General features: G+C 33.6%; 3 protein-coding genes and 2 long non-coding RNA genes across 5 annotated transcripts; 3 read left to right on the top strand and 2 right to left on the bottom strand.

Annotated features, from left to right (window-relative positions):
- The first annotated feature begins 9431 nt into the window (after window positions 1-9431).
- LOC103503300 (TMV resistance protein N-like) lies at window positions 9432-17428 on the top strand. Its single transcript, XM_008467437.3, has 5 exons — window positions 9432-10064; window positions 13560-14634; window positions 14822-15097; window positions 15788-16693; window positions 16984-17428. Exons 1-5 carry the CDS (start codon window positions 9979-9981, stop codon window positions 17002-17004), a joined length of 2364 nt encoding a protein of 787 aa, XP_008465659.3. The 5' UTR covers window positions 9432-9978; the 3' UTR covers window positions 17005-17428.
- A 1190-nt stretch (window positions 17429-18618) lies between these two features.
- On the bottom strand, window positions 18619-26569 carry LOC107992205 (uncharacterized). The gene is made up of 3 exons (XR_001764713.2): window positions 25772-26569; window positions 23839-24011; window positions 18619-19112 (listed from the first exon to the last, which is right to left on the bottom strand). It is a non-coding gene; the product is annotated as an uncharacterized LOC107992205 (long non-coding RNA).
- Window positions 26570-34245: 7676 nt separating this feature from the next.
- On the top strand, window positions 34246-36575 carry LOC103503414 (elongation factor 1-alpha). The gene is made up of 3 exons (XM_051090450.1): window positions 34246-34312; window positions 34849-35332; window positions 35425-36575. Exons 2-3 carry the CDS (start codon window positions 34871-34873, stop codon window positions 36310-36312), a joined length of 1350 nt encoding a protein of 449 aa, XP_050946407.1. The 5' UTR covers window positions 34246-34312; window positions 34849-34870; the 3' UTR covers window positions 36313-36575.
- A 1681-nt stretch (window positions 36576-38256) lies between these two features.
- LOC107992194 (uncharacterized) lies at window positions 38257-43118 on the top strand. The gene is made up of 2 exons (XR_001764683.2): window positions 38257-38534; window positions 42772-43118. It is a non-coding gene; the product is annotated as an uncharacterized LOC107992194 (long non-coding RNA).
- On the bottom strand, window positions 39848-43682 carry LOC103503301 (uncharacterized). The gene is made up of 2 exons (XM_008467438.3): window positions 43536-43682; window positions 39848-40635 (listed from the first exon to the last, which is right to left on the bottom strand). Exons 1-2 carry the CDS (start codon window positions 43606-43608, stop codon window positions 40004-40006), a joined length of 705 nt encoding a protein of 234 aa, XP_008465660.1. The 5' UTR covers window positions 43609-43682; the 3' UTR covers window positions 39848-40003.
- Window positions 43683-72089: the final 28407 nt, after the last annotated feature.

Raw genomic sequence — 72089 nt, forward strand, 5'->3', positions numbered from 1 at the left:
TGCCACAGGTAGCAATTGTTGCATAAGAACGTGATGGTCATGCGACTTAAGTCCATACAGTTTCAAATCTGTGAGTGACACTAAACTTTGAATGTTCGATGAATAGCCTTCTGGTACTTTCAATTCAGATAGTGTCTTACAAAAACTCAACTTCTCTGCTCGAGATAATGTATAACATGCCGGGGGTAAAAAGATCTTTTTCTCCCCTACTTGAGGAGCTAGCTCTGATCTAATGTTCAATTCAACCAAATCTAATCGACTTTTTACTCCATCTTTGGTTTTACCGGGAATATCAAGCAATGTGCCAATGAGATTTGCACAGACATTCTTTTCAATGTGCATCACGTCTAAACAATGTCGCACATCAAGAAACTTCCAATATTCTAATTCAAAAAAAATAGATTTTTTCTTCCAATAAGTTCCTGAAGAACTCATTTCACTGTTCTTTTCGTTCATAGTTCTCTTACCAAATGAGTGTTTGTACTTACTTGTTTGTATGAAAATTTCTTCCCCACTCAATGGTTCTGGAGCCAATTCTAATTCTTGTGCACCATTGAAAACTTTCTTTTGTTTCCTATATGGATGATGACGTGGTAGAAACTTGCGATGCCCAATATATGCCATCTTCCTTCCTTTTGGCAAATAAATTGATGAAGTTTTCTCCCCACAAATTGGACATGCATGATATCCTTTGACTGTACAACCACACAAGTTACCATACGCAGGAAAATCATTAATAGTCCATAATAAAATAGCCTTTAGCCTGAAACATTCATCTTGATATGCATCGTAACATTCCACCCCATCATGCCAAAGTATTTTCAAATCATCAACTAACGGAGCTAAATAAACATCTATTTCATTTCCCGGTTGTTTGGGACCAGATATTAGTGCGGTCAACATCAAAAATTTTCGCTTCATACACAACCATGGAGGTAAGTTGTATGTCACTAACATAACTGGCCAACAACTGTATCTACTGCTAAGATCTCCATGCGGATTTACCCCATCTGTGGAAAGAGCAAGACGTAGATTTCTAGGTTCTGACCCAAACTCTGGCCATAAATTGTCTATTTTTTTCCATGATAATGCATCTTTTGGATGTTGTAATAGATCATTCACTTCTCTTTTTCTGTCATGCCACGTCAATAATTTTGATGTTTCTTTGCTTCGAAACATTCTTTCAAATCTTGGAATTGGAGAGAAATACCACATGACTTTCACTGGAACATTCTTAACCTCCTTCTTTGAATTTTTAGGAATCTTCCATCTTGACATACCACAAGAGGGGCATACATTTGCATCGGACAGTTCTTTCCTAAACAAGCAACAATCATTCCTACAAGCATGAATCTTCTCGTACTTCATTCCAAGAGTACACAAAATTTTTTTTGCTTCATAAGTAGAAGTAGGGCATTCGTTGGGAGTAGGTAAGATGTCAGAAATTAATTGTAATAACTCAGTGAAACTCTTATCACTCCATCCAAATTTAGCTTTCAAATTATATAACTTTATCAACGTAGATATTTTGGTAAAATTCGTACAATTAGGATATAATGGTTTCTTGGCATCATCTACAACTTCCTCAAAATTTTCTGACTTGTCATTAAAATAATTATGTGCAGCCTCAAACATTCCAATTGTGTCATCAACGTCATCCTCGTCAATTTCTTCTTTTACACTACTAAAGACACTTTCATTGTTTCTATTTATTGGTAGTGATTCACCATGAAAAATCCATTCTTGATAACTCTGATCGATGCCGTTAAAAAACAAGTGATCTCTAATTGTATTCACATCTAAAGTTTTTGCATTCACACACTTTAAACAAGGACATGCCATGACATTCGACGTCTTTGAATGCTTCAACCCATTTTTAATAAACATCTCAACCCCATAAGCATACTCAGATGACGTTCTATTCTTTTGCATCCACGACTTATCCATATTATATAAGATGCAATTTAATCTACAAAAAAAATCGAGAAAATAACGAAACTAAGTAAACTTAAACTGAACCCACATTCCAAAAACTAACAAGTTCTATATAAACCGAAAAGAAACTACAATAATATTAAGCTAAAATTGTTAGTAAAATGATAAGCATAACTCATCTCACACATATTGTTTATAATATTAAGCTCAAAAGTTAAAACTTTAATATTCTCATCTCATATTTTGCAAGAAAATGAAAAACAACTAAATAGTCATAAAATCAATACTGTTTAATTATTTAATATTTTTGTGAGAATATTGAATCTCTATAAGTTAGCTTTTGAATCCTTGAAAGTTTCCGACACCCAAAACTTGAAAGTGAAGAACACCTCAATACTGTTTTGGGCATATTATAGACTTTGGGCTTTGATGGCTTTTGGACCAAGTAAGTTGGACTAATTAGGATATTTTTAGTAGAAGAATTGCATATATGAGAAATTGAATTCTCTGACATTCCAATTACCATTAAACTGAAACATTCAACTTATAGTGTAATAAACCATTAAGATATCGAATTAAAATTAACTATCAATCAATTACTCCTCACTGCACAAAGTCAATAAACAACAATACGTTAAACAATAGGCCATTAGAATTGTAATTGTTGTCTTATGCACCGAATTACAGTCACGATTAAGGTTTCAGGTTTGGATCCAAAAAAGTCAATCGTAGTTGCAGATGGGATTATTATTAATTATTATGATTATTTTCTGAAAAAGAAAATTTATTCAAAAGCTATGGATGGCCACAAACCTCACCGGAGGCGAAAAAGATCCAGTACGAGAGAAGCAAGCCCCACCTACTTTATTAGTAGTAGTCGGATTAAGATTTAGAGTTATGGTCGAGAAAAATTGAATACGATCTCAAGAGGCAATAATACTTTTTTACTATTATTATTCTTACTTTTTACGACTTGATGGAGCAGCATTGAAGCCTATATAGTAAGTTTTTTGTCAGAATAAGAATGCATCAAAGTAAGGAAAACTGCTAACAAAATCGACAAGCAGGAGCTGCCATTAACCATCCCTTCACTTTTTAACTGACATGTCTTTTTCATTTTATTTTTCCCAAAAAATAAAAAAGGAAAAGGGGGGAAGATAAGCATTTCAAAAATTAAAATTATAGATATTACAAGATGATGATAATATATGGAGAGATAATGAATTTACAAATCATAGTGATGTCCCTTTCATCCTAATCTTTCTACTTCAGAGGTGTTAAACTTAAACCCTATGCTCTTGAAGTCAGATTATATATTCCTAAGAGTAATTAAAAAATCTAGAGATTAAAAATTTTCATTCAATTTAAATAAAAAAAAATATTAAATAATTCGATTACAAGTTTTGTAAATTTCAACATTGAAATGTGTGTTTAATGTGCTATTTTATAGTAAAAGTAAAGGAAGAAGACCAGAATATTCTCACAAAACAATATGAATTTTATGAAATTATAACAGAAGGAACATAAACTACTCCAGGCAGGTCAATACAAACTATACAACTACTCTGATCTTCATATGAATGGAAACGATAAAGAAAGAAAATGCTAGAATGATTATCTAGTTTAATTGACTAATCAAAACTAGAAAGAACCTCACTGATCTTAATATGAAGAGGAAAGATCAAGAAAGAAAATACTAGAATGATTACCTAGTTTAATAGACTAATTAAAACTAGAAAGAACCGTTTCTCAAGCAAAAATAACCACAGATTTGACTTAAAATCTTCAAAGAGGCAGCAATGCAATTACAGATTTCTAGTATTCTATTGATATTTGAACAAAGAATGGTGAAAAACTACAATAATTAATGGTAGCAAACAAATATATCAACTAAACTAACGATGCACACAATAAATTTGAGATAGCCATTGATGTTTTCAAGAGTCAATTGATTACATGATTCCATCATTCCAATCCGTTGAGAAGAATGCATTCCATAATTTCTAAAGAAGATATTTCTGCTCAGCCTACCTAAACTAATGATCGATTGTCCAATACAATGATGCGGAAAATTAGCAGAATATAAAACCTGTCCCTTTAAAATGGTAAAACGTTCAAGACTAAAGGTAAAATACCCAAAAGAATACCCGTAGACTAAAAAATTCCAGGACAAAATAGAACCAAATATGTCAACCAAATCAACATCAATATTAAACCATCACTTAACAGTTACATCATGGCAAGAAACTTTAGTTGTAAGTCTAACAAGTTGGGAGCAAAAAGTGGTTAGATTTTCACCACTCCTTGAATAGCACCGAAAAGTATTCCAAATATGAAACTTTTTCTTGTAACATGCAGAAATATGTTTCTCTGATGAGTAAATACAGAAATATATCCAGACTACTGAATTTAACATCAAAAAGTGTTTGTGGCTGTAGTTAAACTCCACCAAAATCACACACAACGCCATTAAAGACCAAAGAAGGGTAATTAAAAATAAAAACATCCCATGAAAGAGACTGAAATTTCTCCTCTCCTACATGAAATCACTTACAGAAAGGTGAAAGAGACTGAGAGACAAGTTTGCTCACAGAATTGCCCACTAACTTCATCACAAAATTGATAGTTTTCCTAATCTCCCTATCTCTGACGATATATTCATTTCTAACTATGGCTAATGTCCATTCATCTTCAATTAATCTACATTATAATCCCTAATTGATTACTATATAAAGTGGGTATAGAGTACTGTACCTTGGAGTCTTTGTCCCTGTTTCTTTCCAAATGCTTTCTAATCGAGACAACCTTCTTAATCAAATGGTAAAGATCCTCAGGAATCTCCGGAGCAAGCCCTTTTGATAGTAATAAGAAAACACACATTCAATTACCACAACAGCTCAAACCTAAAACTAATACATTGTTAATCTTCCATATATATCCTGGTAACAGCTAAAACCTAAAACTAATACATTAAAATTTCGAATTGATGAACAAGAATGAACAAGTACAATACATTAAAACATGCTAAAAACCCCAAATTAAAATCGCGACCACTTGAAAGAAGATGGAAATTTTACCGTCGCATGTGAGAGGGAGAATGAGAATGTGAGAGGATATTTTTTGTGAACGCGGACGAATTTGATTCCAAGGGTGGCCGAACCTGGTTGCTGGTTGCTGTGAACGCGGACGAGCGGATGAGTTTCTTTAGAAGGAGAGAAATGCGGCCGAATTTGATTCCAAGGGTGGGCGAACAGAACGATTGGAGAAGATAAAAATGGTATCAGCGATAGAAATGGTGGCGTCGATGAAAATGGTGGCGTTGATCGGAGAAGAAATGGATGGGAATCGTTCGGAGAAGAAATGGATGGGAATCGTTCGGAGAAGACGAGAGGGAATGTCGAATGTGATTTCGTATAGCAGCAGACGGTCGAAAAGGTAAAGTAAGAGAGAGAAATGTTATTTTTTCCACAAAAAAAAATTATTAAAAAAAAAAATTAAATGGACCTTTAATGTCGGTGGAAAACCGACATTAAAGTATCTAAATTTATTCAAAAAATAAAAATATTAAAACTAAAATTTAAATGGACCTTTAATGTCGGTTTTCAAAATGGCGGACCTTTAATGTCGCTTTAAAACCGACATTAAAGCTTTGTCTTTAATGTCGGTGGAGAACCGACATTAAAGATCCGCTTTTTCAAAACCGACACCAATGGTCTTTTTTCTTTTTTCCCAAGCGACATTAAAGGCTATATTTGTTCTAGTGTAAAATCTAAATGGTTTGAAATTTACAAAAAATGGAAGAACGGTGACAATTGACAAGGCACGACGAGCGTAGAAGACGTCTTCTCCTCTCCTCCTTCTTCTTCTCCTCTCTTCGAAGACGTCAGAACATAACAGATGCATAAGACGCGCTTAAGACTAATCAAGACGTGGATCTCTAATAACGATTGTGTGCAACGGAGACGACGAAACTTGTGATGTAGATTGTGAACGGAGAAGAACGGTTCAGATGGACGTGCGATGCATGAAGGTAGGTGACGTCGTCTAGATCGTGAAGGAAAGCATACAAACGCAGCAGAATAAGGATCGAAAATTTACTCTATATGCAACTAAACACTTTAGTGATTAATATGCTAAAAAACCTTAATTCAAACTAAATTAGGGTTTAGGAAAATCCATTTCCCTTCGGAACTCCCGATGCTCCAAATCTTCTCACGATCACAAACTCGAGACCACCACTAGTGTTAACCCACTATTCTCCAGACTTAGAACCGGGTTGTGAGACCCATTAAGTGAAGGAATTTAAGAAAGAGATGGAAAAATGAGAAGAATATTAGGTTGAGATTTTAGAGAGAAAAAAAAATTGTAATTTAAGATTACAAAAAATGCCCAAAAATTCTCTTAAATTTGAAAAATTGTCTCTTAAATAGACAAATTACATGCAAAATTGCATGTAATTAGTTTATTAAATCTCAATACCTAATAAACCACTAACTATTAGTGGAACTTAGTGTGCTAGGTGTTTACATCTCATGTAGCCACCTATCCCACTAACTTAATCTAAGGACATTTTGGTCATTTGACCATTAAAGTCAAAGTCAAACTTTGACTTTTTCAAACCAAAAGTCAATATTTTGATTTTTTACCATTTTATCCATCTAGACTAATTCCGACCTCCCGAGCATGAATCTGTATTCACTTTTCTAAAATTCAAATCACATTTGAATATAAAGCCGGTTAAAGTTTGACTTTTCAAAGTTAAAAGTCAACACTTTGACCTTTTACAACTTTGACCTTTTCCATCAATTCTGAGCTTCCGAATATGAATCTGTATTCATATTTTTAATATTTAAATCACATTTAAACGTAAAGCTCGATAACCGATGGCTATATCATATATATTCGTTAGTTTCTCTCTCTACCTAATTCGAATTGTTCCAACATATTATTCTAAGTTAATTTCGTATGAGCTAGTAGGGGAACCTAATGAACCTATAGATCATGGGCTCCAATGATTCGAGATTAACTAGCTTAATTCTTTTAAATCGAGCTACTCAACATTCGTTAACTAACGATTCATTCCACTAAAGTCTCATAGTTGTACTCCCCTCACTATAGATATATTTATGTCCATTTGATATAACCATGATCAGTAAGTTAATCCTTCACAGGTTGTTCATAACGCCGACTAAGGCAAAATACCATTTGACCCTCAAGACTACATTTTGTTCCTTAAGTCCCACTAATCCACTATTGAACATTGGGTTTAAGGTCCAACCTATAAATCGAGTCCCTCTCGGGACAATGAGAAAGCAGGATCCCTTGTACAAGACTTAGATTCAGTCCTTAAGGGAACAACCTATCTACTAATCTTAAAACGGGTATGAGTGAATTTTGTCTTGCACCCTATGTCCCTAGCCATCCACCCAGTCTTACCCCTAAAATGGGAGGCTTATTGGACCAACGTCGTTGAGATGTCCTCACCTATGCTAATCTAAGAATAATACAGTTTGAACAAAAGTTCATAGTTAGCTCAGGATTAATATTAAGTTTCTTAGATCACTATAATAGAAATAGTCAGATTATATAGTCAACGATGTTATAACTTAAAAGTGACTCTTCATGGCTCCAGTTATATGCAAACTCTTTACGTATGATGCCCCCACTCCCATGTCTCTACATGAATGATTCAAGATCACATCGTTTGTACTAATTACAGAGCGGGCCACATCCATAGTGTTTCCGGAATAAGGCGCCCAATCTTATTCATACACTATCAACCGTTTGGGCTATAAACTCGAACTTGATCCACATTTATGTCTCTACATAAAGCTCAAGTCTACACTAGATAGCCTCGGGACCTTAGTTAATTGGATTCAAGATTATAGTATTCTATTTTCACTAATAAGTCTTCAATAACCACTTTATTGAATATAATATAATTTTAAACTACAAACTACGAGTTTTATGACATAATTTTCAACAGATCGTTTGTGAATTGAAACAAAATAACCACTTGACGGTTTCTTCGAAATTTCAGTTCTGTCTTTTAGAGAATTGAAACAAAATATATGAGGAAACTTTCGACCCCATTATCTATTTGATGGGAATACTTAGATAAAGTTCCGACGAATCATTAATGTCGTCGAGAGTATGTGTGAATCATTCCCAACGCTCCATGCATGGCGTCGAAGATCTTGCTCTGACACATAATTAATGTTTGAGTTTATCCGGACGTCTCGTGCAACCCGTTGGAAACTATATTCCTATTTCTGACGCCATGCATGGAGCGTCGAGGATCTTGCTATGACACATAATAAATGTTCGAGTTTATCCCAACGTCCCGTGTAACTCATCGAGAAATATATTTCTATTTTTGACGTCGTTTGATAAGCATCGAGACTGACTTCTTTCTTTTCGACGTTCTTCATGACACGTCAAACAAAGATGATATTAAAATAGTATTTTAGTTGTGTCCCGATGCATGGATCACGGCGTCGGGAATAGTCTTTTGTCCCGACATTCTGTCGTCCGACGTCGTTTTGTGCATCGAAAAAATCTCAATTTCTTGTAGTGAAATTGAATCCCTCTCGGGCCACTGAGAGGGTGGGACCCCTTTTTCAAGACTTGGATTCAGTTCTTAAGAGAACAACCTATCTACTAACCCTAAAGTGAGTAGGAGCAAATTTCGTCATACGTTTTGCACCATATGTCTCCAGCTATTCACCCGGTCTTACCCCTGAATGAGAGGCTTATTGAGCCAACGCTAAAGAGTTGTCCTCACCTATGCAGATCTAAGGATAATCTCGTGTGAACAGGAGTTCACAGTTAGCTTAGGTTTAAGATTAAGTTACCTAAGTCATCAATAATCGAAATGGTTAGTTTTAAACAGTAAACAACGTTATAACGTAAAAGTGACTATTTCATGGTTCGGCCTTATGTAAACTCTTTACATAGGATGCTCCCACTTTCATGTCTTTACATGAATAATTCTAGATCATATCGTTTGTACTAACTACAAAGCGAGTCGCATCCATAGTGTCCCTAAATAAGGCGCCCAACCTTTATTCATATACTATAGACCGTTTTAGCCTATATACTCGAACTTAATCCACATTTATGTCTCTATATAAAGTTCAAGTTTACTCAAAATGGCCTTGGAACCTTAGTTTATTGGATTTAAGATTATAGTATTCAGTTTCACTAATAAATTCTTAATAATGACTCTATTGAATAGAATATGATTACAAACTATGTATTTTAGGACATAAATTCCAACACTATTGAGGTCTATCGTTGATAGACAAATATTTACAATATAAATCTATCAATGATAGACTCTGATAAATTTTATTATATTTGAAAAAAAATTTAAATGTTCCTATATATATTAATACTTAAAATCTAATTCTTATATTTGGAATGATCTATTCTTCTAGGTCTCTCTGCACATATTAAATAAAAATTGTGTTACAGCCTTTCATATTTAGGCTCAAATGAAAAAGAATATCCATTCCAAGTTTCTTCAACAACCATGAATCCACCTTCAACCTCACCAACTTCATCTTCTCCTCCAAACACATGCCAAGTCTTCATAAGTTTCGCCACCGCTGACAGTAAATTTGTTTCCGAATTGGCCAAAGAGTTTAGGAATATCAGGCTAAGGACTTTTATGAGCAGTGGTGATGATGGTGAGATTATACATGAAGATGCAATGAAAAAGTCAAGGCATTTTGTTGTTGTTCTAACAAAAGATTATGTCAATTCCATCAAGTGTTTGAGAGAGTTGAGCAGAATAATGGAATACAAAGATGAAGGTTATGAAGAAGTCATCCCTGTGTTTTACCAAGATCCATCTTGTTTGGTAAAGGAATTACAAGATTTTGGAAAGAGATTAGAAGATTACGAAGAAATCATAAAAGAAGAAGGATTGATTGAGTTCACCCACTGTTGGTTTCTGAAAACAGATTTAGCAAAAAGGCTTAACAAATCATTTAGCGAAAAGGAAGAGAACAAGTCAAACCTTCTGATGGAGGTTCCAAGATGGAAATTTGCTTTCCACCAAGATGGAAATTTGCTTTGGAAAGAATCAACAATTTGCCAAAATCAATATTTGTAGGAGAAGAAAGGTAAAGTCTCAAAAACCCATTAATTTATTAACTTTATGTCTTGTTTAATTTCTATTTTTTATTGTTCAAGCTAAGTTCAAAATTTTGTGAATATGTGTCGATAATTAACTTCTTGGACTGGGTTTTTATTGAATTAAGCTACAAAGGCTTGTTCATTTAGTTACTAGGGAATATTAGTAACCGTATGAAAAATCATTTCAGGGAAACAGTTTCTGGCATGCTTGTGGAATGATTTTTTAAGTATTTAAATAAGTGTTTAGGAAAACAAAAAATGTTTATATAGATATTTAGAAAGTCAATCCAAATGGACTTTTGAACTTACTTGGATTTTTGTTTGCATGTTTCTTGCTGGTGGTGTGTATAGAATCCAATGTTATTAATCCTTTGATAGTCATGTAGATTTTTAAATCTATTTACTATTTGGTTATATATTTTTACATTACATCAAAATTAACTTAAAATTATTAAAAGGAGTTTTCAAAAATAATAAAAATAATAAGAAAAATTGTTAAAAATGATAAATTTGACAAAATATTTATAAGATATAGAAAATTTTAGATTTTATCAATGATAAACATTGATATGCTTTAATCAGTCATATATTGATTGATAATAATAGAAATCTATCAATATTTATTATTGATAGAATCCAAAATTTTGTTATATATCGTAAATATTTTAGTTTATTTTATTATTTTAAATGTTATAGAAAACAAACTATTTACTTTTGAAAAAATTTACTAAAAGTTAAAAATTTATTAATTTTTTTGTATGAAACGTAAATATTTTATCTAATTTACTATTTTTGAAATTTTATATTATTAAAATTAGTATAGAATTAATTTGGGAGTTATTTTGTAATGGCCAAAATGGCTTTTGTTTGGGAATTGATGTTTATGAATGTTTGATAGGGGAATGGTTAAAAATGAGACACAATTCACAAAATATTTACATTTTGCCGTAAAATGGTGGGCAGTAGGTTTTTATTTTAGAAAAATCTAAAATAATAATTTAGAAGTTGTTTTCAGCCGTTAAATATGCTAATCCACCAAACCCCACTAAATTTGTTCCACTTAAATTGTTGTTTTCTAAAAAGTAAAAATTTTCTCATCACTTTTTATTACTTTTTTTAAATTCTTCATTTTTATAATTAAGAAATTATTATAAATAACAAGATGGTTAGAAAATATTTATATAATATAACAAAGCTTTCGACTCTATGAGTAATAAACATTAATAATATACCGTCTACTGATGCCTACAAAATTTTGCTATATATCAATGTCTATTATGTAAAATTTATAAATTTACTACATTTATAAATATTTTTATTTATTTTATTATATATTTGAAAATGTCAGTCCATACATTTAATCCTAAAACTACTTATAATCAAACACATTCATTCAAAATGATTTGTAGATACATGAACATAATTTTTAAGTTTGAAACAAATCATCAATATAGTTGCATGAAAACTAATTGTACAAAATCAATTATGTTTAAATCGTTTTTACCCGATAATTGGATTTAGGGTTAAAGAACAATTGTAAATTTTTAAAAAATGTTTATTTAATAATGAAAATTTTTCATAAATATAACAAATCAGTAAAATATTTATGGCTGGCATAACAAAGCGAGTTAGTTATTTTTTAAGTATTTTATATTTGTCCCTTTTATCGTCCTCCTTCTCTTTTTTCACTGTGATTTGATTTTTTTTCTTTCCATTGTCTTTTTTCTCTTCCTCTTCTTTCTCTTCCAAACTGTTATTTCGTTCAAAATCGTGTATCAAATATAAAATATCTATTTTTTAAAACTGTTATTTGGTTGTTCAAGATCGTGTATTAAATATAAAAGACTTGAAAAAATGACGTTTAGATTTGACTAAATTTAAACGATCGTTTACAAACAAAAAATAGTCAAATCTAAATTACAATCGTGTACAAAGAATCTTAAAAATCGTTTAGATTTGAGCAGTCAAATCCAAATGATCGTGTATCAAATGAATCTTAAAAAAAATCGTTTAGTCAAATCTAAATGATTGTGAGTCTGTCAACTTTTTTCGTTTTCGAAATTGTTTTATAAAGTATAAATATTTTACTACTTTGTTATATTTTGAATTGAAAAAGAGTCTTGTTTTTTCCTAATACTTTCGTAATATTTCTAACCAATCCATTGTTGTCTTTTTATCTTAAAATTTTCATATAAGACATGATCCACGACGGCCGATATAATATTAGCATTGGTTAACGTCTAACAAACTTTTCCACCCCTCCAATATAATAATCTAAATAAATAAATAATAATATTATTAATAATAAAGAATAATAAGTGGGGTTAAATTATTTGTCCATTTTCAGGTATTGACCACATTATTTTAACATAAGAACAAACATTTTCATTTTCTCGTGTTTTTTATATATAGTAATACAAGAAATATTGATGTTGATCCGAAAATACATACAAGTTGTCTATATGGAAATAAAAGGAAACTAAATCTTTTTTAATTAAGCATGTTGGTGTTGCGTGCAAGCATTGGTAGCCTCACCCCATTTTTCAGTGTCCTCTTCTATTTCTTTATTCGTTACTCATTTTCAAAATATGTTTACTGGTTGTCGCTCCCCAACCTACGATGACACTCATCTTTTATATATACTTTTTTCAAAATTATTTCACCTAAAATAATTCACATAACCTTGTGATTCACAATCATCGCCCTACCGTAGTATTTATGATTTGTACTTATTTCTTTGGTTTAACTTCTTTGAATGTTTGATTTTTAAAATATATTACAACGTGTAAAGTTGAGACCTATGATAATTAATGTATTGATAAAATGAGTTAGTTTAAAAGAAGGGTATAGTTATAATAGATAATAATTTTAGTAATATAATTATCAACTATATTGTCTTGCCTAACACATTACCTTTCAATAATCAAATGTGACTAAGGGTTTTGCTTAGATTATTTGTCAAAGAAAAAAGTATGTTTTTTTTTTTTTTCAGAAAGTCATTTTTATTTAAATGTTTCTTAAATGCCCATGTGTTTGGTAGTGTTTTATCCATGCAGGGTTATTTAGTATTTAGTTTGCTTTTACTCAAAAGTGTTTGTATTTATGTCTAAATATTTTGAAGTAATAATAAGCTCACATTGATGTACATAAAAATGCCTTTGCTATTCAAAATTATTTTTATCTTGTTTTCTTTTTATTCGTATGTAATTAGGGTGGCATATACCTACTCCCTCAATGCATTGATCTTGAATATTCAGTCGAATTATTTGTTTATGTAGTAGATCTTGCTTTGTCTTTTTAATATACAAAAATTGACATTGTTGATGATTGTTAGAATTACGATTTAAAATGGCTAAACTAAGCATACAACAAATATACTATTATTTTTGTAAGTTTTTGTAGCCATTTAAAACACGATCAAATTTGCATATTCACCATACTGACAACTAACACACTGGTACTAATTTGCTTTCAATATGCAGCCTTGAATCTGATGTCATAAAAGAAGTCACAGAAATCATCTATAAAGTCAAAGCATCTCCTAAACTGGTTGGAATCTCTCCTCCATTGCATCAAATGGATAACCTTCTTGACTTAGGCTCAAATGACATACGTTTTATTGGAATAGTTGGATTGGGTGGTATTGGTAAAACAACCATTGCTAAAGTTCTTTACGAGAAGCTTGAACATAAGTTTAGGTACTGTTGCTTTCTTAGGGATTTTGACCAAAAATTAGTCTCAATTCAAAAGAAACTACTTTTGAGACTATGTGGGAAATTTGACATAGTAATTAAGAATGAGGATCATGGAGCAAAGTTGATCAAGAAGTGTTTGAGGAACAAAAAGGTTTTGATTGTTCTTGATGGGGTTGATGAAAGAAGACAAATAGAAAAGTTAGTTGGATCAAGTCAGGATTGGTTTAGTCCAGGGAGTCGAATCATCATTACCACTAGAAATAGAAATCTTTGTTGTCAACCTAAGTATAAACATAAAATGTTGGAGTACAATGTTGAATTTCTCGATCACCACAATGCCTTCTCGCTCTTTTGCAATCATGCATTTGGAGAAAATCACGAGCCATTGGATGAGAATTTTAGGTATCTTGCTGAGGAGATGGTAAAAATGGTTGAAGGACATCCGTTAGCTTTGATTAAAATTGGATCCCATCTACATGGTAAAGATATAGACAAATGGGAAGAAAGTTTAGAGAAGGTTCATAAATTACTTTACAAATATCTTTTCTGTGAGGTATTCAGGACAAGTTATGAAGAATTAGATGATGAGAGCCAGCAAGTTTTTCTGGATTTGGCATGTTTCTTCAATAATGGGATGAGTATGGATAGAGCGATTGAAATACTTGAGAGTTTCGGTTATAGATCACCCTACAATAAGTTAAACTTGTTGACTCAAAGAAATTTAATTCAAGTTTCTCATGGAATGGTACAAATGCATACCTTGGTTCATTGTATGGGTCGAGGAATTGTACAAGGTGAGAGAGAAACTCAAAGTAGAATTTGGCTTCGAAAACATATCCGTCATATGTTTGGCAAAGAAAAGGTAAGAAACAATTATTAGCTTTGTTTCATTTTAGGTTACGTTTGGAAGTACATAAATATTAACTTTTGTTTTGATCAAAATCAATACTTTGAAGTTTGAATATCACTCTCAAACATACACAACGTACTCACGTACAGTTCATTGCTGTTTTCGTTCAAGTAATTATTATTCTTGTTTATCTTTTCAGGGATTAGAAGATGTTGAAGGAATAGTAGTTATGGACATGGAGGAAGAAGAATTAGTATTGGATGCGAAGTCATTTGCATATATGAACAAGTTGAAGTTATTAGAAATCAACAATGTGAGGGTTGATGAAGATATTCAATTTTTGTCAAATAAATTGGGAATTCTCAGGTGGAACGGATATCCTTCAAAGTATTTGCCCTCGACTTTTCAACCACAATCTCTGCTTGAATTGCACTTGCCCAATAGTAAAGTTGTGCGACTTTGGGAGGGAAGAAAGGTACGTACATATATATACATAATTAATTATATAGTTTAATTGATTACTGTTTGACACCCTCTACGGCTCTACCTATATATATCATTAAAAATGCCAACACTTCCTAACTATTTAGTGAAAACTAACGTTTTTAAAAGTATAGGCCATCTGGATATCAATCCGCTAAATTGAAATAAAACATAAACTTCGATCATAAAAATGAAACATCTTGTAAGAGAAATTAAATTGAAATAAAAACTTAAAACTGCACTAAAATTTGAATATTTTGAAATTTAGAAACTGAGACAAGAAAGGTACTTTTGTTTGCTCTTATATTTTTGTAATTGCAATAAGTAGTGATTTTAGAGCTAATAATCGAGTGTATGAAAATACTTTTAAAAAGTTACAAATATAGCAAAATTTATTAAGGATCAATTAGATCGAATATATGGTTTTGTCTGAAATCTCGTGGCAATATCTATGAAACAAATAGGGACATTGTTCTAAGTGATACACTTTGTATCTACGATAGAATCCTATCAAATGATAGATTATATAGTTGATAGGTTCTTATTAATGATATAATCAAAAAGGCTAAATCTAAATTATACTTGATTAATTTTCAACTATTTTTTTTTTTTTATTTTTTAGGGTAAGAATTTGAGAAGTAGAATGATATCTAATAGGATGTTGTGGACTTGTTTTTGACAGGAATTTATTTGGTTGAAAGAGATTGATGTGAGTGGATCAGAGAATTTGGTTGAGACCCCTGATTTCTCAAAGCTTCCAAATCTCCAAAGGTTGATATTAAGGAACTGTGCAAGATTGTGTGTCATTCATCCTTCCATTACTACTCTCAACCCTCTTGTTTTAGTTGATATGTCAAATTGTGTCAATCTCAAAACATTTCCATCTAAACTAATAACTTGCAAAAGACTCCAAACGTTGGTTCTTTCCAATTCAGGCCTTAAATCTTTCCCAAAGGTTGAAAAACCAACCAAATCTTTAACTCAACTTCACCTTGATGGAACTCTTATACAAGACCTTCCTTCATCATTTGGACTTCTAACTCACTTAACTTTATTGAACCTAAGGGATTGTACTAAGCTATCAAGTCTTCCAACATCAATTTGTAAACTGATATTACTTCAAACTCTCAATTTGAATGGCTGCAAAAACCTTCACCAAATTCCTTTCACTTTGGGGACAATACAATCTCTTACCATGCTTGACATTGGGGGAACATTTATAGATCAAGCACCAGATGCTATCATTTGTTTAAGGAGTCTTGAAACTTTGAATTGTGAAAGGCTATCAAGAAATATTTGGTGGTCATTGAGTAATTTGGTTGGGAGTACTAATGGTCTTTTGCCTATTAGAGATTTGAATCTAAGTGATTGCAATCTTGTGGACGAAGATATTCCTGATGATATCAAATGTCTTTATTTATTGGAAATTCTTGATCTTAGCAAGAATTCTTTTGTAAGGCTCAAACAAAGTCTCACTCAACTTACTAACTTAAAAGCATTGTACTTGAATGATTGCTTTAACATTCAGCCACAACTATTGCCAAAGCTTCCAACAAGTTTGCAATATGTGGGAGGACAAAACTCGAAGGTAATTCGTGTATCCTTAATCTTCATCTTTTTTTATTATTACCACTATTATATTGTTTTAAATAAATTCTCTCTTCAGAGCAGCGTTGATATAATACTAAATTTGTCTCACTCATCATCTTAAATTTTTTTAGTACATTTTACGATGCTTATAAGTTATATGCGTATAGTTTTGAGAAGAAATTTCTTGTTACCTATTACATTACCTGTCAACTTAAGCTTTTGGGTCGAGGGAAAGCAACCATACTTACAATTTTTCAACATTAATTGTGTTCCCTTTTTTTTTTTCAGGTTCTTATGAAAGCAAATTAATCAACATCCCCATAGTCAAGTCCTCAGAAGACGGTCACCAAAATTGAAAACGTTGATGAGATTGAAGAAGAGAATAGGTGAAGCACATTACAGAATAATTAATACACAAATTACTTCTTTCATCATTTCCATAATGTTTCAATATTTAGAATTAACATTATAATTCTAAATATTGAAATATTGTAGAAGTGATGAAAGAAGAAGTAATTCGAGAATAGTGCAGCCTGAAGAAGTAGCTTGATAATATTAAGGCCAGCAAAATGGGAAAGCAAATATCATAATTGAGTACTCCAAAATTAAAAGTGCTAACTTGCTCTTATGTAATTAATATGCATTTGGATATCTTGACAATCTCAAGATAAGAATGAACTCTGTACAGCTTTAATATTGATTGTGAAAAAAGGCTGGAAGACTTCTATTTGCTCTAATATTGATTGGAAGACTTGTATTTGGTTTAATATTGATTGGATCCGCTTTGCGTAATAAAGAAGTAGCTATATGGAAAGAAACGATAAGGACTCTATAAAAGAATTAGAGCTAAAATTACCTCTAGAACAAGTTCACTCTACAGCCCCAACTAATTCATCTCTCTTAGTTAGCAAAATGGAAAAATAATTCATTTTTGTTAAAACAATAAAACTGTATTTTTCTGTTATTCAGAGATGATAAGAAAAATCTGAGTGAATATTGTACTGGAGAGAGCTCTTGAAGAAAGAAATAGAAAACTCATACCTTGGAGTGGATGTAGCCAGGTGATTTCTCACCGAACCATTATTTATCACATTGTTTTTCTCCTTCTCCTCTTCATGATTTTCACATTGAATGCTTTCATTTCTTTTATTTTGTTCATGAAATTTACACTTGAAGCTTTATAGAAATGATGAATAACGAGACGAAAGTAGGGAGAGTTTTTCTTGAATGATTTTTCGTACTCTGTATTTGTGAAAAATGGAAGGCTGGAAAGATACAAAGGGGGTAAGATTTTACCTCTTGTCTGACGAAGGAGATGTGATAGTCTAAGGTTCTTTCATGCCAACTACCAAAATTTGAGTTTTTGGTCACTTTAGTAAGTTGGGATCAGTTCTTTATTAAGCTTTAAAGGCCCATTCTTTCTGCAACCCGTATCAGAGCTTGGTGAACCAAGAAACCTTCTAGAACTATCTCAAGAATTTGTCCAAAGATTTTTCTTCTTTCAGATAGTCATTAATGGTTTCAACAAAGTATGAAATTGATAAATTCACAAGCACAGGGGAATTTACCTTGTGGGCAAAGAAAATTAAAGCAATTTTGACAGCACAGAAGGAAGCAAAAGCTGTTGAAGATGCTAAAAAACTTCCTGCAACAGTCACAAATGATCAAAAACAAACCATGGAAGATGTAGCATGTACAACATTGATATTGAACAGTTTAGACAATGCACTTCGACAAGTAATTGATGAGATAACAGACAGAAGTTTCAAAGAAACTACACTTGTTATATGACAAGAAAGATCTCCACAACAAAATTTACATTCGATAGACTGTTTTCTTTTAATATCAATTCATCCGTCTCTAGATGAGAATTTAAATGAATTTAAAAAGCTCACAAATGCTTTCAATCAATTCGGCGACAAATTAGGAGCTGAAAGTGAAGCTGCATTTTGATAAATTCAATACATGACTCTTAAAGAAGCTAGATCAGCCATGAAATATAGGAGAGACAATATGTCGCACCCCTTCCGGACAGACTCCCTTCTAAGATATGACATGAAGCCAACAAATATTGCTCCTCTCAACAACACCTGCTAACTCTAACTTAGCTACTAACACTAACTTGATGGAAAACAACTCAAAAGACATACATAATACTCACGATATAATTTAACTCAATAGTGCAATCGATAACAACATAACATACTCGGGTTCTAACTCACAGTAACTCAATACAACTCCGCGTAAATAAGAGGGTTTAACAGACATCCAATAATCATTCCCGAAACCTCTTACAACATATACATATATGTACAAATCAAAATGCATGTTTAGAGTGTATGACATGCAACAATAGAAACTAGAACTCAATAGTAGACAAATACTGGTAGATCAGGCTATGGGATCACAATCTCTACCTGAAAAGAGTAAAACATTTTGAAAACGTGAGCTAATGACCTATGAGTAACTAACTTAAAAACTTCTACTTTGAAAGCAATTCAATAAGAAATTTTTGTCAAAGCAATTCTTTTTTAAAAAAAACAAACTAGCGTGACTACTTATAAACTTTCTTAGCATCTAGCCACGTTGTAGTACAGCATGCTCAGTATTCCCAACGTCCTTGCCGTAGTGGCTCATGCTCGACCGACAATCTCAAGAACATTGTTGTTGGAGTAAACTCAACACCAACAACGGAATAATCTCTATGTGCATACATAATATACTAGCCTCGAGCTCCGCTAACTTAGTCATGCTACTAGAGAAATTGTTATAAACTCATAGAAACTTTAAAACATGCTTTGCTTTAAACATACTTGGTTAAATCTCAAATTTATCTCAAACTCAAGTTTAACTCAGCACTCATGCTTAAATGCTTGAAATCTTAGCTTTGAACTCATGCTTTGCATTTGCTTAGAAACTCTCTTGCTTTTAAACTCAAGCTCATGCTTGTAACAAGATCTTAGACTTTAACTTAACTTATGCTTTGTGAATAATTTTAACAAAATCATTAAGTAAAACATACTTAATAACTCAAAAGCATGCTCAAGATATTCTACTCGAAATTCATGCTATGAATCATCATTTAAACTCATTTTGTCACTTACGGATTGAAGCTAGAATCCTTGAGTTTATAGATTTTTCCTGTGAGGCTCTGATCCAAGGAAAGGAGTTTTTGTCAAAGATGATCCTTGCTAGGAAGTTGTCTAGGAAAGCATGGGACATTTTGCAAGGAAAAATGACGCGAAAAGAGATGGCAATAAGAATAGATGGCAAGAAAGAGGCACACGTCGAATGCCAAGAGTTAGGCGTTCTGTCTGATAATGCTAGAAGAAGAGTCTACACCTAAGGAAGTGGAGGCGAGGAAGTGTTTTGTCATGATGACTTGACCACTCGCAAGGGAAATGAATGTCTTTTGCTTCTCGAGAAGATAGAAGCGTCAGACGATTAAAGAGTTTGACTTTCCAAGAAGATAAGGTGTGCTTCTCGAGAGAATGTCCAATCGCCGCTAATTGATAGCTTACGTGACGAGTCTGAGTTGGCTGGATGGCACGCCGAATTAAGTAAGGTGACAAGTGTACAGTGGGAAGTGACCCTTAAGTGTGGGAAACCACTATAAATAGGACAAAAGCCCAAAAGGGAAATATCGTTCAAGAGTAATAGATTTCTAAAGAGTCAAGAAGAAACCCGAATGTTGAACGACTGGTCAAGAAAACCACTAGATGAAAGGAATCCAATAGCAAAAAAGGAAGAAGTGGAGGCCAAGTAATTCTATGGGTGATCCTTATGAATGAGGAGAGTGACAAGATGAACTATATGTTTTATTGTGAATGCTACATTATTTACACTATTTCGTTTTACAAGTATTATTGAAAGTAATAAATGTGATTTACAAGCGCGTTACCAATGATTGATTACCCTTTTATGAATGATCAAGTGTACTTTATGAACCCTATTTCTGTGAATGATAAAATTCATTTTATGAACGTTTTCTAAAAATAAGCGTGAGTTATGAATGTTCTCCAACAAAAGGTTGAATGTTTTCCATGAAAATGAGTATTCTTTGGAAGGTAATAAAGCGTGATTTATAAACGGTTGTGAATGGTTGATCGATTTCTAGTATGATTTTTAAACTATATACTGTTATGATTTTCATTCTGGATGTGTTTATAAGATGTTTCACTAATTTGTGACAATCCGTGTTAAAGGTAAGCAGTAAGTCGTTACTCCCTTGATTGTTATCTATGGTAAAATGCTCCCTATGCTTAAATTCGCATTACGAAAAAAATGTTTAATGAGTAATCCTTCATAAATAGTGTTGTTATGTTTGTAAGTTACATATGTGATGGATGTACTCTATTGTTAATTGGCGTGTGGGTATTCTGTCTTTGATGGTTACTTTATAATATCGTCGTTATTGTGACATGGTATGAGGGGAGCAGCTAGAAAGCTAACCCATCCTTGATTGTAGTAATGGAATGATGTAAGAAAGTGAGATCAATTGTAAGATGCGGGTGAAAAATCCTAAGGAACTCGCATGATGCTGGTGACTTACGAGTCCCAAATCTCGGCGTAAGGAGAGTACCAGGTTCCAGTGTTGCACATAAATGGTGAGAGGATCTAAGAGTGTGGTGCCAGTGGCATGAGTTTTACTAGTGATTAATGGCTATACACGATGAGACTTATACGATGCAGTTTAACCTTATAGTTGTTAATTTTGCTGTAAGGTTTTCTCAAACCCCTCCCTCTTTAAGTCGGATTGACTTACGTTTTAAGTTTTCCTCTCCCCAAGTTGTTATATATTGAAGCTAAGCAAAGGATTGACTTCGAGCGTTAGCCCAGTTAAAGAGGAAAGGTAGAGTTACTTTGTAGTCTCATGGCGTGCTAGCCATGGAATCTCATCATGTGTTTAAGGAGCTGATTGGTAAGCGAATTGCTCCTTAATGTGGAAGACTCCAGCTCAGACCATAGAACGGTTGTCCAATGTGGGGCTGAAGAAGGAGTGTGAAGGAACTAAGCTAGGGAAATGAAGCTCTAAAGATTTTCCTTAAGTTGAATTGTTGGCAACTCCAAGAGGAGGATGAGATTGGAGTTATTATGCTCCTGAACACCTCCCTGCAGAGAGCATCATTAGGTCGTGGATGAAGGAAGGAAGGTGTGATGAACCTTGGTGGAAAGAAGAAGGTAAAGTAAAGTTGGTTTATTTTACGTAAAGTAAAGTTGTAAAGTTGTAAATTTGTACTTTTGTAATCATTAAGTTAATAAAGAGAGAGCTTTATGTTATTTTCGCTTTGTTATTTCCTTAGTGTTTCCGCTACAAAATATGTGGAAATCTCTAAGGCTCACAACGTAGAGCTTCGCAAAAAGACAAAAGGAAGAGTTATTCCGCTCACTAGGTGTTCGGCGTGCTATCTCGTGTAAGGGGTGCATTGAATGTCTAGGCGACACACCCTTCAAATGGTCGCATGGAGTGACATTTGGGGTAGGACGTGACATGTTCAATCTCTTATTAACTTGAAAATCAAAACCGTAATCTGATGGTTACTCCCAACCAAAATTTTAAACTCATTTAGGGTATTACTTGAAAATAAACCCCTTAATTGACTTATTTCTCCCATAATATTATATCTAGAGTTCCGACCATCTTAATAATATCAATTAGGACTAATAACTTGTAGAAATATAAGTTATTATGGCTTTTAGGTAAAACAAAGGAATCAAAACGTAATGTAAAGGACCAAAATGTGTAGCTTTTGTTAGTTTTAGAGAACGCAACTTACATAAGTCACTACACCTTACTAACTATGAGTGTTTTAAACCGCATGATGATGAGGACTTAGCGATAAGAAGCTGCTTGGCTATCCAAATCGTTAGGCGTTCTGAAAACAATTCATAATGCATGGTGATTTGCTAAAAGACCAAAGTGTTAGTTCGAGTTGATGTGACATGAAAATGACTACTTTCTGCGTTGACATTTGCAGAGGATAAGAACAATTGTGCAGCAGGACATGATTATTTAACCACGAAAATATGCCAATAAATATCTTCAACTCCATCATGTAAATCGGGGGCCGGTGGAAGGGAAGTTTTAGAACCCTTCCTCATTCTATAGAAGTTTCCCTACCTTCATCTCTTCTTCATCAACTTATGGGTGAGAGCTTAGAGAGAGAAGCTCACAAACCATTTCCCTAACTTGTAAAAGAGCCAAGGAATGCATATCAACGCATTCTGCAGCTTAACATCCTTCTCGACTTTCCATTTTTGCATCTATTAATTTATTGTTTGAATGTTATTATTCACATGGTCGAGAGGCCTGCATTAATCAATAAAATGCATATTTTTCATCACTGTCATTTTCTCACTTCTTTACTATTCATCATCTTGTTGAAGTGTTATAAGTAGTTTAGTTAAGTCTCTGTGTTATGAACTTGATAAGGGTTCTATTTTTTTTATAAGACTCATTGTGTTTAGGTTGAACTCAATCTCAACGCCTAATTCTCTTTGAGAGAAGGAATCAAGCACTAGTCAGAGATGAAATATAAACAAGTGCAGAAAGGAGTTGTACAAACGAACTTCATTCTAGCGCTTTGTGTCCCGAAAGGAGAACACGTGTGGCATTTAGGCCCTGAAATGTTGTTTGACTTAATTAGAGACAAAATATGATGCTTATAAGTAAGGAAACCTAGATATATATCGCATAACTTATTTTCATCATTTATGTCCCGAAAGACGAAGAAATATGATATTTAGGCACCGAGAGGTTGCCCGCCTTAATTAGAAGATGATTAATTGATATATATCGCATCAAAGCATCTTGCATTGGTTAAATTGCCTACAACACGTAGACTTTCCTACACCTTTCTCGAATGCAAGTTAGTTCGCATTCCATAATCCTTCAATTCCATCTTCTACAGAACCCTTAGTATAAATAATAGGATTAGCATACATTTACATTTATACTGTATAGATTTATACCGCTTGAAATTAGAAGTAGGCGTTATAGCTAAGGTTCATAAGAAATTTCCTATGTTTGACCCTGGCTTACCCAGGAAACCTCCCGCTTCCCTTAAACTTGGGCAAGTGAGAGGATAACTTGTACTCAATACAGACTAAGTAGAAATAGCTATGCATGGATAGGATGTGTACCTTTTATACCATGATCCTCACCTAGAGACATAGTTAGCACATTTTATTGCATAACCATGTCTCCTCGCGTAGCCTAGTCGCAGATATAGAACCTTACATGAGAAATCAATGAAATTATTATTAAACAGATGAAGATGCGGTAATCAAATTGCGTGTTCAATCTCGCATTAGATCTACGGAGAGGAAAACATAAAACCATTTCAGCAAGGAACCAAAATGCTTAAGCACACTTAAATTAACCTTAAAAGTACAAAATTAACTATATTTTTTATTGTCAAACATCAAAGTCAACTGTTTTCACTTTTTATGACAGACAAATAATGGTAAGAGGTCATCTTCAACCTCCAACCTTAAAAAGTTTCCAGATTCTAGCCAACTTTTTCGTTGACACTCCGACCACCAAAAACCTCATTTCGTGCCAAAATTAATTAAATTAACCTATGTAAACCAATTACCAATAATTAAAACAAGTTTACCTCAAAGTTTAGGTGTTAACACTCTAAAACTCCTTGAATCAACAAAACATCCCACTATGTACCCTTTTTTTTTTTGGCAGTAGAAAACATACATAAGAACATGTTTATTTTCCTTATTTCTTAACCAAATTATCCCAAATGTCTTTCATAAAACTCATAAGAAACCTCTTAACTAACTAATTTGAGAATTTTTTAGCTTTACAAATTGCTTGGACTGATCAAAATTATTACATTTTATCTAAAAACTCATCAATGGCCTTGGTGCAACTTACTTTCCTTCAAACTTTTTTTGTCCAACCTATATTTTTTTTAACCTTAGCAACCTATTCTTAGAAAATTTTTCCCCAAATGAACCTCTCTCTTGAATTAAATATTAAATTTCAATTATATTTAAGGGGAAAAAAAAGAAGAAAACAAAGCTAGCCTTTACATAGTATATCCAATTAATCAGTCGTCAATCCTTGAAATGTAATGAACTTGAGTTGAAGATTGAGTGAAAGAAATTTAGAGGAGGTGAGTCACTCTACTCCAAAAGGAAGAACTTCTCAAAGAAAACTAAATTTGATAGAAACTAGAGGAATCAACAAAATAAACCATCTTTGAAGTGTGATAACTTGAAGAAATAACAGTAATTATAGTCTTTTAGAGAGAATAATGAGACCAAAATGTATAAGAAATATGTTAAAATGCGTAGCTTATGTTGTAAATTCATAAATATTTGGAAATACACTTTACATAAGCTTTCATGCCTCTTTCACCCTATTTTTAGTGTCATAACGCATGATTATGAACAAAAGAATAACCTAGTGAATCACAGAGAAACTCGTGCAAATACTAGACGAAGAGGCCAAACCAGTCAGCGAGAAGAGGTTTGCTAGAAAACAAAAGAGGTAGTTGGAGTTGATGTGACTTGACACATAGGCAGCTTTCAGTACTGACATGCTTAGAAGATTAGATTTTCTGCCTAAATCTGCTTATATAAAGGACTCCGTCGCCATCAAGAAAATAGGCCGATTGTGTAAAGAGCCAAATGTCCATGAACCAGCCAAAAAGGCTTGAATAGGCCAAGTAACAACCTGAATGGGTTGAACTTTAGAGAGTGGTGGAAAGGAAGTCTTTCCACCACATGTAAAGTTTTTCTTCATCTTCTTCGGTCAGTCTAAGAGTGAAAACTTGAAGTTTGAGTGAATAAAATTTCATTCCATACTTTTCCTAACTTATAATGTCATTTCTATTCTTTCCATTCTTTGTATTTCTTTGTAGTGTATTTGTTCATATTGTACAATGGTAGAAGGCCTATATTCTTTAATACATTGCATATTTATACCAGTTTCAATCTTTCATTCTTTACATGCTCATCTATCTTTGTGTTACTTGTGGTTTAAGTCTTATGATAAATTCTTGATAAGAATGTTAGCTTATATTTCTTATCGCGTTTGCTAAGCTATTTTCATCACCTGGCCAATATATATTGCCAACTACAGGACATGGCTAATGCGCGCAATGAGGAGTTTGGAGACAAACTCTACCTTGGCGAGATGACTTCCATCATTTGTATCCTGAAAGGAGAACAAGTGTGGGTATTAGGCGTCGAGAGGTTCTCATCCTTAAACGCGAAGCTCTATAAGACTTGTAATGAAGTGTTCTAGATATAACTTGAGTTATATCGCATTTAAAGACACCGAGAGGTGAGCAAGTGCGGCATTTAAAGATACTGAGAGGTGTTCACCTTAATCACAAGCACATTAACTAAGTTATATCGCATCAAGGATCTTTTATTGCTTAATCATCTAGTAATGCATAGACTTTCCTTCACCCCCTTCTTTTATGCAAGTTAGTTCACAACTCCATCTGGCATCTATCTTAATTTTTCTTTACAGATTCTTTAGTGTAGATAAGTAGATATAGCTCAAACTTACATTCTTTCACACTATATAGTTTATTCTTTTATACTGCCTAAATGCTTAGTGAATCCTATAACTAAGCTTTGATATCAATTCTCTGTGTTCGACTTTGGATCACCCAGATAGATCTATTGTTTCGCTTACACTTGGACAAGCAATAGAAAAACTTGTACACGATGAGGACTTAGAAGTTATGTGATGAATAGAAACATTGGGAGCATTTTACGTGCAATGATGATGTATAAACGCATAATGGAGAGATTCATAAGAAGCATTTTGCATGCAATGATCATGTATGAACGCATAATGAAGAGATTCATAAGGAGCATTTTGCATGCAATGATCTTGAATCAATGACACATTATTTTCAAGTCGGATCATCAATGTTGCTTAGAATTAAGATAATGCATGCACGACACTGCATTTTACCTCACTAAGTCCGTGGAGTTAACCAACTAGATTAAGTTGTAGGCACGGTTGAGTAGGATTGACTCAATAAGCATTGACCCCAAACACAATTCAAACTTTCATTTGCCAAAGAAGAACGCTTCAAAGAAATTGCCCTAAAATAGGGAAGCCATATAGAAGAGATTCAAGAAGACAGCAAGATCACACCAGATATGACAGAAACAGAAATGACTTAAGAAGACCAAGAGAACAAGGGAGGTAATTTTATTGTGAGTGAAAATGCCCTAAGTATTCTAAATTCTAGCACCAACTCGATCAAAATCCATGGAAAATAATGTTGAGGGAAAGGCAGACTGGGTCATGGACTCAAGGTGTACTTATCATATAACTTCTAAGAAAGAATGGTTTGTAAACTACAAGCCATGAGAAAGAGGCTCAGTCTACATAGTGGATGACCATAAATGTGAAATTGTGGGGATTGGTTATATATGCCTGAAGCTTGAGGATAACAAAGAGATAGTTAAGATAAGTGCCTAAGCTTAGAAGGAACTTAATCTCAATATGCTAGCTGATCAAGATTGTTACTATAGCAACTTAATTCCTTATACCAAGTTGAGGTCATTCCTTAAAACAAATAATGATTCTGCATTTAAAAGAAAAATAGGAAAACAACTAAACATTTTGTAAATGACTTCAAACATATGTCCATAAATCATGATTTGATAAAGTAGGAAACATACTATGTAAACATAATCCTAGTTTGGGCCCTATAAAATTTTAAAGAAAACAACATAAAATAATTAACGAGTTCAAATAAAATACTTAAAGTCAAATACTGAAAATGTAAAGTGGAAGCAAAATTGAATCCCCATATGGCGTATCACCAGTCCTTCTTGTTGCTCGCCAGCTTTCTCTTACCTCTACGTTTACCTAAAATATTAAACATATAAAAGAGTTAATATAAACATATACTCAGCAAGGAACCCACTACTGGTCCAGCTAGGTGTTTGTTAACTTTCCATTAGGATCCGGTTAGAAGGTACCAAAAATTATCATGTGCCTGATGAAACACACGAAATCTAGTGATCCTGAAGGAACACTCTCATCAGTCGGTGAACCCGAAGGAACAACTAGTGATCCTCAAACAGCTCTTATGTCATCCTCTCATTTCCATGTAGCATATTCAACTTTGTGGTTTCACAAAAGGACTTTAACTAGTGCAATTCCTCTATTACGAAGCAGTTTGACCTCTTTTGCCTAAATCTTAACTGGTTGCTCCTCATAGCTCAAGTTCTCAGTAATTTGCAATAGCTCATAATCAACTATATGTGTTGGATCTATTACATATTTCTTCAGAATAAAGACTTGGAATATACCATGAACTATAGAAAATGACAGAGGCAAAGCTAAATGGTATGTTATGGGACCAATCCGCTCAAGTATCTCAAATAGTCCTACAAAACGAGGACTCAACTTTCCCCTCTTCTCAAATCTCAGGTCACCTTTCATAGGTGCCACCTTCAGAAAAACTATGTCCTCTATATCAAACATAGATCCTTATTTCGTAAATCAATGTAACTTTTCTATCTACTTTGTGTTGTCAACATACCGGCTCTAATCTTCTATATCGCTTTGTTGGTGGACTAAACTAAACCGAGGCCTATTATACTCTACTTATCAACCTCATCCCAACAAACAAGAGACTTACAACACTTACCATACAGTGCTTATTCATAATGTCATGTCAATGGTAGCCTGATAGCTGTTATTATAAGTGAAATCCATCAAACGCAAATGGGAGTCTCAACTCTTTAAAAACCCTATCCCACAAACTTGCAACATATCCTTCAAAATTTGGTTCAAACGCTCAGTTTAATCATTAGTCTGAGGTGAAAGGTTGTATTGAAATCCAACCTTATGCCCAAGGAAGCCTAAAGTCCTTTCCAAAACTTAGAAGTGAAACAGGCATCTCTGTTAGGAACAATCTATATGGGTACTCCATGTAGTCTCACTATCTCAGTCAAATACAATTGTGTCCACTTGTTGGCAGTATAAGGAGATTTCAGTTGAGTGATAAATTGAAGCTATCATTTGGTATTTGCAATGTAAAAGAACATATAAATGTACTTATTCTATTGCTCATTGCTTAATGACACAAACGTTAAAAAATTATTATTCATGATAATGTTTAACCTTACACAGCTTTTGTTATATGAATAATATCATCAAAAAATCAGAAAATATAGAACCAAGTATATCGAATAAAATATGAGCCCAAAACAAATTCACATTGTCTGCTTAAGACAATTTTACTCACTCTAGTGTCTGAGTTTCATGAGTAATTGTCTCCCAGAATAGAATAAATTAACTTTCTCATGAAAGTAGCACCTCGTCCACAAGATTTAACTAACTATACTTTGTGGAAATAAACTGAACTTGAACAAAGTTTATGAAAGGAAAAAATGTCTATAAGAGAAAATCATTATGAAAAAAGTTCTCAAAAGCAATTTAAAGAAGGGATGTACGTATAGACCATTTGGTCATTTGAATATTCGCGTACGTCTATTCTTTAAATTTGTCATTTTCGAAAAAACATGTTCATTCATGAAACAATGCAACTCTATACAAATGGTTACATACCATTTATTTCAACAATTTTTACATTTTATGTTGCAACATGAGAGGGAAGCTCTTTAGAATTTTTGTGTGAAAAAATATTTAACCAAATTCAGTAATTATAGAATAAAACATTTCATATTCTAGATTTTAAATGCTTAATTATAGTGATTTGTTTGTTGTTGTTTTTTCAGTACAAGTTGAGTCAATCTTGGTTAGAATTTAGAATGATTAGTGTGGTATGACTTATAAATTTAAGATTTAATAATAAACAAAATATTCTAAAAAGGTTTTTTTATAAGATTATGGTTTTTTAATAGAATCGTAATCCTGATGGATTGTTTTAACAATTTCCTAGTTTTAACTGAAAAACTTTGATTTGTCAGAATTTTTGTGTTTTGTAGAGGAGATTGTTACCTTAGCCATGTCGGCTCGGATGGTGTCTTTTGTCTATGTTCACGTGTTGTGAATGAGTTGGCACACCGTCTGGCTTGTTACGATAATTGGAGGGTTGTTTTATTTCCTAACCTGACTCTGTTGATGTTAGCTTTGGCTTTAAAACTGAATCATTTTCTTGTATTTGAGAAGAACTTCCACATTATAAAGAAGAAAGCCTACCAAAAATAGATAAAGGTGTAACAAAGATCTCATACTCACTACAAGAGCACTTATGATTGTGATGAGACTGATTCCCCTTAGATCTTAGCTACCTTGCTGACTCTCTAGGTCTCGCTGCTCCGACTTAACTTAACTCAATAGAAAGAGAAGAGTTGACCACACAGCAAATTAGAGTGATTCAGAGTTGAGTCAGTTGTTGGAGTTTTAGTTAGTTTAAAGTTTTATTTTAAAAAAATACGCAAATTTCAATTTATATCCCTTAAATTTAAACCTTAAACTAATAATTGTATTAATTTAAACTCTAAACTTTGAGTTTTGTATCAATTACCCTAAACTATTAATTGTAACAATTTAGACCTTAACTTTTACAAGTGTATCAATTTAGACCTTGCACTTACAACATGTATCATTTTAAACCATTCATTATGTTTTATTTGGACACACTTATGAAAGTTGAGGGTTTAAATTGATATATATACGAAAGTTCAGAGGTTAAATTGATACAATATCCAAAGTCCAGAATTTAAATTGATATAATTATTAGTTTTAGATTTAAATTGATGCAACCTCAGTTTAGAGGTATAAATTGATATTGGTCTAGAAAAAATACAAAAAAAAAATTAGATTATAAAAAATACCGCATTTTGAGTAAAAAATATCCCTAAACTTTTTAAAGTTTAAAAAATACTCTCCAACTTTCAAAAAGGGATCGAAAATACCCTTAACATTAGTTTTGGATGGAAAACATTAAAGTTTTGTTTCAAAAAATATCTCTGAATTATTGAAAAGTTTAAAAAATACCCTTAAACTAAAAAAGAAAAGAATTAAAATTACTCTCACAATTAGTAGATGAGCTGAAACTATTAATATCTCGTTGCAAAAATAACTCTAAATAATTAAAAAAAAATCTCTATAGTTTGTATAGTAATAAATTTATTTGAAACCATTAATATCTCGTTGGTATATTTAGACTTTCCCTAACCATAAATAATCTCTTATCAATGAATCACAATGCACAATAGTAAGGAGAATAGAGTATGCCTCAAATACATGAAACATTCTCTTCTTCTAACACAAGCTGAAACAGCTACACCAAAACAATACAAATGTTGCTATTAAGACAAACTAAATCGCCAAAACTCTAACTTGAGAATTAAGTGTCCTTTAAATATACACAGTGGAATTCCAAATAAACAACCCTAACTTTTAAAGCGTTGAATAAAAGAAGATATCAACAGCAGAAATTGAAACGCAACCACCTATATGGAAAGTATCTTGCACAATCAGCATTTCAATAGATCAACCCTTTTTTAAAAAAACAATAACAATGTCACATTTCTGATATCTAAAGTCATAAAATAAATATTGTCAATCTCACAAAACCTAACAACTTCAAATAAATTTATAATTATATTAATGATAAAGGAAAAATTGCCCAATATAGTCTATTTTTAAGGGGTTGTGGGGTTTTAGGATTGATCGGGAGAAAATAGACTTTTACGACAAAATATGAGTGAAAAGTCCAATTTACCCTTGAATGAAATTTTCCTTTTTCTTTCACACGATAAACTCACTCTCTTCTCTCACTTGCTATCTTCTTCCTTCAACTTCTCTCTAACCTCTTTCCAACTCTTTTTCTCTTAAAAATTGTTTATTTTAATTATTAAAAAACATTTTTTAAATAAATGTATATTAATTTTCTACTCTTACAACATTTTTGTTTTAAGTTTCCATCAATTCTTTTTCCACTTGGTTTTCGATTCTCCTTTTAAACATGTCATAAATATAAACAAGTAATAAGTTAGATTGTTTTTTTCTTTTTATAGTTAGATAAGATATTTTTTTTAATTGTGTTACATTAACTTATGTAGTTGAATTTGGATATGATTTATTGTACACTTCAACATGTATATATATTTTTTGCTTCATCTCTTTGGTTTAAATTTTAGAACAAAACATTTAGGTTTATGATTATTTTATTTTATTTTATTTGTTTATGTGAAATTAGATATAGGTGTGTACCCGAACCTTGATTTACTTACTTAATTTATTTAATCATTTATTAAATGTATTCTTTCAAACTTACTCTTAATCTTTCTTGCCACTTTTGATCAAGTTTTCGTGTTATTTGGTAAATGTTAATTTAGTTTGTTTTTTTTTTTACTATTATATGATATTGAAGTTTTTTATGGAGGAATTCTTTAAAGTCGATTTTTTCGGCTGAGCTTATGATTTCTTAACTAATATTGAAAAAATTGGCATGACTTTACACATCATGGGAACTACTATTTTTTTTTACCTCACAAACATCCCGCGGGTTTTAAACTTGAAAATACCAAATTTCAAAGCATTTCTTTACTTATTTTAGGTGATTTTACACATATTTTATAGAGTCTTTAGTATTTTTTTTTTATCTCGCAAATATCTCACAAATATCTCGCAACTTCCAAACTTAAAATGATTAATCCTAAACCAATTATAGATGATTTAGGAAGATTTTGCACATGGTTTAAGGAGCTTTTAGCCACTATTTGTATCTTACAAACAACTTGCAAACATTTTGCAAACACCTCGCAACTTCTAAACTTCAAAAATCTAATCCAATGATCAATTATATACTTGTTTTATGTGATTTGGGGTGATTCTACACATTGATTAAATATGTGACTAATATTTATGATATGACTGACATGTGTGGATGTCGTTATGGATTACTAGCAGTTGCCTCATACTTGTAGCGATGTGGCATTCCGCAGTTATGTCTCCTTTGGGATTCATCAACTATATTGTGTTTCCTTCAAATTATTATGTTTCCTTCAGGATTCACAAGTTTGGAATGTGCGAGATGTATGTGAGATATGCGTGAGATATGTGCGAGATATGTACGGGATGTTTGCGAGATAATACATATGTATCTAAAAGCCTTCCTAAATATGCGTAAAAGCACTCCATAGGACTTAAAAGAGGTAGAAATTCGATTTTGGAACACATAGTAAAAGTTTGAAATGTGCGAGATGTGTGCACGATATGTGTGAGATGTGTGCGAGATAATACATGTGTACCTAAAAGGTTTCCTAAACACGTATAGCACTCTAAAGAACTTAAGAGATGTAGAAACTTGAATTTTGTTCAAGATTGTGTACCAAGATCTTTTATATTTGGTACACGATCTTGAACTAAAAACACTTTGAAAAAGAAAACAACACCAGATTTATGATTGATTGAAAACAAATATCATGATTTAAAAAATATATATAAATGAAAAATTCCAGGAGCAAAGAAAAAAGAAGATGGAAAGGAAAAGAAAATTGCAAAGAAGAGAAGAAAGAATATTGAAAAGAAGAACAAACCTGGAATATTTAAAAAAAATAGCCGGCTTCATGGGTTTTTTGATTTTGTTACCCAAGTCGTAAAAATTTAGTGTTTTGATATATTTATGAAAATTATCCATAAACTTAAATGTTTTGTTCTAAAATTTAAAACAAAGAGATGAAGCAAAAAAAAAAAAAAAAAAATATATATATATATATATATATATATTTATATATATATGTTGAATTGTACACAAATCATATCCAAATTCAATTAGATAAGTTAATGTAGTATAGTTAAAAAAACATCTTATCTAACTATAAAAAGTAAAAAACAATCTAACTTATTACTTGTTTAAATTTATGACATGTTTCGAATATGGGGGGGGGGGGGGGGGAGTTGGTAGAAACTTAAAACAAAAATGTTGTAAGAGTAGAAAATTAATATAAATTTATTTTTTAAAAAATTTTAATAATTAAAATGAACAATTTTTCAAGAGTAATAGAGTTTGAGAGATGTCAGAGAAGTTTGAGGAAGAAGATAACAAGTGGGAGAAGAGAATAAGTTTGTTGTGTGAAAGAGAAGGGGAAATTTCATTCAAGGGTATATTGAACTTTTTACTCAAATTTTGTAAGTCTATTTTTTCCGATCAATCCTAAAATCACACACACCCTTAAAAAATGGATTATATTTGGCAATTTTCCATGATAAAATCATTTTTAATTTAGAGTTATTTTTTCAACGAGATATTAACAGTTTTAGTTCATATACTAATTGTAAGAATAGTTTCTTTTAAGTTGAATAGAATTTTTGAAACTTTTAATAGTTCAAAAGGTATTTTTGAAACAAAATAAGAATGTTTTTGAACTTTTTATAAAAAGAATTGAGATTTTTTTGAAATTTTTGATAAAGAGAAAAGAAAAGAAGAAAGAAAAAAGAAAAACAAGTTTGTAGAACTCCGTGGGAAAATCGTCGAGGGCCCTGTGAAGGAATTTTGAAATTATAATGAGGGTATTTTCGTCAACAAGGGAATTTAGACATCGTATATAAGCATCCTCAAACCCTATAATTAAGCCCTTCAATCCAATTGCCATTCTCCATCTCTCGCCGCAAGGGTTTAAGAGCAGCTTCTCTCCTCAGGTTGGGGTTTCTCCCTATCTTCTTCATTCTTCCTCTTCTCGATTTCTTTCTTCTATTTGCTCGATAGTCTCTTATTTCTTGAGCTTTTGCTGTTTTTCTCCTGTACATCCTAACATGAATTATAACTTGGTTTTGATTTTGTCTTTTACTTCTGTATTAAACAACTTTTCTTACCCTTTTATTCTTCTCTTCTTCTTCGTGTCCCTGCCCTTTTGTTTTTATGCTAATTTTATGTTTCTGTTTATCAATCTATCGAGGCGTGACCTGTCGTTCTTCCAATAGCGTAGATCTGCACTTAATCTATTCTAGCTGATTGGATTGGTCGTTTTTCGTTTTTTTAATTTATTTTCTCTGTTTTAGTTCCGATAAATTTTTTTATATATAATTAACAAGTTCTCCAGCCAAAAGGGTTAATATTGCGTTGGATATTTTAATTTTTACGTTATTTAGATGTGTGAATCTAATAAAATTAGGGTTATTCATAAATTTCAGTAATGATATTTTGGTTATCTGTTCTTGCTGTTCCTGTTTCGCAGTTCTTTTACCTAATATTCAAGCATGGGTAAGGAAAAGACTCACATCAACATTGTGGTCATTGGCCATGTCGACTCTGGCAAGTCGACCACTACTGGCCATTTGATTTACAAGCTTGGAGGTATTGACAAGCGTGTTATTGAGAGGTTCGAGAAAGAAGCTGCTGAGATGAACAAGAGATCGTTCAAGTATGCCTGGGTGTTGGATAAGCTTAAGGCTGAACGTGAGCGTGGTATCACAATTGATATTGCTTTGTGGAAATTCGAAACCACCAAGTACTACTGCACTGTTATTGATGCTCCTGGGCATCGTGATTTCATCAAGAACATGATTACTGGAACTTCTCAGGCTGATTGTGCTGTCCTTATCATTGACTCCACTACCGGAGGTTTTGAAGCTGGTATTTCTAAGGATGGGCAGACCCGTGAACACGCCCTCCTTGCCTTTACCCTCGGTGTCAAGCAAATGATTTGCTGCTGTAACAAGGTAATGTTTATAGTCAGTCCTCACTCCTTAGTATTCTGGTTTTACGTGTTCTGTTACAGGAAACTTTACTGACTTAGCTCTTTGTGTGACAGATGGATGCCACCACTCCCAAGTACTCCAAATCTAGGTACGATGAAATTGTGAAGGAAGTTTCTTCCTACCTCAAGAAGGTTGGCTACAACCCAGACAAAATTCCCTTTGTTCCCATCTCTGGCTTTGAGGGTGACAACATGATTGAAAGATCCACCAACCTCGATTGGTACAAGGGACCAACCCTTCTTGAGGCCCTTGACCTGATCCAAGAGCCCAAGAGACCGTCTGACAAACCCCTTCGTCTCCCACTTCAGGATGTCTACAAGATTGGAGGTATTGGAACTGTTCCAGTGGGTCGTGTTGAAACCGGTATTATAAAACCTGGTATGGTGGTAACCTTCGCCCCAACTGGACTGACTACTGAAGTTAAGTCTGTGGAGATGCACCACGAAGCTCTCCAAGAAGCTCTCCCTGGTGACAACGTTGGGTTCAACGTGAAAAATGTTGCTGTGAAGGATCTCAAGCGTGGGTATGTTGCTTCAAATTCCAAGGATGATCCTGCCAAGGAAGCTGCAAATTTCACTTCCCAAGTTATCATCATGAACCATCCAGGACAGATTGGAAATGGTTATGCCCCTGTTCTGGACTGCCACACCTCTCACATTGCAGTCAAATTTGCTGAGATCTTAACCAAGATTGACAGGCGATCTGGTAAAGAACTCGAGAAAGAGCCCAAGTTTCTGAAAAATGGAGATGCTGGATTTGTTAAGATGATCCCCACCAAGCCCATGGTGGTGGAAACATTCTCTGAATATCCCCCACTTGGACGATTTGCCGTGAGGGACATGCGTCAAACCGTGGCTGTTGGTGTCATCAAGGCCGTTGAGAAGAAGGACGCATCCGGCGCCAAGGTCACCAAGTCTGCAGCAAAGAAATCAGGGAAGTGAATGGTACGAGTAGCCGTTGGCAGTGGTGAAGTTTGTCAGAATGATGAGTGGATTCTTATTAAGTTATTGTCTGGTTGGGGTTTGTTTTGTCTTTGTTTCGTTGGGTACGTCTTTAAGTTTCCTCCTTCGTCGTTGAGCAGATTCTCTCAGAATTGGGTGCTTGATCGGCGGTGGCAAGTCCTTCCTATTTAAGGTTATATGTTCGATGCGTGTTTTACTTTAAACTACCTTTTTCTGGTATTGATCTTTGTTTCTGTTTCTTACATACTGATCGTTTTTGTGACTATTGCATGACTGATTTGCCGTCAAACTTTTTTTTTTTTTTTTTTGAAAGAATCAAAAGCTTAAAAGAACCTTAAACTCAACAAAAGGTCACACTAATACGGGGAAACACACTTTTGGTAGTTAAATAGATGATTGGAGTGGCGTGGAAATTTTAAATGACCAGTCAAAATAAATCAATTTTATACTAATATTTTTGAAAATATATATACACCCACAGCTTCTCTTGGAAAGTGTGGTTCCAGAGAGTTGAGTTTTCTGAAAAGCATGTTCTTGTTCAATAAATAAATGAACTGATCCGGGTAAGGGTTAAGGGCTTTCGTATTTTGGAGATCTCTAACTTCTCCATTATAATTCTTTTCGTTCACTTGTGGTTCAATTATTTTTTCTTTTCACCATTTTCAAATAGGAAAAAAAAATGAAATTAATGGTAAAAACATCCATTATTGATCTTTTCAGAAAGCAAATTTTGTGGAGAATTTAGCAAAGCAACACAATCTCTTCAACTAATCACTTAAGTTTAGTTTGAAATTATGTGATACAAAAAAGAAAAAAAAAAAACAAAAGTTAATTTAAATTAAAATTGTTTGGGGTACAAGTTAATTTACTTAGTACAGAGATTTAGGAAATGCAATGAAAGTTGGTGGGGGGAAGGTGAAAGAGAAATACGATATGAGTGTTTCCGAAGAAATAAAGATGGTGTAAGTTGTAATGAAACAACGCGGCCTTGCTGGAAATAGAAAAGAGTAAGTAAGAGAATGAGAATGAGAATGAGAGAGGGAAGGGAGGAGACGAAAAGAGTCCGAAGACCCTCGTCGAATAACACTAAAAAATTGATTCATTTTCACTATCTCATTTAAAATTTCCTTACACTAACATAGTTCAACCACCAATTTAACTACTATGTTATGTCAAATAAGTTCAAGGTTTATTTAAAACTATTTTCAAAACCTCATGGACTAGAATATCTTTTCCTAAACTTTAAAATTAAATAAACATCAATTTTAGATTTTAGATTTTGCCCCCAATAATAACTTAAATAGCGAAAATTAAATGTTAATTTGTTAATTCAAGGTGTCTTATATCGGTCTTGATTTTGGAAGATAGATGAATGTATGTTTTGGTAGAATATTTAAGTGAGGATATATCTTATTTATTTTCTTTTTCAAAACTTAAACTCACTAAAAATTCAAACAAAAAGCATCAAATGATTGTCAATGTTAGAGTCCATTAATCAGTTAACCTTTAAAATCGATGGAACTAGAATTTTGTTGAGGAGTACAAGTTCATATGGGAATAATTTTAGATGTGTCAAAGTAATATTCAAATCATATAATATTGTTGTCAAAGCGAACATAGCTCACTGACATTCAAATGTGTTAGCAACCAAAATGTTTGAAGTTTGAATTACTCATTCTTTATTGAATCAGATGTTCAAGCACAGATGTACAAAGGAATTAGATGTATATTTCCTTTTGAAGATGAGGACCCAAACCTCGATAGTTGTTTTTCTTTTAAAACATATTTCTATAATGATAATTGAGTTAACTCTACAAATGTAATAACCATCAAAATATTTTAAGATTTGTTACATAGATTTACAAATGTACTCTTCTTGATTTTTTCTTGTTTAAAATTTTGTTAAGGTGGTGTGTAAAAGAAATTTAAGTTTAGGGTTTTTTTCTTTTGTTATTGTTTAATATGTTGAGTTTATATATATAAGAAAAGTTAAGAATGAGAGGAGTAGATAAGGGAGATGAGATGAGGAAGAGTTCGGTAACTACTTCTACTCCAATGGTCTTAGATACGTTTCTGGTGAAGAGTCGTGCAAGTTATGATGTGGATATATGAAGTACGTTCCAATTTTAGCCATCTACAACCTCAGCTTTCCTCAATGTCTTCCCACTGTCTTGACACTTCTTCTCAACTCACTGTACAAGGTATACAACGACTTCGTTTTCAAAACCCTAATTCTCCAATTCTTATTTCTCCATGTCTTCCTCATCTAATAATTAATACACAAATGTATAGATCTATGCCACTTAATTATGCTTCTTCTTCTTCTCCTCCTGCTATTCTTGGCTCTCCTCCTCGTTCTCCTTTCCCTATTCCGATCCCTATAATCTCCTGACTTGGACACACCACTCTCTCTAATTGCTACAATCCTCACATCACAACCCTCTTAACACAGTCATTGTGCTCACATTTCACTCAACTCTCTTCCCCTGTTCATCCTCATCAAGGTTGGTTTCTTTATTTGGGAGCCACAACCTTGATATGCATAATAAACCATTAGCACTATAGAAAGAAAGAGCCAATTTTTTATGATGTACTTTGGTGAAAGGCTACTAACAGGCTATGGATTCAATTTTTGGTCACTACTTACCTTAGTTTTAATGTCTTTCAAGTTTTTGCATTACCTAAATATACATCGTACAACTTGACGTTTATTTCAGTAATTTCTATTCTACTTTTAGTTTAGTTATTCAAATTCAGTTTCTAAATGAGATGGTAGATGACAGTTGTAATTAACAAACCTAAGTTAGTAACTTCTAACATTATTAGTTTTCTTAACATTTTGATTGCAATTTTAGTTATTTTATGCATAGCTAATGTTTCGATGCATCAAAGATGGTGGTCGTAAAGATGAAGATGCATTAAATATGGTAGTTGAAAAGATTTTCTTAATGTAATTTGAGTTCCTATTTTTTGAAGATTTTTTTTAGAAATTCGACCGATCTCTTCAGAAATGAATAGTAAAGATGAATACATGTAATCCCTTCACTTCCTTATTGTTCAAGTTTGTGTGAAATCTTCTAGATCTTCTATATCTAAAAGTAAGAGGTAATCTAAATCTAGAATTTTTTTTTCTTTTTTTTTTTTTTTGCTCTTTGGATGATTTAAATTTCATACAAGGGGTTAGTTTCTTAGGTATAAATCTTCCTATCAACAAAAAGTTTGGACTTTTAGGTTAAGAATTAAAGATTGCATTATCGCTAAACTTTAAACAAATCTTAAATTCAGTCCAAAAAGTAATTTGGATCAAAATGGGTTACGTAGTAAAAAAAATTATGAAAGGTTATACTATATGAGTATCTTTTCAAAATACATAAGGAAAATGTTAATAGAAACTATTTTTAAAATTCCAAACCACGTAATATATGAAAATGTTAATAGAAACTATTTTTAAAATTCCAAACCACGTAATATATGGTTCTATCATCTATCAGTTATCAAAGGTTGTACACATGAATTGTGTTTAAAAAAGACCATATTCTGCCAAAATTGATCTAAACGGTACAATGAGCAGCAATTTGTCTATGGTGAAAGTATACATGATTTATGACAACAGTTCAGCCATCTCATTGGCCTTCAACTCAATGAAGAAAAGAAAAAATCTCCAAGACAATCATAAGTTTCTAAAAGCCGATTCACGTTGCTGAGGAGTCAGTCTGGCTAAGAGTGCCTTATTATGACAGTGCTCTTTGTCTACAAAGTAGAAGTTCCCATTAGCCTTGAAGGTCACAAAGGGACGGTTTGTTTCGGGTGGTCGAATATCAGCAAATCGAATGGTTCGTGGAATGTAAGTTGCCAGCCACGACATAACCTCAACCTCAAAACTGTCTGAACCTGGTTTCCATCTAATTTTATGAACATAAGGGCTCACGAACCAGTGAAGTGCTCCAGTAGTAGTAGCACTGAGGAATATCACAGATGATGCAACAACACCTTTCAGAATCACATTCATGTCAGGGGACGTCATGAAGGTTATGACTGGTCCGAGTGATACAGAGAGGCAGCATGTAGATAAAGATAGAAGCTTAACTTTCTTGATGGTCGACGAGATTGGCCCAATATAAGCAACATCTTTTTCATCTTCCTCGGATCCTCTTTCAGGTCCAATGCTGATCTTGCCATCATCTTCTCTTGTTGGAGCTTGAGATGCCCATCTCTTCTGGACTGCATTTTTCTGCGAAAGAAAGTTGCTAGTGGGTACAAATTTTTCATTGATCCATGCTGTTGATCGTTGGAGATGATAACCTGAGGCAAAAGAGCACTTACTTTTAGATAAAAAGAGCTTTAATCTTCTAGAGCTTAACTGCAAAGCGCAAACAAAAATATTACATAAAGAAGAGAGAAAAAAACCAATCTGAACACAAGAACTTTTGCATTTAGGCTGAGTAAATTCGATTTTTCTTAGTTAATATGGAAGGAAAAACCCTAGCTAATACTATTTTTAAAAATATTGAAAAAGTAACAAGGTCCAGGGCTTTGAGAGTGAAGCAAATCCAAAATAAGCAATAAATTTGAGACGGACTCATAAAGGATAGTGACATCAGGTAATGATCCGTCTAGAGTTTGCGTGCTAACTCCTTCAGAAAAGGGAACAAAAAGACATCAATATACTGCTTATAAGTCAAGTTTAAAACCATTTCTTTCTTTTGAAGGAAATATAGAGAGACCAATAGACCATCCTTATTTCTGTTGTATAATTCTCTCGCTTTCCAAGTCAAAATAACTAAAGCTTTTCTGATAAAAAGAAAAATAACAAACAATTGAACAACTAACTTCATTGAATAAACAATTACAAGAAAAACCAAGTCCCATGGAAGAATGGGAAAGATCGTCCAACAGGTAGGAAAGGTACTCAGGGTTGGGTAGGATCATATAAAATGCACCGTATGCAAGAGCCAGAAGTAAAAATAATTACAATTTAAAAAGTAAACAAAATAAGTTTCCTCCATCATTAGCAATGCCATTCTAGCAACAACAAATTTCCTCCAAAAATTATCCTTTTTAAGGTGAAATCTCCATGTCAAATAAATCTCCAAACACTACTTTTTAAGTCGATTGGTGATTTAAGATGGTATTGATTGAAGAGGGGTTTAATGCAGGTTGGTTCAGAAGATCTTGTGTTCAAACCTCTACATGGTTGTTTTCTCCCCAATTAATATTCATTTCCACTTGTTGAATCTTCATATTTCGAATCCACAAGCATAGGGTTAGTTCCATCTTAAAACCAATTGGCAATAGGGAAAGAAATTCATCTATCTTATAAGGAGTGTGAGGTACCTTAGTTTTTCCTATGTGGAATTCTTAGCAATGAGGTTCCATCTCAAAACCAATTGAAAAAAGGAGACCTACCACATGATCCCTCAACATGTGCCTCTTGGGTTCACCATTTTTTATCAAATCTCAATTTGCTATTGGATCAAATATCTGTTTTGGCTTTATGATATTATGTAATATGAGGTTCCACCTCAAAACCAATTGGCACTTGGCTCTCTAATCTCTTTATTAAATATTATATAGAGATTAGAGAGAATCTGTTCAAATAAGGTTGATTCTGCCTTCTTCAATGAGGCATTTTCTTCACTAGAGTATATTTTCTCATCTTTCAATAAAAAGGTCTAAAAAAACAAAAACAGAGGAGGCTCTAAGTAAGAAATGGCCAGTGTCCCGATTCTAAACTGAAGTTCAGAGCAATCTGCTTAATGATGGAGGTCACACAAAAAATGCCAACAATTTCTGATTTACCTTCCCTATGGTAAGGACCGAAGCCTCTACAAAGACTTTGACAATAATAACGAGAATGTGAGGATTTTCCTTCACGAAGTAAGAGAACAAGAATGGCATCATCCAGCAATTGTAAGTGGTTAATAGAAGGGAGTTAATTCCCACAAAATCTTACACCAAGCCCTGTTAGCATGTTTCTAGTGCTTAATATTTGTACTTCTTAACCTAAAAATTGAAGTATTGCTAGACCTGGACAAACGAATAAAAACAAACGAATCTTGAATAACTGCCAGAGAAGAGATGGAAGCCCCCCAACCCTGAATACCTGAGTGGCTAGCGCCCCATCACATAACAAACTGAGCATCTAAATATAGTTAACAACCAGAAATACTAGACTAAATTCTGACATCCAATCCTAGAGGGCAGCAATTTTCTCTCATTATATTTGCTAAAACTTGATATTGTATACTTTCCAGTGCTTTTCAACCAGGAAATTTTTAGTTTGGTTAAAAGAATTGAAAATTTTCTAGCTTTTTGCTCAGTATTTTTGTGAATTTACTTGATTTCAATCAAGAATTTTATTTGCATTGTTTTAATTGTTTACTTACTAGATGTTGCTTTATCTTTTTTAACTTATAAGGGTGTTATATGCAAAAAAAGAAAATTTCCACAGTGATGCTGAGATGAACCCACCAAAAAACGATGCTAGACTACAATATTGGAAGTGGGAAACAAGGAAACAAGGCAGCTACTGAGATAAACAGCAAGTCTTACAAGGAGATGAGCCAAATGCATACTTTAAGAGGAGTAACTCATGTCCATAAAGATTATGACGTCTCCTCTCCAAATGCCCTCAACATAATGCCTCTTTGGGCTCACCATTCTTGAGTCAGATTTCAATTTATTTACAAAGAATGTTTTTTTGGATATCATGGGTTCTAATACCACATTAGATAAACGTGGAGTTCTATCTCAAAATAAAACCTAGTTTTGCAAGAATCCGTAAATTCACGTGCAACAAGTGAACATTGAAATGTTCGTGACAGTAGCCTAGCTGTAGAAAAAAACAAAAAAAAAGCAAAATGCACCCAAAGTTCCAACTCAAAGGATGCAGAACTCTTCCGGTAAAATTTATCTCAAACCTAAAATCTAATATGAGATTATTCAAGATCCCTAGCTAGACAAGCTAGCATTTGGCATAAAACATCACGAAGAGATCTTGTAAAGTAAGTTTGAGATCACTTCAGAACATTAAAGGCTAAGGGTAATCTTTTCTAATCGCATTCATCAGAAGCAAGCAAGAAATTTTACATTCTTTACTACACTGGGAGCAAGAAAATTGCAGAATTGAAAGGTTGAGAAAGAAAAATCTCTAATTCTTGCAAGGAGGGAATGGAAAATGGAAGAAGAAAGAAGAATTAAACCTGAATAGTAATTTCTTCGCGAGATATGTTTGGATTGTGATCGTAGCAAATGGAAGAGAGCGGCCCTCGTCATTCTCCAGAGGCAAAAACTCTTCCCTTGCTCTACTTCCAAACTGCAAAATGGTTTTGTAATTTCGTAATTTTTTATTTCATTTTCTTACATCCCCTAATGGGCCACTTAGGCCCAATTATGGCCCAGTCAAAGCCCAATTTCACCATCTAAATCTCATAAAATTTTCTTATATACCCTCTAATCAAAAGTTATTTACAAGACTTCTCTAACTATTTTTTTTGTTGGCTTCAAAATCCAAATTGACCATTTCGATACAGTTTTTTTTATCAGCGGGATAAATCTTTTTGTCATTATCTTTGGGAATAATTCTCATTTCATTCCTAAGTTTTTGACACTACTATAAAACCTACATTACTCCACTCTTGAAACTTCAGGAAAAAGACCATCAACATATAGATTTGATGAAAAAACATTAATAATAATGAAAAAAAACAGAGGTTGGTGAAAATTTCCAAATTTTTTTCATCAGGGTGTAGAAAGAGAATGAAAACGATTTGGAAATTTGTAGTTGTTTTTATGTTGGTGTAAGAAAGATGTAATTAGGCATGGATATATCAAAGAGAAAGTGGGGAAGGTAGAAAGTTTGGCAACTTAGTTACCTTTGTCAAAAGTTTTAGACATTCATGTTTCGATAACATTCTAGTGTTTGTTGAACTTCTAGTCTCTTTTCGTCAAATGCTTGTAACTCTTTAAGGCATAATTTAGCATTGTTTTCAGTAGTTAACTCTTCTTGAATTGTCATTTTTAAGGATGAAATTTCTCTTTCTAATGGGAGTACTGCTTCAACGTCGTAAACCAACGAATAAGGTATAACACCTATAAGAGTATGATGGGTAGTTCGATAGGCCCACAATGCTTCTTCAATCTTTTCTTGCAAATCTCTTTTTGTCTTGGAGACCACTTTTTTTAGAAGATTGCATAGAGTTTTGTTGAATGCTTCTGCCAATCCATTTGTTTACAGTGTTGTACATAGAAGACTTATACTGTTTAAAGTTAAACTTCTCACACAGCTTGTCCATCAGAGTGTTAGCAAATTATCTTCCATTATTAGTCACAATGCGATGAGGAATACCACATCTGTAAATGATGCGTGTTTGAACAAAATTTACAATGCTTTCCTTCTTTGCTTCTTTTAATGGCACGACTTCTGTCCATGTAGAAAAATAATCAGTTCTTGCAAGGATGTAAGAATAGACAGTCAATAACTTAGGCATGATAGGTCCAACCAGGTCGAGTCCTCAAACTTCAAAAGGCCATGAAGCTATTGTTGGATGAAGGGGCTTTGGTGGTTGATGTATAAAATTTGCATGGAATTGACAAGCTTCAAAATACTTCGCAAAATGCATCAAGTCGTGGCTCATATTGGGCCAATAGTAACCCATTCTTTTTAACTGATGCTAGAGCTTTGAACCAGATTGGTGAGCACCACAGTACCTAAATATGCTTCATTTAAGGCCTTTGTCGATTCCTCTTTTCCTAGGCACTGCAGAAGAAGACTTTCATATGAGCGTCAATAAAGTGTGTCATTGTAATAAATAAATCGCGCAGCTTTTCTTCGTGTCTCAGCTCGATGTCAAAGATCGATGGAAAGTTTTTCATGCTCCAAATAGTCTATAATGGGTTGATGTAAGTCTTCTTCATCAATTGCAAATACAGATATCACACCAGTTCCATCGTATTGACTTTCAATCGAGGGCACAATCCACTTTTGGCAAAGGAAAATGTTTATCGGTACGTCTTTTGAGACTGTTAAAGCAGTTGCCAAGTTTGCAAGCGCATCAGTTTTCTTATTTTCTAATCTCGATATATTCTCTAATATTACGTTGTCGAATCTACCCATCAATCTTCTATCATAAACAAAGCAGGCTTCAAGTTTTGATGCTTCACCTCGTATAGATCAAATAGCTGATTTATGATTAACTTCGAATCGTCGAATATATCTATGTACTTTAACCCAAATTATGAAGCTATTTGCACCTCTTTCCATCCTTAAGAGTTAGCCGGTTAAACTAAGCCACTAAAGCTAGTTTCCCCATTCTCCATCCCAAACCAATTCAAGGTAAGGAATCTCCTTCTGTTTTCAAAGAGGCTCAAAGAATTTGAGAGAAGGAAGAATTGAATTTTGATGCCTCCTACGTACAGAACCTAAAATAAGTACGAAGACGGATAAGGAGGGCTCGAAGAGCGGAACGGAGATCGGAATACGAAAGTCAAGGCGAAGGGCATTCTGAGCTAGAAGGAGGCAAGAAAATTCAGAGAGGCATTACGACGGGAGCGAAGCTCCTCTAGGGCTTTCTCTTTCGGCTTCCATCTTATGAATGGAGTGACTCAAACTGAGAATTACCTTTCGTAATTAACATCTTCTCGTCGAGCTACGATTCTTCCCATTGACCTAGGCTTTCCCCTATGACTCATTCATTGATCATTCTTATGCAGGACTAAGGAAGAACCCTCTTTCCAGTCGAAAGAGATACCTTCCCCTATCCTTCTCATTCAACCGCGTAGTGGGGACTGATTCCTATTTCTTTCTTCTTATTCAGAAGAGAGTTCTCATTGCATTTGTTAAGCAAAACCTTCTTTTATCTACCTTGAAAACTTTACAGAAACCCATAGGCTTTCTCTTTCGAGCATATGATACCCGACTGATTTATGGAATTTGAACTTTCTTTTTCTGGTCAAAGACGGAGCTCGAGCTGGAAAGGATCCATTTCTCAGTCATTTCGCCCTCAACTATTGAATTGAACTCGGCTATTAGTTTGATTCTGACCCTACTCGGTGTGAAGTCGAGATGCATCTGCCGGATGAGGCTAGGCCCACACCCGGGTTTTCTCCTATCTCTTTGGCAAATTCAGAGGATTAATTCAAAGGAGAAAGCCAACCTCTCGTTTGTGACTTGATTCTACTTCTTCCACCTTCCCCTACGAGATCCTAGTAATCCCCGACCCAAATCTGCCTCTTTCCTCTGCTGCGCACCTGCCTTTCTTCTATGGCTGAGCCCCGATCCCTATGTTCTGCCCTTCCCCTATATTAACCTGAGGACTAGATCATCTAGTTTCCGAACCTGGCTGGGATGACCCGACCGACCTGTGCCACTATTCATCCGATAATCGGACCTGTGGCTTTGACTGAATTTAGAAACTATAGGTGGATTAGATCAATGGAATGGCTAGTCAACCTCCTACCAGGGTTTTCCTGTGCTGCCTACACCACGAGAGGAGAGGCCAAGACGAATAGAGGGGATTTCTACGATTCATAAGAAAGCTTTTCTTCTACCATTGACGTGAAGGCATTGCCCTGGGAAAACTCAAACTCGAGGTTCAAAGGATCGGTGCCCAACCAGCCTCTGGCTTCCTTTCCTAGAGAAGTTGACTAGTTGACTGATTTTCTTCCTTGATTTTTCTCATGAAAAAAGTCGGAAGGCATGAGAGAGATTTCCCAAGGATGTGTAGAAAGGCTTATGAAAAGGAGGACATGATGTCCCAAAGACTATTTCTTATCTGTCTTCATTCCCAGATTCAGTAGGTCAGAAGGGGGAATGCATAGGGCATGGCCCAGAAAGACTGGACGAATACACGACCTATTCTATTTTTGAATCAGATCTTGCCTATAAACAAGTCCTTCTAATTGGATCTGGAAATTCTTTGCTCTTCTATAGCTCAAAGAATGATCGAGCAAATCAAGGGTCCGTCCGAAGGTTATGAAATAACTAATTAAGCTAGCACGAACCGATTCGAAGAAGCTCGACTAAGAAGGAGTCAATGAACAAGGGCGACTGATCAGTCGTGCAAGTTGACCTACTAAATAAGGAGAGGGAAAAGTTGTTTGGGCGCAGGAAGAGGAGATAGGTGAGACTGAGTGACGGAGGGAGAGGTCTCGACTGAAAGGAGAGAGCTGTGGCTCTTGCTTTTCTTCTTTCTCTTTAATAAGTTGTAGTTCTTCTTTTTGTTGTTGACAGACTTTGGAACTAGCTTCTTTATAAGCAATTATGAGAAATATGGTATTCAAGAAGTGGATGAAATAATAGACTAATTCAGAAGCTTCAACCGCTACGTGGGCCGGATCCAGGTACACTACCCACCAGCACGATCGCGGAAGGGAAAGGAAGGGGAAGAGGAGTTAGGTTCTTGAATAGGGAAGAGGGAAGCTAATCGACGGAACGAAGCCCAAGAGGAAGCGAACCCCACCTTTCCCTTGAAGAAGACTCAGTCGCCAGAGTTAGCTCTTTCAGTAGATTTTCTTCTTCTATCCTCCCGTTTCAGCGCCATCTCTTGCCCTGAGAACTGAATTGATAATGTCCTCTTAGTAGAAGGATGGAGCGTGCAATCATAAAGGGTCAAATCCCTCAATAAAAAGGCTCAGTTTCGGCTCATCGAGAAGAATGAATCAGAGTAGGGGCTAGTTGTCGATCAGAAGATTGAGAGGAGGAAATTGAATCGGTCCTAGAGAAAAGACATCAATGAAGAAGAAGAATGAATGTTTTAAGAAAATTCTCTGAGATCAACTCATCCTTTCGAACTTGGCTATTTCTCGTCTTTTTTCTTGCATTTTGCACTTTCTACTCGCGGCTAGTAATTCAGAAGAAAAGAAGGGGAATGAATAGGCGGTTTGGTCTCTCCTTTCTTTATTCAGCGGGCTTGGACCATGTCTCCCAAACAATCTCAGTACATATGGCGCAAGACGATTTCACATATCGAGGTCGGAATGGGATCGGGTGTTTTCACGTCGATCGCTAGTGCCCGCTTTGGGAGATGAATGAAGAAGAAGGAAGAAGTGAGGCTCAAAGAATGATTGATGAACAAGGGCTCGACTGAAAGGAGAGGGCTTTGATTCTCTCATTCACGATAAAAGCAAAATTCACTCGATTTTCACTATGAAAAAAGCAAATAACTCTGATTAAAGAGGGGTCTCGGAATAAAAAGAAGTTTGAAAAGAAGAAAAGTGTCCGTTGTCATTTACTTAATTAACACATGAAGATCGGTAAATCGGTCTTGCTCATAGCGGCTCTTTCTCTGAATTCAGCCCTATCCTTTCCAGTCTGATCAATTCTTCCCCTTTTCTCATTCTACGAAGTCGACAAATATGAATTCAGCCTGAACTCTGAAGACGAAATGGAATCTCACCTCTCGCTTTGCTTTATTAGTTTAGCTCAATTACATTGCACCGGTCCGTGGTAGTTTAATTCTATACCTCAAAATAAGATGAAAGCCTTCTCAAAATTGAGAAGTTTGGGCTAGCGGTCCGCTCTCGTTTGTAAACTCTAACTTAGGCCTCTTTCTTCTTGAAATTGAATATGGATAAACAACTCCTTCTACGCCTTCCACTCTGACTTTCTTTTTCGGAATCTAGCTTCCGACCCTTAAGTCAAAAGGGAGAGCTTCGTCTCGAGCTGCAAGACCAACTACCTGCCACTTCAGAAACCGAAACATCAAGCTTGAATCTTGGACTCCTTTCAGTCGAGCCTCAGCTGGAACAAGAACTTCTCCTGCAACTGAGAAGAAGAGCTGATACCTATCCAATCCTTATTGGGAAAGCCTATCTCTATCTAATTCAGTTGCTCTTATTCAAGAGGAAGACCTGGATCAAGTAAATGAGCCCTCTCTTTCTTAGTATGTGGTCGAGTCAACTCATCTGGAGCTTTGATTGACGACCCTATGCCCATAATAAGTGGATCCATCTAAGCAGGAGGCTAGGTGTCAAGAAAAAGCTGATCATATTCTCTGTAAAGCTGATCCTAAACTCTTTCTTCCACGACCCTATGGTCAAGCCTGTGCCTCCCCCGCTCCCTCCCTTGTATTGAGTACAAAAGGACTGAGAGTTCCAAGAGCATCTGCAGGTCGAGCGGCGGATCCAGTGTGCGTCCTCTTCATCTCTAGTCTTTCCTTTCTGGTGGAGCACCCTTTTCGCTTACTCTGTGATGTGAGAAGAATTCCATGAAAGAATAATGGGTCGCGCCCAACTTGGCTAGTTTGAGATCAGAGAATACCGCTTCTGCTTTTGCTAGCTACTTCCCTCCTTCTCCCCTCGTCGATTAGCTCTACCCTTCCCTGGTCCGTGGTAGCTTAATTAGTGCTGCCGAAAGAGACTTAAAGAGCAGTCCGAAACATTGTAAACTCTATCTCTCCTTCCGTTGTCAATATTCTTTGAACCTTGACTTTCCCTATGATCATAGAGTGAATTGGGGATTGATTTCAGAAAAGATAGTGATAATGGAGTTGCCCTACTAGGTCGAGCTATGAAAACCTCTTGACTTCGGCTAGCCCTCTTTTTAGATATTATGTTCAGTTACAGAGAAAGGCTGATAAGGGCAACTTCTCATTCTTATCCGAGCCCTATCTCCTCTCATCAAATCTCTTTCCTTATTCACATTAAGAAAGGGAAAGAATTAGTTAGTTATGAACACCGATCCTTCTCATTCTGACGGGTATAGGAAGTTGAAAGTTCCTCATATCCTTTATTCTTCTGATTTGCACTGGGGATACGAATATGGTACAGCCACAAGAAAAGCTAATTCGGGGACAAGGCCAGGTACTTCAACGGATGAAACTTCCGAAGCTGCAAGATCTACTGATTCAGCCACTCTCGTGCGCGCAGTCTTCCCTAACTCCTCCCCGGTATCGCGTCCCAAATCCTACTATTCCTTGCTCCGCTCCTCGGGTCAAGATGAGATTCTTTCTTTTCTGGCGCTAGGTGCCAGGTTAATATGGATAGTCCAGAGGCGCAATTCAATATGCGAAGGCTCAAAGAATGATCGGAATGCCTTCCGAAAAAAAAGTCTTATGGAACTGAAACCTCCGCTAGGCTCAAAGAAGATTTCAAAAAAGTATTCCACTAAAATACACCTCTGCTGCGTAGGAGGCTCCAAGCTAATATGTCCTTATCAATGAGACGTTCGGAGGCGCAATTCAATATGCGAGGTCCAGCCCACGGAGCTTTCATTACGTTGATAAACTCAATGAATTCAGCCTTAAGAGTTGCTTCGCTTCGCGCCTCCCTCAAAGTAATAGCTATAAATAGTCCTCGAAAAAAATATGATGAAATCAAGATCCCTGCCTTTCTTTTGTTGCGTCCTCCGGCTTGACTTGGAAGAAATGTAAATGTAAGAAAGCCGCTGCTGGGTGGCCTAGCCCTCTCTTACCTTTATTTCATTTCTGCATCAATAGGAGCTTCTAATTCATATGAGGTAAGTTGTCTTCCACTTAGAATTGAAAAGGGAATCTCGTCAACGAACTAGTCTGAGCATTGAAAGAGAAGTGAGCCAGCCAGCTGGACCCAATTCTGATGTCTTGCATCAAGAAGCAGATACTCGCATACAATTTCATCGTTATGTCTGGTCATCAGTCTGAGGATGGTAACTTGAGGATATATTCAGACTTGTCCAAGGTAAAGAATTCTATCTAGAAGGTAGCAATGAATCTCTCATCTCTCTCGCTCACAATACTCGTCGGGACGAGATGCCTAAAGAAGAAGAGTGCTGTCAACTCGGCGGAAGACTGCTTGGTAGTGGGGATGAAGGTGGCGTACTTCGAGAACCGATCAATGATAATCAAGATGGCCTCAAGATCGCCCACTTTTGGAAGATGTGTAATTCAGTCCATGGATACGCTCTCCCATGGTCTTGTCGGAAGAGGCAAGGGTTCTCGAAGCCAACAACTTTCGCTTTCTCGACCGCGTAGAAGGCACAAAGAATATTGCTCAAAACTTGATTATCGAATATTGCAGGGCATCTGGAGCTTTTCTTTTTGGAGTATTATGCCACTGAAAGCCTAGGAGGCGCAATGAAATATGTGATTGCCTTCCAAAAAAAAGCTGTGAAAAAGAAAGTATCCAGGTGCAAAGAATATTGCGAAGGTACTCATAGTTTCAAATATAGGAGAGGAGCGAGACTTTGTTTGGAGAGGTGCCATAAGACAGGTCCTCCGGACCCAGAGAAATCTCAGAATGAATGTCTTAAGCAATGAAAGAATCAAGCCTAGGACAATGCATCCAGTTGCAAAATCAAGGCTCAAAGAATATTGAGCTTGCAAAAAGTAGTAAAATAGCTCCGTCATCGGTTTTCTCTATTGAACGAGAAAAGAGAAAAATGAAAGATTTTTCATGATTCATTCATTCATTCAAGGCATATTGAATTGCGCCTTGCAAAATCTGGGATTGAACTCCGTCTTCAATCTACCATATTAACCTAGAATAGCCGCAATATTCTTTGCACCTCCGGTTCATTCTAGTGGATAAAAACAAGTCCTACGGACGGTCTCAATTCTTTCTCAATATTCTTTGATCCTCAATCACACAAGTCAATGAACAAGGTTTCATAAGACAGGGATATTGTGGACTAGCGCGCGAACTATGTAGGGCGCGGAGCAAGCAAAGAAAGCTTCTTTCCACTTCGCTTGAGTCAAGCTATCACTCATTTTCAGTAAGGTAGCGGGAATTGAAGAAGAAAGAAGACAGAGTTCTCAAATCTCTTCTTGAACTTTCAGAATAAGGCTAGGTTTCGCTTTCAGGTCTTCGCTCTTCTCTTAAGGTGAGGCCTTCTTTCATGATCTCTTTCTGATCTTCTTTCATGAGTACTCTTTCCCACTCTGCGATAAGAGAGAGAGGAAGCGGAATCAGTCTGAGAGGGAGCGAGACCAAACCTCTACGGTCAGTCCTTCGGACCAGCTGACTCTAAAGGTCGTGACTACTCTCCTTACCTGCCTCCGTCTTTCTTAAACGTAGTCTCCTTTCTTCAGATATGAAGAAGATCTCATAAGATCATCAAGCGTTCTGATCTTTCACTTTCTTTCTCTTTTCTTTCAGTTTTGAGTCTCATTGAGAAGGAAATCTAGGAATGAATGTGTTAAGCAAATGAGCAGAGATCCTTTTTGCCTTTCAAACTTCGCAGCTCCTCTCCTTATCAGTCGAGCCTCGGCTTTTTTCCTGATACTTAAAGACAAGAAAGTGAGAGCTTGATAGCTTCTTTTTCTGACTTCTTCATTCTTGAAAGTTGAAGGAGCGAAGCTACTTGAATGAATGAAAGACAAGAAAGTGAGAGCTTGATAGCTTCTTTTTCTTCCGAGTAGTTGAAGATCAAAGAATATATAGAGAAGGAGAGGATCAATGTAATATGATGTAAGGAGAGGGTCAATGTAATATGAGAAATTCTTTGCTCCTTAAAAGAAAATAAGAGTCGTGCAAGGTGCAAAGAATATTGCGAGACACCGAAAGGTGTGAACTATTTTTTTGCTATCACTACTACTAATATATCTACTCCGAAATGCTAGCATTCTTCTAAGTTATCTTTTTTGAGTCACTCCATGAGTCAGATCTCGAACTTGAAGTGAGACCCCCAGTTTCACCTCAAAAATATGATTCATAGTCCTTCAGACGGTTATGAAGCAAGAGTAGTTGCGGTAACATGAAGAATCAACTTCAGACGGTTATGAAGCAAGAGTAGTTGCGGTAACATGAAGAATCAATCTCTCTATCCTTTAGAGTCAGCTGCCTACCTGGACCTTCACTGTGCTTGAATCTCTTCCTTGCCTAGGCTTTCGTATTGATTTGAGGTTTGGAGTGGAACGCAGTTTCTAGAGGTTTCGGAATCGGGACAAAGTAACTTGACCTAGTATGGAAGAGGGACGCTTGCCCAGAAGTTTAGTCCGCTGGGGAAGCATCAAAATTCCATTCTTCTTTCTTTCATTCTTCTTTTTTGTCTTTTCTTGCTGCTGTGAGGAAGAGGTTCATATGGATTTCAGACTCCTTCGTCTACATGGATATAAACAAGGACTGAGGGTCAAAGAATTTGAAGGGCCTAATTAAGCTACGTAGGACGAGTCAGAAATTCATATTCATCTTCAAGGTTCGAAGAAAGTCGACTGATAAGGAGTCAATGAACAAAGGCTCATTGAAGAAAGAACTCGAGTGAGGTTAGGAAGGAGAGGTTCAAAGCCCTCAATAATAAGGGACTGTTCAGGCTCAAAGAATGATCGAAATGCGACTTCTTCATTGAGGACCCAAATCTTGACTATTATTCAAAATCAAGTAAGGAAGTCCTTTTCTTGACTTGGCCTGCGTGCATTATATCTACCCCCTTTTTAAAGAACTTGATTGAAGAATAAAGAAATGAAAGCAAGACTTGTCCTATGACTCTTTGAGTCTGCCTTGTGGAGGTCTCTCGGGTGTCTACGGCAGATCCGATCAGTCTCGTGATTCAGAGAATTTCTGATCTTCCACTAAGAAAAGAAAAGGGTATCGTCACGACAACTCAATTTGCCCGGTAAACTACTCGGGGCTCCCCTTAGTAAAAAGGAGTCATAGGGGCCTAGGGGGTGAATTTCATGAATTATGAACTTGATGACTCTGACTGATGAGTGAGATCTTCAAAACAGAATAGAATGAAATGGGATGGATTGCATCTCCATTTGTGCTTGAAGCAAGTAGGCGAGGCGAATCTATGCTTTCTATCTTGAAATGGGATAGCAATTGCTTGGATGCCTTTCTTTGAAAGTCTCGAGATAGGATCCAGATCCTTACCCCTAGTTATTTATGAGGTTCATGATAGGTTCCGGTTCTTCTAGCCGTAGGTGCGCTCGGATCCATTTGAAAGGTGATGAATTTCTTTATCTTTTAGATCTTGTCAACCCCCTTTTTCATCCTCCAAAGTCAGACCTTCGTAGCCGGTTAAAAGCCTCTATTTTCAAGGCTTGTCTTATCAACCAGGGGAAATGGGGAAGGTTAGACAGAGCTAACCCTTTATCAAATTAGTTTTGAAAATGCTTTCATGCTTATGGGTTGAATGACTGAAATCGGCAGCCCTTGCTTGCACTCAAAACCTTTGGAGACAGGGCCATTAGACTCCTTCCGAACCTAGGAGTGGGGAAAGCCCTTGCACTTATTTTTCAAGCAAAATAGGACTTTTTCTCATCTTTCTATTTAACGAAAATAGAGAAAAAATTCAAGATGACTGGCCTATTGTTGGAGTATAATTGCTCATTTAGCGAGGCATCTCGAGATGACTGGCCTTGATAAGATATATTTGACAGAGTCAACTTTTGCCACTAAATGTATAGTGAAGGGTTGCATATAATGTCTCAGTTTATCTATTGCAAAGAAAAGGATGAGACATATTTTCTCAATTGGAGAATAATTCAATTCAATTTCCGTCAAAGTTCTACTTAGATAGTAGAGTACACATTCCTTACCCTTATCATTTTCTCCAATTGAGTAATGCCCCAAGCGAAGCTTCTTGAGCTGCAATATACAATATCAGTGGTTTTCCAGCTGCAGGTGCACTCAAGACCGAAGGGTTGAGCAAATACTTCTTTATGCTATCAAATGCATTTTGGCATGATTGATTCCAATCAAAGACTGCATCCTTCCTCATCAATCTCTGGAATAATTAACATCGACCCGCAAGATTAGATATAAACCTTCTGATGTAAGTCAAATGACCTTGCAATCATCTCAACTCATGCAAGTTCTTTGAACTTGGCATCTTCTCAATAACATCAATTTTAGAGTGATCAACTTCGATTCCACGATGTCTCACTATAAATCTTAGAAACTTTCCTGAAGTCACACCGAATGCATACTTAAGAGGGTTCATTCTTAGTTGATATTTCCTTAGACGATTAAGTACAAGCTTTAAGTCTTTCAGGTGATCACCTTTCTACTTTGACTTTACTATGAGATCGTCAAGATAACATTTAGCGTGTCTATGTAGCATATCATCAAACATCCTTTGCATAGTGCACTAGTATGTAGCACCTGCATTTTTCAATCCAAAAGGCATTATCTTATAATAGTATATACCTTTTGGAGTCCGGAATGCTATTTTCTCTTCATCATCTAGAGCTATTTGAATCTGATTATATGCCGACGATCCATCCATGAAAGATAAAGCTTCATGTCCTGCGGTTGCATCTATCATGATTTCCATGATAGGCAAAGGAAAGTCATCTTTTGAGGATGCGTTATTTAGGACGCAAAAATTGATACAAACACGTAGTTGGCCATTCTTCTTCCTTACTGGAACAATATTAGCTATCCACGTTGGATACTTGATTTCACGAATAAATTCAGCCTCGATGAGCTTATTTACCTCTTCCTCGATTTGAGAAATAAGTTCGAGTCAAAATCGTCGTTGGGTTTGTTTGATTGATCGATGCTCTGGTTTGATTGGTAAGCGATGAACGGCCACCTTTGGATCGAGTCTAGACATTTTCTTATATGACCATGTAAAAACATCTTTATATGCTTTGAGTAAGCTCACACACTCATTTTTATCATCATCAGAAAGTTGGGCACTTGTGAAGGTCGGACGAGGCTCTTCTATCGTACCAAGATTGACTTCTTTTAACTTATCAATCGTTGATTTACCCCATCCTCAAGTGATAATGGAGCGTCTTTGACATCTTCTTCAAATGTCTCATGATCAGATACCTCTTCTATTGTAACATGGCCACAACCTACCATATCTACTTCATCTTCTAGCTCATTGGTCGAGTAAAAACAATATCATGTCGCTTTACTTTCAATGAACCCTCTGTATTTATTGAGACAAACATCTTTCTTTTCATTCTTGACGAAACTGCACTGCAAATTTTTTCGTTCCCTATCATTAAGCTAGGTTTGCTTAAGGTGGATATAGGAAATTTCTTTTGGCCTTATGTTACCGACATGCTTAACCTTTTGAAGGAAGATTCTCTTGTGACCATAGTTGGGCTTGTAGATTGTAATTTCTTTGCAGTTGTGTTTAGCCTTGAAAGGCAAAAAGTCGAGTGGGGTTAGAAGTTGAACCTTAATTTTTGTCATCCGTTATTGGTGTACTCAATCTCTGAAAGACCAAAAGGCTTGCAGCAGAAGAAGTAATGCGATAAAAACGGAACTTCTTTGATTTATGTCTTTTTCACCTTCTTCAGAATCTTTGCTTTCTTCAAATATAATGTGACATGTATCAACAACTTTTACTTTTCCTTTAATAGCTATTTAAACTGGTTCAAAAGACTTATATCTGACTCTAGCTCTGGAATTCAGTATAGAATATGCTTGTTTTAAGCTTCTTTTGTGTAAGGGAAAGCCCATACCTTTCATCGAATATTTTTATGCTTTTAAGCTCACTATGAGTTGTAAAGTCATAACTCGACTTTGCCATATATGCCTTCGAGTCAAAACCCTCAACTGTTCGTCTTTTTGGAAGCTAGGAATGCCTTTTTGCCCCTTTTCTCAAGTCTTTTTGCTTCTCCTTTGTCTATCTTGGTAAGTGGTATGGTGAAGCTTTCCTTTAATATCTTAATGCTTCCGACCGTCAAGTTTTTTGAACATTCTGAAAATGGTGATTCTCCCTTCTTACGTCAAAATAGAGGAATATAGCGTAAAACATAGGGATTTGAGACTTTCTCTTGTGGGATTGCTATCTTTTCACTCTCTGATGACTCCAACTTAGCTTGGGTCGTTAGTTCATCATTTTCTTGACCATTGAGTGCATCCCCTTCATTTAATTTCTTTGTTGTGATCGTTCCTTGCTCGTGCTTATAAGTGCCTTTAGCCACGAGAATTTCAGTTGATATGACTTCACTTACATCATCACTTTTTGTGTAAAACTTTGCATCAGCAAAGTGAGAGTTGACCTTTGAGAATGGCTTAGTGTCAGCATCAACCTTCCTAATTCCTTGTTTATAAAATTTAAAACATTAATGGAGCATGGAGGTTAATACTCCATTTTCATGTATCCATAGATGCCCTAATAACATGAAATATTGTGCTTGCTTGCAAATCCCCTATAGCGATCTCCAAACGAACAGTGTCTATTACCCATTGTGCTCCTTAATTAAGCCTTTAATCACCAGTTTACTATTTGATAACTCTTCAATTGAGATACCTAATTGATTCATGGTTGACTTTGACAGAATGTTGATGGCAGAACCATTATCAATGAGAATTTGGTTAAGCTTTTGCTCCCGAACATATCTTGACACATATAAAGATCTGTTATGAAGCTTTTACCCAAGTAGCAAATCCTCATCACTGAATGATATCGATATACAGTAGAAATCACACGTCTTTATTGGTGATGCACAATAGTCGAGGCATCATCATTTTTTAATATCTCAATAATAGTATCCTTGACTTCTCGCAATAATATCAACAAATCATTTATGCCTAAAGAAAGAAAGTTCTCTAGCTTGGGTGTTGTCTCCATCGAATTTGAGGGGGAAGCGTCGTCCTCAATCGTACTAACAGTATGACACAAGACGATTTTTATTGAAAAGTTTTTAGGAAAGAAGTCCTTCTGAGTAATAATAAGGATGTGTTTGGATTGTATTTTCAAGTGATTAAATTAAAAATATGTGTTTGACAACTACCCAAGATAAATTTTGAAAAAATGAATTTATAAAATAATATGGTTTAAGATAAACACTTAGAAGCAACTTTTAGAAAAATAAAATTTGTGTGTTTAATGGTTAAGCTCCCTAATTTGTATGAAACAATCTAGCCAACACCTTCAGCTATTCTCACCAACCAACCTTCGACAACCATCTCTGTCAACTGTCGTCGGCCAACTTTCTTTCACCACGTGTTTTTCTTTCAAGGAATTTTTAGAAAAAAAATGTTTAAATGAAAATGTTGTTTTTAGAAAACATTTTTTTCATAAGTCATTCCAAACAAGCCGTTAACAATAACTTAAAAAGTAACTCCTCAATTTTTTTTGGAATTTACGTAAATAAAAGAAAATAAAAATTATTTACATTTTAAGGGCATATATTACTTTTATATTATTCCAAAAATACCCCTTAGCACACTCAAATATTCGCGTGAGGAATCGTCTTATCTTCATTCATTTTTTCCAACGACTTCATCATCTTCTTCCTTTATTTTTCTTCTGATCTTCTTTGTTTATTTTTTCGATGACATGTTCTCTACTTGATGATCACAGCATCAATATCTCTCCACATTCCTCACTAGTGGCAAGTATTTCCACAGCTGGTGTTTTTCCACACCTGGTGTTTTTCCACATCCATCATCGGCTTAAGAATCCAGTCGAAAGACCTAAAAATTAAGAATCTCATCAATTGGTGAAGTTAGTAGTAGTTCAACAAAATGTAGTAGTTCAACAAGAAGTTGATAGACTATATATCACATTGAGAAACACATTAATATTAGTTTCTATCACTGATAGAAAGAAACTCCATGTTTTCAATCTTGACCGAACTTGGCCTCTAGATGGTCCGAGTTCTAGGCTTCTTAACTTCTTTACCTTCCATTCCAGTCGGACAAGCATCGAGATTAGTCCGAGAACTCAATCTCTAAAGTTTTTTGTCCTTCATCTTAGTTGGGAAACATCGAGATTAGCCCCAGGGTTTCACTTGATCTTTCTTCAATTTACTTCTTAACTTCTCTTCCTTCCATATATCCCGACCAGACAAGCACCGGGATTAGCTCAAAAACTCAATCTCTAAAGCTTTCTATTCTTCATCTCGATTGGGATACACCAAGATTAGCCATGGGATTTCACTTGATCTTTCTTTAATTTCACTTTCTTAACTTCTCTACCTTCCATCCCGACTAAACAAGCATCAAGATTAGCCCGAGAACTCAATCTCTAAAGCTTTTTGTCCTTCATCTCAGCTGGAAAACACCGAGATTAACTTCATGATTTCACTTTATCTTTCTTCACTTTTACTTCTTAATTTCTCTGCCTTCCATCTCGGTTGGACAAGCACCAGGATTAACTCGAGAACTCAATCTCTAAAGCTTTTTGTCCTTCATCTCGGCCAGAAAACATCGAGATTAGCCTATGATTTCTCTTCTAATGTTTTGTGTGCCGAGTATGCTATCAAGTATGGAAAGAAAAAAATCGAGATTAATTTGAGTGATTGAGGTTTTCATGGGATTTTTTGGTGTTTCACCCTCTGCTTTAGGCTTCTACATCATGAGTTAAAAATTTATTATGGTATGCAAATATTTCGTTAAATTATTCTATTTTTGAAAAACCTTTTTTTTTTTGTTTATGAACAAATAGAACTCAAAAGTTTATTTGATAAAATAATTAAATAAAATAAATAAAGTGAGTGGTTTTTTTTTTTTTACTTTAATGCAATTTTAGTAAGTTTTTTTTTCAAAAATAAATTTTTTTGATAAACCACCTACATTTGATAGAAAAAACCACTCAAAGACAAAATTATTGTACTCGATTTTTCTATGATGTGTAAGTATTTTGTCAAACATTCTATTTTGATAATTTTCCATTTTAATATTACCAATAATGACGACAAAATTAAAATTTGAGATAATATATAACTTAAAATTAAAATTAAAATGAATAATTAAAAGTAAGAATTTAAACAATATTTTTTATACAATTTGAATGTAACTTATTGTCACCTATAAGCTTAATCCAAACTTTTGTTGTCTTCATTAAAATTTCTCTAGATAGTGTAACATAAAGTTGTCTATAAAAAAATATATTTTTTAGGAAGATATATTTCAACATTAGGAATTGTTTGTTCTTGTGCTTTGTTAATTGTCATTGCAAAGCATAAATGAATGGGAAATTGTTTTTTCTAGAACTTGAATTGATATCCATTGTCATTTGGGGGGCTTAATGGTATTCGTGGAAGAAAAACTTGTTTTCCTACATTATCACCAATTGCTATTTCAGTATGTATAATATTTTTGCTAAATGATTGACATACAATCTTGTCTCATTACACAATCTATTGAATGGATCCAAATTTCTCAATAACAACGTTGGTAGAAAAAAATCAAGGAAGCGTAGAAAAAAAATATTACAAAAGCTTTTCAACTTTCAAGTCTTTAAATTTGTATTACTAATTAGAATTAATAATATATTTAATTTTTAATTACTTTCCAAAATGTAAATGAAAACCCATTTGCATTCCAAACTCTTCACATCTTACATACCTTAATTACACTAAACTTAAAGTATAATTAATTTAAAAAGTAGTGGGTAAATATCGTTACATTCAACTTTCCACATCGTGCATACTTTAATTCCACTAAGCTATAATTAATTCAAAAAATAGTGGGAAAGGGTAAGTCTTTTATAATTATATATATTACAAAAAACAAAATTCAAAATGAATTTACTATAAAACCAAAAAATGATTTGAAACATAGAAGTAAACCTAAGGGTATAATAGAGAAAAAAGTTTCTTCACGTTAAAGCTTTTATATATAATACATATATAGCATAGATATAGATAGATTAAACTATATTTCTCGATATAAAATATGGAATCTAAAAGGGACAATGGGTGGTGGTTGAAGGTTGAGTGATTTGAAAAATACTACACTATATATATTGATATATTTTATGACTTTAATTGTTTTCTTAGATTTCATCCTTGGAAAATTATATTATATTATAGAGCTGGAAGACTTGAGCATATATATCTTATAGATTAAGGTCCAATATATTTTGTAGGTTTCATCCTGGAAAATTATATTATATTTAGATCTAGAAGACACTTGAGAATATATATATCTTATAGATTAAGGTCCAATATATTTTGTATGTTTCATCTTGAAAAGTAATATTATACTTAGAGCTGGAAGACACTTGAGAATATCTTATAGATTAAGGTTCAATTTATAATTGAGTGGAGAACTTAACAATTTGTTTTCAAACTCAAAACCATGTGACATGTACGTTCAAATTATATCAAATAATCCAATATCTTTGATTTTAGACAATATATACAAATATCTGAACTAACATAGTATTATTTTCTTTTAAGAAAACTAGCTACTTTAGTTGTATTATTTAAGATATATTTTTTTGGAATATCTTGAGCATGTTGGTGTTAAGTTAAGTTTGGAATTTTGTAGATGGCCAATGTTTTAGAAACTTGTACTAGAAGTCTAAGTTTATCCTAAGAAGTCTAAGCATGGTAATAAATCGTAAAGAGGTATTTGGGGAAGGATTGATTTATGGAAGGTTTACTGTTATGATAATTCTAGTATTATAATAGTCCTAATGTCATGATAGTATATGTTTAGAGAAAAGATCATGACAGATAGCGTTATGATAAATGTATATAAATCTTGAGTTTGTGAAATAGATTTGTTTTTTGAAAAAGTAGATAACCGAAATCTTGAATGTATGAAGTTATAGATATAGAAAATTATAGATGTCCAACATCCTTAGATTACCATATTTATTTTGTAGTAATATTTTTTGTAGATATTAAAAAAATACTTTGATTAATGTATATCTCTTTTTTAGGATTCTTATTTGAGAATATCTTAAATTTACGAAATGTTGTAATAATTTTTTTACAACTCTTTATTAATTTATAATTATTTTGATTTTAAACTTATATAACATATTTGTTTTTATTAATTTGATTTTTTTAATTAATACCATGCATGTTATTTTTACATGTCAATCTTTTTCAACCAAATAATATATCATAATTTAAGATTTTTTATAAAATAATGTTAATTTAAATTTAAATGTGAATATCTATAAGAAAAATGAAATATGTGGTTAAGTATTTATTTTAATTATATGAAAAACAAAAGAATGAAAGGGTAAAATTGCAATGCCAAAAATCTGGAAGCCCATATTGTAGGATGACATCCAAAACTCTCTTCATATCCACCATTTAATCTCTAAATGTTGGGGCATCTTTATAATACTTCAAAACAGATACGATAGTCTAGATGTACACTATTTATGGGAGGATGCCCGTGAAACAAAGCACCACTAATTATATTAGTATAAATTTATTATTTTAATATAGTTAAATTAAAAATGTTAAAAAAAATTAAGGATTTATCGAAGGACATAATTATATCACTATGAAAATGAATTGCAAATCTTCATTGATACTATCATTGAAAAACACAGACAAGGGTTTGTTATTAAAGGCTTTCTTGAATGTTTGTTAATGTTTCACAATCATAACATGCTCGTATGTGTTTCTCGAATGCAATAGAGATATTTTCCTCTTATATGACATTCACAACAACAATATAATTAGTTCGTCCATTAAATTGCTCTAATGCTAAAGCATTTACTATGTTTGATTAATGCAAAGCTAAAAGTCTTTGATCTTTGCAAACACTACAAATCTAAAAGCAAAATTAGAAGGATGAATCAAAATCTTAGATCTAACATAATTCACTCCACAACTAACTTAATAAGACTAAAACTAATTCAATAAAACAAAAAAATTTGAACAAAAAAATAAAAATAAAAAACAACGAAGTGAGTTTGAAAACACAGTTTTAATATCATTAATCGAAGTTTTGAAGAGCAATATTACAAGTGTTATTTAGAAGGTTAAGAGTTGTGCAAAAGATTCCATAATTAAATATCTATTTAAATATAAGTAAGGCCACGTTTACCGTAATATAAGTAAGGTTGCATTTATATAAGGTCACATTTACCCCAATTTCGTAAGGCCACGTTTACTTCAAGTGAAATGTAATTCACAAATGGAAATATAAAAAGTTGGTCCAACCAATCACTTTTGTTGTTTACTTGTGTTTTGTAATTGTAATGAACAATTGTGGATCTTACTTGTAAATATGTAATCAAATTTGATTGAGGAACATGCTTAATCTGATTATGCTTGAAAATTATGTTGGACTAACTACCTTCACAATTATCTCGCGCTAACATTAAGATATTGTGATCATATGATAATTATGAACAACATTTACTATTTACCTTTACATTTACTGTTTATTATTGTTATGATTTTGACCATACTTATGGTCAAATGTTAACAATAATAGTAGATGTGATAAATTCATAGTTCTAAGTAAACTCAATAAAAAAACAATTAAGTTACGTTTACGATTTAGGCTCACTGTAATTGATCCATTGATGAAATTTTCTTATGAATACACTAATTTTTATTAGGGTTCGATAAATGTCGCCTAAATGCATAGGGTAGAAAATATGACCTTATAAATTTCAAGGTGCATAATAAGTGAAAATACAAAACTATAAATGCATAAATGCAGTAAATGGTCTGAATGACCCCTATAGAAGAGAGGAGGTTGATGTGCACATTTAATAAGGTTGACATAACAAATTCCAATGAGGTGCACACTTAGACACCACATTCTTTACAATTATGCCTAATCTTTGTCTTTTGTGTCATTGTCCAAGCTATCGGACTGTCCTCTACACTCAAATATCTTAATCACTCAATTGAACAAACATTATTTATATAATATGGGCTTAAAATTATCTTTTCTTACTATGAATATCCTACATCTTTTTTTTAATCTTTACTTCGTTATGTAATGGCTCATTCCATTTATTAATTAGGATTGGCAATGGGCCCGGTCAAGATGGGGAGTTCTCACCGGAGAATATGTGGAAATGGTAAATATAAGAAATAAAAAATAGAAAAATAACAAACTGTTATTTTTTTTATTTATGACAAAACTAACTGCCTTAAATATTTTTCCACTTTTTAAGTCTAAATTATCACGTCACGGATGAGAACTGTCTAGATACAAATACAGTGTATTTCATGAGATCGAAAAATCAAATAAAATATCACATATCGATTACAGTGTATTTGTAAACACACCCACTTATGATAATTATTAACTAAATCAAAAAATTATTATATTCTTTAGAGATCCCTAAACATATTCAATTGGTTTCAATATCTCTTAATTATTCTGATTTTTACCTTCAAACTAATGAAAAATAACTTCAAATATTTAATTTTTTTAATGAAATAATTATAGATTCAAACTATTATAGATTTAAAACTATATAATGCAGTAATTATTTATTATCATAAAAAAAATAAGAAATTAACGAAAAAGATATTCAAATCTTCATTTTTAAAATTTTGGAATTATACATTCGGAAGTGAATACGTCCTAAAATAATGGGAAAGATAATGCAATAATTAATTATTAACAAAAACATTAAAAAAGTAACAAAAAATCATTTAAAAGATTCAAATTTCAAAGCTCACGTAAATACCAAACATTCCCTAAAATTATGGCAAATATAATGCAAATAGTTAAGTTTAAATTCAAATCTCAACCCTCCCTAAAATCATGCCAAATATAATGCAAATATCAATTATTTAAGAAAAAATGTGAAATTAAGAGAAACGAAATTAAAAGATTCGCTGGAAGACCATATTGACAATCAATCGGAATGCTCAAGGCCGTAGAAACGTAAATTTGAACGAAGAACGTAGCAAAGGATATTGTTTTCGAAATTTTAACTGCAAAAATCTAACGAAAGGTTGAAGAACGAACACAATGATACAAACGACCAGAAGGTTGAAGATCGGTGGAAAAAGATCTGGGAACAGTTACGGTAAAAAGTAATCGGTGGTGAAAAGCGATTAAGTGGGGAGCGATTTTAAAAGTTTCGGTGAAAAGCAATCAGTGGTGCATACCAATTAAAAAAGGAAGGCCTTGCGTATCTGGAGCGACGGTGGAAAGCGTTTAAAAAACGGAAGAGAAAGCGATTGTATTTTAAGAAGGAAAAATTAGGATTCTCTTGAAGAAGTGGAGTGGTTGCGTGCATAAGATGTGATGTTTTACAGAAGATGATTTCTTTTTTGGGGGGAAAAATTAGAAGATTGAAGGCAGTGCATGGTATGTATTAATTATAGGGTATTTGTGGTTTTTCTTACCATTGTATTTAGAAATCTATATTGTCAATTAGATAAGGGCATTTAAAGCATAGTTGTCTCATTTATTATGTGAAAATTAATTGTTTTGTTATTTTGACAATTTAAAAATAAAATTACCATTTATCCAAAGTAAACCTTATATTTTGCTATTCTTCTTGTCGCCCCTTTCTCATTTCCGTCTCCACCACATCCCCCATTTCCACGAGTCAAGTCAAAAATCCCCATTCGAGGATCAGGACCCATGTGGAAAAAAATTTCCCACCTTTCTTTTAATTATTTTTTTCAATTAAAATAATTAAAATTTGACATTTAAATTAATAATAGAAAACACTTTTAATATTTTTTTTATGCTAAATTTAATAAAATAGTTAAGGTTAAGGGAAACTTTTGTAAATGTAACAAAACACCAAACTATTTATGACATGTGTAACAAAGCTTATAAAGTTAGCCATTTTTAAATATTTCAAGTTTGCCCTTCCATCTTTCTTCTCTACCTCGCGATTCGTTTTCCTCTTACTTTTTTGTCTTCCTCTCGCAATTTCATCTTTCTTCTTTTCTCTTTTTTTTCTACGATTTCTTTCCATTATCTTTCTTATTTTTCAATTCTTTATTTACGTTGTTTAATCTTTCCATCGTTTTTCTTCTTTTCCTTTTTTTTTTTCGCTTTGATATCTTTCCATTGTCTTTCTACTTTTCCTCTTCTTTTTTTGCTGCGATTTATCTCCATCGTCTTTCTTCTTTTTCCTTTTTTTACGCCATTTACATTTGGGTAACCAAATCTAAACGGCTGTGTACAAAAAGTAGCAAAATATAAAAGATCGTGTATAAATAATCTTGAAAAAAAATCATTTAGATTGGAGTAGCCAAATGTAAACTATCATGTAAAAAAGTAAACATTCGTCTAAAAAAATAAAAGATCGTGTATAAAAAAATCTTGAAAAAAATCATTTAGATTAGAGTAACCAAATGTAAAGGATCGTATAAAAAAAGTAAACAATCATGTAAAAAAAAGAAAAAAATCGTGTATAAATTTTTTTGAAAAAAGATCATCTAGATTGGAGTCGTCAAATGTAAACGATCGTGTAAAAAAAGTAAACGATCGTGTAACAAAAGTAAACAATCGTGTAAAAAAAAATAAAAGATCGTGTATAAAGAATCTTGAAAAAAAAATCATTTAGATCGAAGTCAAATGTAAACGATTGTGTAAAAAAGTAAACGATCGTAAAAAAAAAATAAAAGATCGTGTATAAAGAATCTTGAAAAAATATCATTTGGATTGGAGTCAAAATGTAAACGATCGTGTAAAAAAGTAAACGATCGTATAAAAAAAATAAAAGATCGTGTATAAAAATCTTGAAAAAAAATCATGTAGATTGAAGTAATCAAATGTAAATGATCATTTAAAAAAAATAAAAGATTGTGTATAAATAATCTTGAAAAAAAAACCATTTAGATTGGAGTAGCCAAATGTAAACAATCGTTTAAAAAAAAGTAAACGATCGTGTAAAAAAATAAAATATCGTGTATAAAGAATCTTAAAAAAAATCATTTGGATTGGAGTAGTCAAATGTAAACGATTGATGTGTAAAAACAGTAAATGATCGTGTAAAAAAGTAAACGATCGTGTAAAAAAAATAAAAAAAATCGTGTACCAAATTTTAAAAAAATCACCCAAATCTAAAGGATCGTGTGACCAAATTTAAACGTGACCAAATTAAACGATCGTATAACAAAATTAAATGATAGAATTGAAAAGATAAGTCATATCTAAACGATCGTGTATCAAACAATAACTAAATCTAAACGATCGCAAACATATTACGCGTGCGTTGTTAACGGCGTGGTTGATGGGCAATTTTGGTATTTTACACAATGAACCTCTAGGCTTTTTCTGTTTTCGAAATTGTTTTATAGAGTGTAAATATTTGCCACTTTTTTATATTTTTGAAAACACTCCTTTAAGTTAAATTAATTACGAAGTGAAACTTTAATATAAAAATTATTTTTTTTTTGTTGCGGCACTTCCATTCAATACAATGATTCGATGGTTACGCATCTTTTAGATAAATGGATAAATTTAAAATTAAATTCAGAGAAAATGGTGAGTTTAAAATAAATTAGGTAAAAGGGTTTTTTTTTCATGTAGTGAAATTAATTTATTAAATTTTATTATTTTACAAAATGAAATTTTCTCTCTCCCTAGTGCATTTATTATTATTTTTTAAATTTTAATGATTACTTAATCATTATATACTTAATGATTTTTTTTAAATTTTTCACAAATTCATATTTACTTAGTTATATATTAATGATTATATGTTTAATTATTTTTTACTTAATTATTTTTAATGATTTTTATAATAATTTATTATTCCTAATTTTTTTATTATGCACCTCTATATTTTTGTAATCTATCTTACAATTTCTTATTTTATTTTATTAGTATGTTTTTCTCCTCAATTTATTTAATAACAATATTTATAATGATTCAATAATTTTTCCAATAATGTAGGGTTTATAAAATGATTTACAAATAATCATACTTAGGACACCAAGTGAACAAACCATTATAGACTAAGAATAAAATTAATTTTGTGCATATGTGGTCATTCAAATAACAATAGAAATTACGTCGAGATTACATTGAAATGATTTACAAAAACACTATAATCAATCCTAGTATTTCTATATTAACTACGCCTCATTTCCACCTTGTTTGGGACATTTTCGTCGATTATGTCCCTCTTGTCTACAAACAGTGTAACGCGAGGGAGTCGTTGTGTCCCTTCTATCCATCTTGTTATGTATCCAAGAAGTGCATGGTCTGTCTGCACTTCGTATTGTTGTCTCATCCGGATAAATGAATGGAAAGTTGAGATCTGGCCAACACTGTCTGTCAGGGATAGGCACAAATTGAGGTGAATAACAAAACATGTAAGTGGAAGTCTTATAGTAATGTTCTATGTAGCCCAAATAGTCCACACTAAGAGTTCTACGCTTGTTACAATGGCATGGGAGCATGGGATTCCGTAACTTTGCCACTTGTTACATGCGCACGTTTGTTCGCTTAGCTTCACTCGATGTGTGGATCCACCTTTTAGTGTTAATGGATTAATTGTAGATGTTACACTGCTCAAACCTGTTTGATGATCGTAGATGTTAACATCATGTGTGTTTGCACGTCTTTCCCGGCAACGTAATTTTTGTATTGAATACTTGTTATATTGACGAAAAACAAGTTATCGAACAATGATTAATCATACTGTATAAGTTTCAAATAATAATATACAAGATGAATATACCTTGTGAAACTTTTCACCTAACTCAAGAGCAGCTTCTATTTCTACCCAACGAGCAATAAAATATGCAACTATTTTGTAGAATGTGGCTTGTGCGGGGGCAGTCATTGGTAGTCTCCTAGCCCCTTCTAGGGTTGGTCTCACGAAGTTTGTCCATGCATTCATTAAACTTCCTAAATTGATATTTAGATCATGCACGGTACACCATACTTCTAAGCACTTCGTTCTAGTACTTGTCAATGAAATTGCTCGCCACGTGTCGTAAACAAAAACGATGGTATGCATATTCCCAACCATTATTGGGGTTTTGCAAGGCACTATCTGAGATAAAGACACATCCCAGATCTTCTACGTACCATATGCTCCCACACATTTCGCAAAAACCAACCCCACAAATCAGCGTTTTCCTCTGGTACAATGGTGTATGCAAGTAGGTAAATGTGCGAATTTGCGTCGACTGAGGTAGCTACCAATAGTTTTCCATCGTACTTTCCATAAAAATTTTAAATAATTCCTAGACTTTTATTTCATAATTAATTGATTAATTAAAAAAAAAGTTGGGTCAAATATATTCTTCCTCTTATCCTTCAAGTTAGGGTTTTTTTTTTTTTTACTCTATGTGTAGTCAATAGACAAAATCATTTTCTATTCCTTTTCTCTCTCTCTTTTTTTTATTGTTGCAACTTCTTCAAATTTATTATATAGTTAAACAAAATGAAGAGGAAATCAAATACATGTTTATTGGATTGCAAACAAAAATAATAATAATAACAATAATAGAATGATGATGATGATAATAATGACAATAATAACTTTTCATACCCAAAGTTTGTTAATGAACTTATCGAAGTGTAAAATTATATGTCTAATATTGTAATTGAATAAAGATAGTAAACTGTTGTTATTTTGTAATATAATAAAACGAAAAATTATAAAACTTATATAAAGAAAAAATATATTATTGAATACCTCGAACAAGTGACTAGGTGAAGAAATTAAAAGAAATGAAGTGTTATAAAATAGGAAGAAGGAGTAGATGGAAGAAAATATATATTTTTTTAATCGAAGAAGTAAGATAGAAATTGTAAGAAAAGAGAAGAAGAAATTGTGCTTTTATAGAAGAAGAAATGAGGGTAGAAAAGAAGAAATGAGGGTAGAAGCATGGGTCTTTTTGTGCTTGGTAGTGAAATAATGGCGGAGGAGGAAGTGAGATGGAAAAAAGTGAAACAATGGAAGAAGTCAGATGGGAAGAGAAGGGTATGAGAAGAAGTGAAATAATGGAAGAAATTAGATGGAAAGAGGAGGGTATGGGAAGAAGTGAAATAATGGAAGAAATCATTTGAGAAGAGGAGGGTTTAAAATAATATTAAAAAAAAATGATTCCACTTAATGCAAAAAAACAATTCATTTTACTTTAAATTTTTTTAAGCATATAATAAAAAATATGGATTACAGAATAATAAAATTAAGAACAATAAATTATTACAAAAATTATAAAAAATCATGAAGTAAAAAATAATTAAGCATATAGTTATTAATATATAATTAAGTAAATAAAAAATTTAAGAAAAATTAAAAGAAAATCATTAAGCATGTAATGACTAAGAAATCATTAAAATTAAAAAAAAAATGCACCAAAGAGAGAGAAATTTTATTTTGTAAAATAATAAAAAAAATTGATTTCACTAAATTAAAAAAAAAAAAAAAAAAAAAAAAAAAAAAAAAAAAACCCTTCTACATAATTTCTTTTAAAGCCATCCATTCTTTCAAATTTAATTTTAAATTCACCTATTTTTCCAAAAAGACCAGTTGGATACACATTATCATCCAACTCCCATCTCTTCACATATTTATTGGTTAGTCTATTCTGCAAAAAGTATTATTAGTAGATGACTCCCAAATTATATAAATTTATTAATCAATCTAACCTACAAACTTAAAAAAATAAAATAAAATATTGTATAGATATAATAATAATAATAATAATAATAACAGAAGTTTTCTTAGACACTCTCTTGCCTTAACTCTGTTTCTAGAAAGTCTCCGTTTTGAAAATCTTGCCATACACGCTTAAGCTAAAAAAAAACACTATATTATAATTCCTGGCGGATCAAATCCAACCTTCACCCTTCCAGAAGCTCTCCACACGAAGCATCCTCCTTCTTTCCTCTTTCTCCCTTTATTTAATCCACCAATTCCATCTTCATCTTCATTTCACCCTAATTTTCTTTTCTCAAACAAAATTTTCTGCTTCAATGGAGTCAGTTAAGTATGATCCAGATGTCTTGGTCCTCGTTGACGTTGATCAAGATGACGAAGACACTCTCTCTTTCCGTGATTTTCCAATTCACGAACCACAATCGGAAGCCGATGATTCCTGCAGTGACCACGACGGTCGCCAAGATTTCTTCGAATTTAGCACCGATTTGAGGCGGAAAACGAGTTCATTGTTGCCTCCAAGTGAAATCGTTTTCTGCGGGAGGATTTTGGACGCGTTTCGAGATGAAGAGTCTGCAAATTCTAGAAATAGATCGGAATCATTGTTAGTTCGAAACCAGAGCTTTCGGTATGGAAATGGATCGAGATCGTTTTCTTCTTCTGCAGTCGGTGGATTATTTGAAAATCAACGGAGTAATTCGAGGAGGCCGATGACATTGATAGGATTAACAAAAACTCCGTCGAGAATGGAGATGAGTGAGATTAGGAAGAGACAGGCTCGGTTAGCCCCGGCCCCGATGTTCCACGTGGTTCCAAAGGAGAGGAGGGTAACTGTTGTCGCGGCCGATGGCTACGACAGCGGAATCAGCCCGTGGAGGTTGATTAGGCCTATGAGGTATAGATCCGTTGTGGTTAGAGTATTGGCTAAGGCGGCTTCGACTTGTATGACTATTGTGTGAATGAGCGATGACTCTTTCTATGTCATTTGTTTCGTTGTAAGGATTTTTGGTTTTAGGTCTCATTATTTACATTTTTTTTATTCTTTAATTTTGGTTTTTGTATAATGTTTAGGTTCCCACGTTTGTCGCTTTATTTTTATTTACATATTTTTTATGAATTTGATATGTACATAAGAGTAAATGGAATATATCATTACATGACAGTAAACTTTATCAAATATAAATAAAGGAAAATATCAATTAAAACTTTTAACTAACAGCTCATCTCAATTTAACCCATAAGCTAATATTTATATTAATTTAAACCTTATTTTGACGTTGTATCAATTTAAACTCGAAATTAAAAGGCCGTTTGGAGGAAGAAAGAAAAGGAATAAAGAGGAAAAAGATTATAATAATTTTTGGGTTGTGACAAAGTACGGACTATTATAATTCTAGTTTGGGAGAAGGATTATAGAGGAAGAATTATGAGGGGATTATGATAATTCTTGTTTGGGAAATGATGATGTGGAATGGATTATGAAAGATATTTTTTATTTTTTAAAAAAATTCCTATTCTTGTAATTTTTTAAAATTCGTTTTCTAAATTAAATATAAAAATATTTGTAATTTTAATTTATCAAAATTGTTATTTTTTTTTGGAAAACATGTTCAATTAG

Source organism: Cucumis melo, chromosome 9, assembly GCF_025177605.1.
Source record: "Cucumis melo cultivar AY chromosome 9, USDA_Cmelo_AY_1.0, whole genome shotgun sequence".
Lineage (NCBI taxonomy): Eukaryota > Viridiplantae > Streptophyta > Magnoliopsida > Cucurbitales > Cucurbitaceae > Cucumis > Cucumis melo.

Coding starts and splice junctions, on each gene's coding strand:
- LOC103503301 (XM_008467438.3), bottom strand. CDS start 43,608: ATGACGAGGGCCGCTCTCTTCCATTTGCTACGATCACAATCCAAACAT. Junction 40,636..43,535: donor GCGAAGAAATTACTATTCAG/GTTTAATTCTTC, acceptor CTTTTGCCTCAG/GTTATCATCTCCAACGATCA.
- LOC103503300 (XM_008467437.3), top strand. CDS start 9,979: ATGGAAATTTGCTTTCCACCAAGATGGAAATTTGCTTTGGAAAGAATC. Junction 15,098..15,787: donor GACTTTGGGAGGGAAGAAAG/GTACGTACATAT, acceptor TGTTTTTGACAG/GAATTTATTTGGTTGAAAGA. Junction 16,694..16,983: donor TGGGAGGACAAAACTCGAAG/GTAATTCGTGTA, acceptor TTTTTTTTTCAG/GTTCTTATGAAAGCAAATTA.
- LOC103503414 (XM_051090450.1), top strand. CDS start 34,871: ATGGGTAAGGAAAAGACTCACATCAACATTGTGGTCATTGGCCATGTC. Junction 35,333..35,424: donor TGATTTGCTGCTGTAACAAG/GTAATGTTTATA, acceptor TTTGTGTGACAG/ATGGATGCCACCACTCCCAA.